At 40.6% G+C, this 70878-nt stretch overlaps 4 protein-coding genes across 6 annotated transcripts in view; all 4 read left to right on the top strand.

Moving 5' to 3' along the window:
* The window catches only part of itgb3a (integrin beta 3a), an 11303-nt gene extending 946 nt beyond the window's left edge, over nucleotides 1–10357 (top strand). The window contains exons 2-15 of the mRNA XM_062438100.1: nucleotides 421–506; nucleotides 821–1025; nucleotides 1486–1738; nucleotides 1885–2047; nucleotides 2164–2325; nucleotides 2439–2534; nucleotides 2629–2718; nucleotides 2810–2944; nucleotides 3525–3954; nucleotides 7562–7781; nucleotides 8496–8596; nucleotides 8833–8949; nucleotides 9373–9539; nucleotides 9733–10357. Coding sequence (XP_062294084.1) covers nucleotides 421–506; nucleotides 821–1025; nucleotides 1486–1738; nucleotides 1885–2047; nucleotides 2164–2325; nucleotides 2439–2534; nucleotides 2629–2718; nucleotides 2810–2944; nucleotides 3525–3954; nucleotides 7562–7781; nucleotides 8496–8596; nucleotides 8833–8949; nucleotides 9373–9539; nucleotides 9733–9798 — 2291 coding nt within the window. The 3' untranslated portion in view covers nucleotides 9799–10357. The remainder of the gene's footprint in view (nucleotides 1–420; nucleotides 507–820; nucleotides 1026–1485; nucleotides 1739–1884; nucleotides 2048–2163; nucleotides 2326–2438; nucleotides 2535–2628; nucleotides 2719–2809; nucleotides 2945–3524; nucleotides 3955–7561; nucleotides 7782–8495; nucleotides 8597–8832; nucleotides 8950–9372; nucleotides 9540–9732) is intronic.
* A 3453-nt stretch (nucleotides 10358–13810) lies between these two features.
* Nucleotides 13811–17391, top strand: mettl2a (methyltransferase 2A, methylcytidine). Of its 2 annotated transcripts, XR_009927381.1 has the most exons (10): nucleotides 13811–13972; nucleotides 14626–14714; nucleotides 15062–15330; nucleotides 15756–15805; nucleotides 15914–15974; nucleotides 16054–16193; nucleotides 16295–16401; nucleotides 16680–16745; nucleotides 16837–17335; nucleotides 17367–17391. XR_009927381.1 is itself a non-coding variant. In XM_062438651.1 (9 exons), exons 1-9 carry the CDS (start codon nucleotides 13818–13820, stop codon nucleotides 16998–17000), a joined length of 1101 nt encoding a protein of 366 aa, XP_062294635.1. In that variant the 5' UTR covers nucleotides 13811–13817; the 3' UTR covers nucleotides 17001–17368. The 2 variants fall into 2 exon arrangements, 1 of the variants encoding a protein (XP_062294635.1); XM_062438651.1 differs by having other exon boundaries at nucleotides 16837–17368.
* Nucleotides 17392–17768: 377 nt separating this feature from the next.
* tlk2 (tousled-like kinase 2) lies at nucleotides 17769–32376 on the top strand. Of its 2 annotated transcripts, XM_062438679.1 has the most exons (21): nucleotides 17769–18459; nucleotides 19556–19638; nucleotides 21190–21267; nucleotides 21367–21436; nucleotides 21524–21567; nucleotides 21741–21839; nucleotides 22301–22402; nucleotides 22623–22715; nucleotides 22917–23027; nucleotides 23188–23324; nucleotides 23998–24150; nucleotides 24251–24317; nucleotides 24431–24528; nucleotides 24626–24707; nucleotides 25293–25384; nucleotides 25498–25587; nucleotides 25719–25888; nucleotides 26269–26407; nucleotides 29157–29268; nucleotides 30414–30521; nucleotides 31046–32376. In XM_062438679.1, the coding sequence occupies exons 2-21, from the start codon at nucleotides 19558–19560 to the stop codon at nucleotides 31217–31219; spliced, it is 2100 nt and encodes a 699-aa protein (XP_062294663.1). In that variant the 5' UTR covers nucleotides 17769–18459; nucleotides 19556–19557; the 3' UTR covers nucleotides 31220–32376. The 2 variants fall into 2 exon arrangements, with proteins under 2 accessions (XP_062294663.1, XP_062294664.1); XM_062438680.1 differs by lacking the exon at nucleotides 21741–21839.
* An 8776-nt stretch (nucleotides 32377–41152) lies between these two features.
* Nucleotides 41153–67354, top strand: mrc2 (mannose receptor, C type 2). The gene is made up of 28 exons (XM_062438507.1): nucleotides 41153–41594; nucleotides 43128–43301; nucleotides 43496–43660; nucleotides 45480–45593; nucleotides 45871–46014; nucleotides 46126–46317; nucleotides 47039–47193; nucleotides 47358–47462; nucleotides 50794–50909; nucleotides 51026–51174; nucleotides 56773–56990; nucleotides 57860–58002; nucleotides 58091–58187; nucleotides 58290–58419; nucleotides 58667–58699; nucleotides 58819–58985; nucleotides 59405–59573; nucleotides 59677–59819; nucleotides 60033–60141; nucleotides 60380–60546; nucleotides 60640–60748; nucleotides 60858–61096; nucleotides 61226–61388; nucleotides 61797–61946; nucleotides 62219–62332; nucleotides 63492–63671; nucleotides 64557–64580; nucleotides 64671–67354. Exons 1-28 carry the CDS (start codon nucleotides 41153–41155, stop codon nucleotides 64889–64891), a joined length of 4332 nt encoding a protein of 1443 aa, XP_062294491.1. The 3' UTR covers nucleotides 64892–67354.
* The last annotated feature ends 3524 nt before the right edge of the window (nucleotides 67355–70878 follow it).

Below are 70878 nucleotides of genomic sequence, written 5' to 3'. Positions count from 1 at the left end.
AGTTTATTATTTATTGTTTGGCTTGTATTGGTTGGAAAGTGTGTTGTAGTTTGCTAACATGGTCAAATAAATTAATAATAATTTTTAAAAAAGGTCTCTCAGAAAATGTAATGAGGATTTGAATCATTAAAGTAATGCGTAAACTGCACTTAAATGTTTACGCATTTACGGCACTCTTCAGAAAGACTTAATCAGATGGCTGGTATCTGCGTTTGCAGCTGAATAGAGTGGCATGAAACCACCAGTTCAATTCTGAAGGAAACAAGATTAAATGTGGTGCATGCAACATACCGAAATGACGGCAGGAAATAACAATAATAAGTACAACCTAATTCTAATGAAATGTTTCACATGGGAAGGAAGTTTCATGGTTCTACTGTCTTTTTTTATTTAATCTTTGCATTTGTATGATTCTCACAGGTTCCAACATCTGCACATCTCGAGGAGTCACCACTTGTCAACAGTGTTTGGCAGTTCACCCCAGCTGTGCATGGTGCTCTCAGGAGGTAAAACCCAAAACCGTAAAGACAGATTATATACGTACTGTGTCTATGATCCTCCCATTCAGTGCTCAGTCATGTCAGAACAGAAACCCCATTTCGCAACAGCATTCTTCTACCTGACATCCTCTGCTTGTTCACACTGACTCTTCAACATGCTTACACACTGTAACCTCTGCAGACTACATTAAAAATAAGCCTTGGGGTTCCTGTTCTTAGGAGAGACTTGAGCCTGCTATCAGGTGACTAAATTAGTAGCATCTCATGAATGCAAACTTAAATTGTTTGAGTGCTTAACATAATTTATGGGGTTGTTTCAGGAATTTGGGAAAGGAGGGTCCGGTGCGTCTCGCTGCGACTTGAAAGAGAATCTGCTGAATGGAGGGTGCAGTAATGCAGCTCTTGAATTTCCCTCCAGCAGCATGACTGTTGAGAACGATGCACCCCTCAGTGACAAGGCCTCAGGGACCACTAACAGTGTGACTCAGATAAAGCCTCAGAAGCTTCGTATGGTGCTAAGACCAGGTACACAACCAGACATCACTTATGACAGCAGTTCTCAACCTGGGGTCCAGAAAGAATGTATAATAACGACTAATGTGTTCATAGGTTTCACACTCTTCAGTGTTTATCTGCCAGAACAGTATAGACAGTTATGGAATATCCAAATCTTATCAAATATGGGTCTGTTGTTTGATGTGTATCAGTTTTGGGGTCTATGAACCATTGCCTTATAAGACCAGACACTAAAAACCTTAGAAGTACAGATACATGCACCCTCAAGAGACCAGTTACCACAGACCATTGCTACTGTTTAGCATGGCTCACCTGAGTTGGTTTTGCAACAGACGGATTTCTATATTGTTCAATATTTCTTAATTTCATCTGAGAGAGTTTAAAGGTTGAGGGAAAGCAGTTGGTCTCATTTAATTTGCCACTGCTAACAGTCCTCTTATTTGTCCTCTTCCACTCATTCCCCTCTCAGGCGATTCCAAGCGTTTCACTGTGTCAGTCAAACAGGTGGAGGATTACCCAGTGGACCTATACTATCTGATGGATCTTTCATATTCAATGAAGGATGACTTGGCTCGCCTTCGCACCTTGGGCGATGAGTTGGCCGAGGCCATGGGCCGGACAACAAGCAACTTGCGCATGGGTTTTGGAGCCTTTGTGGACAAGACAACGTCCCCTTACATGTACACCTTTCCTCCAGAGGCAGTCACAAACCCTTGCTATGGGTAGGTGGGGAGGTTGTTGTCGTTGTTAGATCTGAAGAGAAGATTTTCTAATATTCGAAAGTCTGTCCAGTTATGTTTAACAACCGAATTGATTGTTCACATTGACTTATTTTGCCATTCCCCCTTCACCCATTCAATAAACACAGGATTCATCTGCAATGCCAGGCTCAATTTGGATTCAAGCACGTGCTGTCGCTGACTGAGAAGGTGGAACGCTTCACTGAGGAGGTGAAGAAACAGCAGGTGTCTAGAAATAGAGATGCTCCTGAGGGTGGATTTGATGCTGTCATGCAAGCAGTGGTGTGCAAGGTATATATAAAAAAAACACATTCAAAGATACACATGCTCACAATATGCATATGGAAATATGAATTGTATGTGTACGTACATGTTAGTCTTTCATTTACTTGTCCATCAACATATAGGACAGGATCGGCTGGCGTCCAGATGCCTCGCACCTTCTGGTTTTTACCACTGATGCCAAAACTCACATCGCTCTGGATGGACGTATAGCTGGAATTGTCCAGCCCAATGATGGACTGTGTCACCTTGATAATGAGAATGTTTACAACAAATCTACTGTACTGGTAAAGGAAGGAATTCAAATACATCATTATGTCATCTTGGTTTTTAATATTTTTTTGGAGTTGTCAGTCAGACTCTGCTTCTGTTGAACACAATTTGCATCCTGTACTTCCAGGACTATCCCTCCTTGGCGCTTATGACTGAGAAAATGTCTGAAAACAACATCAATTTAGTTTTTGCCGTGACCAGCTACGTAGTGCCGCTCTACAAGGTAAACAAACTGCTAAAGCCACTCACTACATGAGGTTATTGGTATGAAAAAACACCCCAAAAAAATCATCTTCCTGCCATGTCTCGCTTCCCAGGAGTACAGTAAACTCATTCCAGGCACAACTGTGGGAACGCTGTCTGATGATTCTGGGAACGTTATTCAACTCATTGAAGAGGCTTATGCTGTAAGAAATTCCTGAGCTTTGGACAATAAATGGAGCATGCTAATTGATGTTGTTTCAGTAAATGTGTAATTAATAACTTTATTGTGAGCAGAAAATTCGATCTAAAGTGGAGCTGGAGCAGATTGGAGTCCCAGAAGAGTTAAATCTCTCCTACAATGCCAGTTGCCTGAATGGAGAGGTCATCCCTGGACTTAGGTCTTGCTCTGGCCTTAAGATCGGAGACACGGTATGTAGAGATGTGTTATAAAAATTGGATAATGGTGAATTCCAGATGTCTTGAGTTCATGTAATGTGTGAGGGTGCTTCTATTTGTGACATGACTGTTTGATACTTCCTGTTTCAACAAGTTGCTGAGGCTGGCAGAAAGAGATTTCAACTCTATATGTATCGTAGGGTTAGAGACGGGTCAACGAGTGGAACTTCTGCATGTTTACTCAAAAAGGGAACTGAAGAACCGTTATGATGCTATCTATGGAATAAGACTGCTAAGGTGTTGAGTAACTGTTTTGACTATCTATGGAATAGACCTGCCTGCTATGGGAGGGGGCTGAACAACGCAAGTAAAGAACAGTATAAAACCTTTCTGACAACGCTCCTCTGAGAGCCTTTTCGCCTGTAACCGTTGTTGTTGCATTTGTAAAACGCTCCGCTTGTACAAGCTAATAAATTCAACTTATGTTCTACTATTCTGAATCCAGTCTCCTTCCTTGAGAGTGATATAGAAATTCTCATAACAAGATGTTGATATGTTCCACATCTGGTATTTACATACACAGACTATCACAGAAACATTTCTTCTTCTTCAGGTCTCTTTTAGCGTGGATGCAGAGTTGCGTAGCTGCCCCAAGGAGAAGAGCCACACATTTACCATCAAACCTCTAGGCTTTAAGGATTCCCTGGAGGTCACAGTGGATTATGCTTGTAGTTGCAGCTGTGAGGAAACGACCGAAGCCAACAGCCCCCACTGTAGCAACGGCAACGGGACCTACGAGTGTGGCGTGTGTCAGTGTCACCCGGGTCGCCTTGGCCCACACTGCGAGTGCTCAGTGGAGGACTACAGTCCCTCCGATGATGCCAACTGCATCGAAAAGCCGGGGGGCCCTATCTGCAGTGGGAGAGGAGACTGTTTGTGCGGACAGTGCTCCTGCCATGCAAATGAGTTCGGTCAGGTGTGGGGCAAATACTGCCAGTGTGACGATTTCAACTGCCTACGCTTCAAAGGGGCACTGTGCTCTGGTGAGTAGATACACTTATTATCGCCATGTTTCTTTGCAGTCTCAATGTCCGAGTTTCACCAACACTTCGAACAAAAGCAACCCATTTACACTCTAACTTATGTGACCAGAGTTTGAGATTTCCACTGTCATCGTAAAACAGTGCAGGTGAATCGAATTCTTCTTGTCTTGCTTAAATAATTTAAAATTTTGTTCTGTTTTGGTTATGCCCATTAATCGACAGACTACCCAGTGAAGAGTTTCAATTTGATCTACTCTTAAATCTCATATGCAATTACTATGGGCAACATTTACCTCCACTGAATAAAGAAGCATGAGATTGGTCACTGGACAACAGATATCTCAAAACCTGGGCATATAAAACCAAAACTATCTGATTTACAACAAATTGGCAAATTACAAAAAAGAGGGTTTTTTGGACTTGGGTTAACCAAACGTTTACTTTATATCAATGTTAGCAGGAAAGATGAGCTTCCCTTCCCTTCCTTTTCCTTGCTCTGAGGGCACAGCTTATCAAGCTTAACAGCTGCCTGTTTCCACTCAATTGCAGTCTGTAAACTGACCTGTGTTGGTTTACATAGTTTTCTGTTTCACAATATGTCCAAAAACTAGAGTGCCATTCTTTGTAGAAGTCCATGCTTGCTTCTAAAGAACATGTAAACAATGGCATCATTTAGTAGCTACACATAAACAGCAAAGCTTACTAATGGTCAATTCACGGTCAGCCTTGTAAACTTGGTGAGCATTCCCTATTAAAGACTTGTCGGAGAACACACGTTGTTGGGTGTTCTTCCCACTCTAAGCAGTGCGGCCTGGTGTGTTATCACTCCCTAATACAAGTCTGCACAGCTCATTGCACAGTTACTCAATCATGGTGATAAAATTTTAATGGGCTTTGTCATTGGATAATTTAATGTAAAAGCAGTTCAGGCCTGTGATCGTAAGGAGGCTGGGCGAGCAAAAGCAAGAGAGAAAAACTGCTCTTTTATCTTTCACTTGCATTAAGCAGAGCAAACTTTAACATTGCATACTAACTGATTCAATATCGAGTTAAGGGAGTCTCACGTTTAACATTTTATGCTTATAGTGATGTCACCAGGGTTACCTTGTTTTTGACTTGGGCTTTGTACACAAAGGCTGTATTATAAACTGGGCAAATTGAGCTTGAAAGATATGGGTAGCACCCTACCTGTTTGATAATATAATAATAGATCACATGTAAAAAGATATTTTTTCACAGTAATAGAATTTTCCACCAGATGAACTGAACTAAAATAGTCTATATTTGGACACTAAAGTCTTATTCATCACAGCATCATGCTAGAAGTTTCAGTTTAAACGAGTATCTCTGGGTTATTTTCACAATCCAAAGCTAAACTAAACCTGAAGCACACACTGTGGGCCCCTTGTGGGAGTAGCATGACCTAAGGAGAAGATGGAGGGGTCATGTGTGTGTTGGCAAGCTGAAATTATCCAAGAATATGACATGCTTATGTCAACAAGGAGGAGTCTTTCTCAAAGGAGGTTGGTTGTTTTGCTGAGAGATAGGCATTAAGCCATTTAGTGATGACACTCAGGGCTTCAGCACACACACTCACCTTGGCCACACATGTACACACACGCACACACACACACACACACACACACACACACACACACACACACACACACACACACACACATACACACACACGCACACACACACACACACACAAGGCTAGAACTGGTGTAAAATAGTCCAGAGAGCTCAATTTGGGACCACTAAGTCGCTGTGCCTCAGTACAGTCATGACGTGCTGTCTCTAAAAAACGAGCATCCCTCAGCCCCAGCTCAATTGGAGCTACTGCGACCCGGGGCTCCATAAAGCTCCACCTCTGAGATATTCCCTGTTGCTGTGTATTTCTTCCTCTGCTGAGGGGCTGTGGGACCGGTGCAGGGCCAAGGAGCAGGAGTCAGCAAGCACAGCCCCAGGGCCCATAAATATGAGGGAACAGGAAAGTTTGCACTCCTCTGCTGGCAATTTGCCCGACCTCCTCTCTCTACAGCATGTCTCCTCTCCCATTTGCTTGATCCTCTTCCTTCTCCTTGTTTAACTGTGTCTGTTTTACTGTTCTGTGTTTATCCCCGTTTTGTGCTTTTATCAAGCCCCCACCCACCGCCCCTCGTGTAAACCATCCCTAAAGCCCCTGCATGTGATTAATGGGCAGGGTTACGGTGCAGCCTCACAGAGAGACTGGGATGATGTAAACCCTAAAACTCCCTTTTATGTGTGTGAATCAACTCAACAACTAATAAGGAAAGAACAAGGCAACTCATTCCTGTCAAGTTTATGTGCTTTACACTGCAAAAAATATCAGTTGAAATCAACAACCCCAGATTGTTCTTGTTTTAAATGTTCCTCACGTCTTAGCTGTTATGTTGTCTGAGTAAGAATGATTACTCAGCGCTAGTATGAGCGACACAGTTAACAATTAACTAATGACAGCAGTGGCATGTCTGATCCCATTCCTGGTATAAGCACAATCGGAAAGAACAGGGTGACGACTGGGATATTTCCTGGAGTTTACAACACCAGATGATTTGTTTTTGGCTCTGGAATTGGAGACCATTGGGCCTCGTGTGATACTTCACCAGTAACCCTCCCTGTCTGACCCAGCTGAGCTGTGACTCACTCACTTTGGTCTTAGTCATCTATTGCCAAATCCTGTTTGGTTTCCTGCTAAGATCTCTGTTGTCCCTCGGTCTCTGGCTTTGTTTAAGGTGGCCCAGTGTGCTGATATGAGGTGTCTCTGTAATCCAGGGAGAGAAGCTTGCCACCACATTCTGTCAGCACGTGGTTGCATCATTTTAACACTGTTGATCGACGGACCTGGCGACTGCGCTCTTTTCACTTGGGTAGAGTCTCAGGAAGTCTTTGTTACTGTGTGTGTATGAGCCTGCCCGTGAGGAGAGAGGGAATCATTACTAGTGCTTTCACAATAGCACATTTCCTGCCTTTGTCAAGACTGAGATTATTATGTTAGATAATGCCCGTTGCCAAGGGGGAAATTGCTCTGAAAAACAATACATTATTTAATTTGATCCCTTTGCATTACTACCTGAAAGTCAAATAATGTAAGGCCACTGCTTTCAGATAGAAAAAAAAAAGCAAAGCAGTGTCTTTGGTTTTGAATGAGCCCGTTAATCAGTTAAGTTGACCAAAAAATGACAAATGAGCAACATTGTCATTACAGATAAGTACACAAAAAAACACCTTAGTGACACATTATACATAACACTAATTACATAGTTGTGCATGCCACAAACCCATCCACAGGTACTATTGCCTAAGCATTCATACTTTATCTTTAAAACACACAGGTTATTAGGAAAAACACGACGACCCACAGACACAAACACACACTAATTTTTCATGATTCATTTTGGTAAATGTGTCATTTGTATTTTGTAATCTGGTTTCCTGTCCCCACCCAGATTTTTTTTTAGACACTAAATAACATATTTGAATCAAAATGTTTTAAGATGAAATGTATTTAGAATTGACAAGGGTATTTTTTTAATGACTTTGACAAGATTAACCTCCTCATACTTTTTTATGATTCTTTCAGATCATGGGAAGTGTGACTGTGGGCGCTGCCAGTGTGATTCTGGCTGGGAAGGGGAAAACTGTAACTGCACCACACGCAAAGACACCTGCCAGTCAGCCTTCGGCATATGCAGCGGCCGGGGTAACTGCGAGTGTGGGGAGTGTCAGTGTACTCAGCCCGGTGCCTACGGAGCCACCTGTGAAAAATGCCCCACCTGTCCCGATTCCTGCGTTATAAAAGAGTAATTCCATCACACAAGTGTTTGAACTGAGAGGAGAAATAAATGGGGGTGGACAAAATAACAGAAAAACTACATGAAAATGTAACTGATTTAACACAGATGATTACACAGAAAGTAAATTAAGTACACAAGTAAATCTATGCCAATTAGCAAGTGTTATCCATTATCACTTTTACCACAGGTTTCACAGTAATTCAAATTGGCTGGATTGTTGTCAATTTTTTTTAGAGGCATTGGTCACAAAAACTTGGACGTCTTACTTGTGTGGCTAGATGCTGAAATGTTCATATTTTAGACATTAAAAACTTGTCATGTCCTGGACTGACTGATTTACAGATTCACAGATCACCTCGCCAACTATCACTAATTAACTCACTTTGCCATCCTCAGGCTCAGCTACTAAATCTACAGCAAAGAATGTGAATCCAACTTACTGGTTGCTCTCTGCAGTGCAAACTTTGCTCCATTGAGATATACTCACATTCCAAGATCACAACAAAGTGCTCCCACACAAATGTTTAAAAAAAATCTCAAGTGCACCCTCATGAACTGCAGAATAAGCACTTTACTGCTTCATCATGATATAGATTAAGGTGTTTCTGTTCTTTTGTCCAGCCCTTGCATATCAAATTGAACCAAACCCTGCCATTGAAGAGTATCAGTGGTGTATACACTGTGTGCTGTGCAAAGGTAATCATAGGACTCTGCTTGCAGGGCGTGTGTCGAGTGTCAACACTTCAAGAGAGGACAGTACATCAAGGAGAACAGCTGCAGTAGAATCTGCAAAAATGAAATTAAAGTGGTGGAAGAACTAGGTGAGAACTTAACCATAGGCTATGATCCTGATCTATTGTGGTCACTTTTAGTCTTGCTGCTGATTATATGAGCTTAGTGCTCTTAATAACAGTTGGAGCTTTGATACATGCATTGCAGCCAAAGAATATTATATGCTGATGAATATTATATGCTTTGTAAAGATTAATTACACTTTAAAATAATTTAATCACCCTGTTCCTTCTTCTTCTTCTACTTCTTCTTCTTCTTACCACAGGTCTCCTTAAAAATGCAATGAACTGCTCCTACAAAGATGACAACGACTGCCTGGTGCACTTCCAGTATTATGAAGATGAAAACGGCAAATCCATACTCTTTGTGTTAAAAGAACCAGGTACTGTGAGAGTGTATGTGCACATATAAGACATTTAAGGTGTCACATTACTGAGTATTATAATTTAGGTACACTATTAGGACAGAGTGGCGTGTTCTTGATTGCCGTTTCAGTCTGTGTCTGGCACTCTACAGCAGAAGAGGAACACTGTGTCCATGTGCGCGGACACATCATCAGCCAGTTAACCACAGTAACACTCTGCCACATACCACAGAAACCCAGATATGTACTGTAGTAATGATGCACCAAATTATTGTATGCAGTGTCTTCTTCTTGACTGCAGCACAAGTAGTTGTTTAACTTCATGAGTGTGCTCCACTGCTTAACAAACACCATGAAAACTGACTGATGGAAATGAGCTCTTTTTCTCTGTCTCTGTGCCCTGCGCTCCACCCTTTCCTTTCTCTGTCTGTCGTTTCTCAGACTGTCCTGAGGGTCCTGACATCTTGGTGGCGGTCCTGGCGGGGATTGGAGCCATTCTGCTACTGGGCCTGGTTGGACTGCTCATCTGGAAACTGCTGGTCACCATCCACGACCGCAGAGAGTTTGCCAGGTTTGAGGAGGAGAGAGCCAAAGCCAAATGGGATACGGTGAGAAATAATATTAATACAATCACTGAAAGCGTACACTTACAGCTTCTCATTCAGGGATAAATGGAATACTGCAAAATACAGTAATAGGATATGGCTGCCCTCTAAAGGTGAAAGCCTATACTGTACTTTTAAAAAGTTGAATATCAGTCGGAGATTGATTTTAACAACAGTACCTAATTTTCATTCCCAGGCTAACAATCCCCTCTATAAAGGAGCCACCTCTACCTTCACCAACGTAGCGTACCGAGGTAACTAAAGACTGAACACGATGAGAAAAACTCAGGGGTCAAACGACAGAAAAGGAATGTAGCAACATGGAAATGAGTGGGAAGAAGATCCTTTACACTGTCACGTGGCCGGCTACTGTAGCTGAATAGTAGTTATTGCTATCAACAACATGATGTAAGATTTTGTACATATTGTTAACTAAAACTGCTCATGTGAGTCACAGACGGTTGCCCCCTTTCAGGCTTTCAGCTAAATTCTTATTTTACTTTCTGTCACGTCTGCAGCGTCCTCTATTTCAATCAAATAGCAGTTAATAGCAATTAATAAAAAAAACTAAACTGTAATTTACAATAAGGGAAGTTGCTGCTGTTTGAAAGCCTGGGACTTTTGTTCTCTATTTGGGAAGCTGTTTTATCACTTTGATATTTGTTGTTTAGGATTCTTTTTTATGTTAATTTTATATTTTGTGTGCTCACATTTTAAAATAATCAAGACCTCATAGTAATAATTCATTAGTATACATTTTTTTTGAATGAACTGACCTTTTGAAGCATCCTCAATGTCTACCACCATATTATATTTATTATTTAAATCCGTTTTAAGAGTGCTATCTCTTTTAAAGTTCCCTTTTCACTTAATTGAAAAGATGAATCACATCAAAAAATGAGCTGTATACCTAAAATGTGTATAATAGGATTTTAATACATTGAAAGGAGCTTGAAAAGGAGTCATGTACAAGACCAATTCCCTTTTTTGTTGGGCAAAAGAACATTTATAATAATAATTTTGACAAGAAAGTAACAATCTGTTGAGCTGTTAACTGTAAAAAAGGAGTATGACGCCTTAATTGCCGGCATTAGGCTGACTTGGTTTACAATATTTTTGTGTTATGTTGTTTTTGAAATGCATACTAGCAATGACAACTTTTTTTTAAAATAAGCACTATGATGTATGTATCTTCATCCCTGCACGCACCATTACCTGTTTATGTGTTTGTTGAGCTTTTTTATTGTTTTTTTTAACAGTTTGAAAAAAGTAGCAATCTGTCCTGCTGTTGCTGAATTGTAAATTGTTGGATTTATTTCAATGTTCTACTGATCAGCACTGTGTTACACTGAAATCTTGTATTTCTGTATATGAACAGATTTTATTGCACATCAATTTTGGCACATTTTGGCCATATGCCCTCCAATTGTTAATAGGAGACGAGAGTGTGATATGAGGTGTATTTTGGTTGTGGCCTTCCAAAACACTGCTTAGTTGTCTGTATTTGCACAGTTAAAAAAAAGGTGCTTTGGTTTGACCTCTAGTTTGTTTTTGTTACACAGAGGAAATGCATAAAGATGTATCACACCTGACTTCACCAACTTGTGTGTGATGCTTGACATTTAGGTTTATTTTAGCAAATGTCAAAGCTGCTTTTACTCTTTATTTAAATCAGACTTACAAAAGCCCAGACAATCAAGTTATTTTAAATTCATATTTTAGATTCAAAGCAATCATTTGCTTAATATTTCTGAAGTAGAAATAGTTCTTTAACTCTTCCTATATTCACTCTTTGAGACGTTGGTCCTGACAGATCACTTGTGGCATGATCATCAAGTGAACATCACAATGAATACCACTCATGCCCCGTGGGATTTCTGTGAGAAGCTGACCGTTTCACTGTCTCTGGGCTTCAGTTATACAGCGTGCAGGTTATTACACAAAGCACAATGAGAAACAGTCTCAAAATATTTAAATGTAAATATAGACACAAAATAAATAAAGATATATTTTCAAAACCTAGCATCACTGCAAGTATATGATGCGTAACATTGCACAAAGGTTATTCCTGTCCTCAGTTACACAAAATGACAGAAATTCAGTAACATTGGAATAATTGCATCATATATAATGTAATTTTAAAAAGAAAATTGCAGAAGTGAATCATCAAATTTTTTTTTCGTGTCACTACCATGTGGGTGAAAGATAAAAAATAAAATAAATGTCAGTGTGCTGAACTTTAGCCATTCTGTCACCAGTGATAGTATTTATAGTGAGTATCTATATTTCCTGCTGCATACAGATAGATCATAAGTTGTTATTTCGTCTGTTTGTTCTTGTTTACTTCTCTGGTGTCCAAACTGATTCAAAACCTTTGCAATTCCTTTTACATCATGTATTCAGTTCTGTACGGTTAAAAAAAAGGTGCTTTCATCATAGTTCTGTCAAAATCAATTTCCTTTATACAAAAAATATGTGGAAACTGTTAGCTAGAACTGCTTATCTGGTTATCTACACATCTAGTGCACCCGCACTCTGGTGTTTTTTAAACATGTACATCATTTTTAAGCTGTTTGATCACTGGTTTGTGGCTTCTCTGTTGCATTCTGGTGAAAATCCCAGTACATATTTATATTAAAATGTCTTTATCAGCAGAACCAGGAGGAGGCTGTCAACTTCTAAACTGAGCAGTTGTAAATTTAACACCTCAGTCCACATTTTTTTAATTTAGCGTTTATTTAACCAGGTTTGTCCCATTGAGATCATAAATCTCTTTTACAAGGGGGACATGATGACCTCCTCCTTACTTGAATGCCAAACAACAAGAGGAGCATGACACGTGTAGCCTAAGTGATAACATGTCTTCCTTCCTTCCTTCTGCTGAAGATAGATTTTACCACAGTTACATTTAATGCCATGCAACTTGAGAATCACACATAGCCTTTATAATATTCCTCCTCTCTGTCAAAGCATTTATCAGTAAATGTCTAAAGGTGTAAAATTACAAAGCAGTTGCTATATTTAAAGTCTTGCAGAGTGCAAGTAAGGGCTAATATACTACGGTGAAACCTCAGAAAACTGATTAATATAGGTGAAAAACTGTTGTTTGTTGGAAAAAACTTTAGAGCATAAAGACTCAGTGCATGAGTTCACTTGTGCAACTGCAATCCCAGAGTTCAAATCATCTCAGTGTTTTTTTTGTTTGTTCTTTTTAAACAACAAAGTTATTCTTTAGATATGTCTCCCCCTAGTGTACAAACACTGCATCTGTCGACTACTGCAGCACACCTGGAAAGTTGCAGCCTCAAATTATCGTGAAGATATTTTTTTACTGTTAATTTAATGTTTGGTGTAGCTACAGATCTAGATAATAGCAGTGGAACAGTGGATAACAGTGGAATTACTTTATAGGGTATGTTGACCAAAAATCGTGTCTCCTTCACGTGCTCCATAGCCCACCTCATGTGGAGATAAGTATAAGTAAGTCAACTAAGTATACCTAAAGTAGTGTACAACTATTCCTTATTTTGCAGCAACCACTGAGAAAGGAGGAGCAGTTAATGTTACTAGGCATCAAAGCATCTAAAGGAAGGTACACTTGTGTTGTAGAGGAAAAAGATGTGCCTCAAGCTGTAACATTTTGGCAACATGTCAATATATAATATTTAATATATAATATAAAAAAAGGGCTTTGTATCTATACCCCCTGCACATATTTGCCAGAAAAAAACCTAACTTTATACTACTAGTTTTAGTTTAGTTTATTAGTTTACACATGTACAAATGATAGCGAAATGTGTTGGAGATGTCGTGCAAAAAGGGGGCTTATTCAAGGCACTCTCCGGTGTGAGAGTTACATTGATTGTTAAAAGGAAGGTCAAAAGAGAGATTACGTTTTCACAACAGATACAGATACATTTACAAATATGCTGTACAGTTGCACAAAGAAAATTTAAATTAGGATATGTGGATTGTTTACAAAGATAATCCATAAGGATAATATTGCAACGATAAAAACAAACCTTTTACAGCTTTCTTAAAATTTGCAGCTGCTAAATTAAAAAAATTGAGATGGCAATGCACTCCGTATCACTGAACCTCTGTAAATTATACCAAATTGTAACTGAGATGTTTCGACAGATAGGATGTCTGAGTTTAAAGTTATTACGGGTGAAATAATTACTAGTTACAACGAGTCTCATTGTATTACAGTATTTCCTATAGTACTTGAACGCAGCACGGTCGGATGCACGGCCCTTCTTCCGTCGCGTCAGATCCAGCATGGCGGCGCCCCATGCCGTGGTCGGAGTGGAGGGGAACAGCAGTGAATCGGGGCTTATTTTGTCACCGGATTCATCCACCGGGGACGTGAAGAGACCTCAGTTTGGGACACGTTTCCTCACAGACCCGCGGCAGGTCTTCCAGCACAATGCATGGTCGGTAATTTAAAACCCAAATCAGCAGACAGATGCTGGTGTGCATCCCTGTTACAGACTGTATCAGCTGGCTGGGGAAATATCTGTAGCTACTAGGTGTTAACATATTAGGATATTTTGTGGATTAGACAATAAGCTAATTTAATAGTATTTATCTGGCACTAAAGTCATTGATTGGTTGTTTTATGCAGAGCCACATTTTGAAATGTTCATGATGTTTCGGCCTTTTTATTATTGTATCAGATCAGGTATCACCATCATGAATTTAACATAAGATAAGATAAGATGTATCTTTATTGATCCCCCTTGGGAGAAATTCAAATTGACTCAGCAGTACAGTGGGACAAACGTAGCAGTGTAAGGGTGACAGTAATAAAATAAAATACTATACAGTAAACAATTTCTTTGTAAATAAATCTGCAATATATACAAATATGCAATATGCAGACGTTCCTGAGATTATATACATGTGTGCAGTGTTCCTGGGATTAACATAGTAAGGACAGCATCAGTTTTTTTTTAGTGGGAGGTACTGGGAGCTGTGGTGTTTTGCAGTGTAATGGCTAATGGTATGAAAGAGCGCCCCCAAGCAGGTGTTTCTGTGCTTTTATTACCCAGACCTGAGTAATAATTGTCATAATTGTCGTCAACAGGGACAATGTGGAGTGGACTGAGGAGCAAGAAGCAGCTGCCAAGAAGAAAGTGCTAGAAAACAGTCAGCCGCTGCCTCAGGAGAAACAAGGTTGTGCTGTTTGACTGCCAAGACTCATGTCTCGTACACATAAACCACACAGTGTGACTGGCAGGATCACAACTACAAACTGCTTATAAGGAGGGTAGTGTTCTCTGGTGTTGTTTAGTTTTAGTTTAATTTTCATGTGATCAACATGAGAAAACATTAAATAAGTGGATCTTCATGTTGTTGTGGCTGCTTCTTGAAAGTGACACTGGCTTACACTTGAAATTAACAGCTGTCAGTTTTATGCTTTGCTTATTATGCGTAGAGTTTGATTATTCTTTTAAAATATGGTAAAGATGTGCTATGTCATCACTTTAACACTGACTCTACCGCCTTACCTTGTCTTGCAGATGACTTTGACTGCCGGGCCAATGAGTTCTGGAATGATTTCTACACAATACATGAAAATCGCTTCTTCAAAGACCGTCACTGGCTCTTCACGGAGTTCCCAGAGTTGGCCCCAAAGTGCGGCCTTAACCAGGAATCCCATCCTGAAGGCTCTGGCAAAGATGGCGGTCTGCTGGGTGGTCTAGATCAGGAACAAAGCAGGGATGCTGCAGCTCTGCTTCACACCGATGGCGACTTCCCTGGCTCCTCTGCCACATATCGCATTCTGGAGGTTAGAGATACATTTAACTATAAGTTAGCAAAACGTTAACACATTTATTGTGATGACTAAAATGTTTATTGTCAGTACATGAGTTTGTTGTTCTGCTGTTTTATTCCTCTGCTAAGGAGGCTGTGTTAAGTAACTTTATCTGTCTGTTCTTATTGATGGACTTCTTCCTTTAAAATTGCATAATTTATGATGAGCTAATTAACTTTTTGTGATTATTTATTGGTAAATATTTATCATTTTCTGTGTCCAACCCAGTTTTTTCTTCATCTGTTTCTAAACTTAAGAAAATATGACTAAAAGTAATTTTAAGGATCGTGCAGGAATGCATTTTGTAGAATGATTCTCTCAGGATTTGTTTTATGGCTGCATATGCATTCGTCACTCACAACAAACTGAATGAATGTTATATAAATTGATGTCCACAGGTTGGCTGTGGTGTGGGAAACACAGTTTTTCCAATCCTGAAGACCAACAAGTAAGTGCAGGCAGCATATTTACATGTCAAGACTTCATGTTTGATAAGTACTGTTCTCTGCTCCTGTTTTATAATGAGCACTTACAGCTGTAACTTTTTTTTCTGCAGTGACGCAGGACTCTTTGTGTACTGCTGTGATTTCTCCAGCACTGCTGTGGAATTAGTCAAGGTGAGATGATGGTAATAATGAAAGGACGTGTCGATAGATTTAATTAAGAGATGAATTAACATTGCCGTCATGTCATCAGAGTAATCCAGAGTACGACCCTGAGCGCTGCTTCGCCTTTGTTCACGACATGAGTGACGAGGAGGCCAGTCACCCCGTCCCCGATGGAACCCTTGATGTTATAGTGTTGATCTTTGTGCTGTCAGCGTTGCATCCCGACAAGTATGAACGTCTTTCTCTGTCTTCCTACCTCTTTGGTTTCCTTTTAGTGTGAGCAATTATATTGTATTGGTTGTCTTTTTAAAGTTTCACCTCTGTCTCAGGATGCAGGCATCCATCAGTAGATTAGCACGGCTGCTGAAGCCCGGGGGAGTGATGCTGCTCAGGGACTATGGACGCTACGATATGGCACAGCTCCGCTTCAAGAAAGGTTAGTCCTGCTCGGCTACAGTCCAAATAGTTTGTACAGCTGTTCAGTATCCTCCAGATTCAGAATGGTACGAGTGTTGAGACTTGAAGATGTGTGTTTTTGCTAGTGATACTGATTCAGAATTGACTGCAGCATTAGGTCATGATGAAGCAGTTGTCTGTGTTTGACAGTCAAAGTATGCTGGTGAAAGAATATTATAGATAACTAAAACTAAATATAGTTTTGTTCATGTCTTGTTGTATAATACTGGGTTTCTTGTATCTCTGTTCTTATTTTAGGAAGGTGTCTGTCGGATAACTTCTACGTCCGTGGTGATGGAACGAGAGTGTATTTCTTCACTCAAGGTAAAAATAAAGACTTTTTATCATTATTTTGAAGTCTGATAGTTTGTTAAAATTGTATAAATGATCATATTTCTGTGCTTGTTCATTTCAGATGAGCTCCATGAGATGTTCGCTGAGGCAGGGCTCGAGAAAGTGCAGAACCTCGTGGACAGGAGGCTACAGGTGAACAGAGGGAAACAGCTCACCATGTACAGGGTGTGGATCCAGTGCAAGTACCGCAAGCCTCTCGTTCAGCCCCCTGAGGCGCAGGGCTGAGCCCACCTGGCTACGACTGAGACCAAGTGCTGATATCAAAGCGGGGCTGCCTCTTTTTACTGAGGATGTATTGGAAATGAGAAGCTCTATTGTGATTGTGATAAAGGGGGTTGCAACTGGATAGCGACATGCTGTAAAGGCCTTACACTATCCCAGCTGCTTTAACGCTGACGGACTCATTGTGTATGGCTAGCGTTATTGATGGTATTGCAATCCTAGAGCCACAAGAGTGATGATGTCTCATTTTCTGACAATAAGTTCAGTAATTTGAGAAAGGGGCTGGTTACTTCTGTATTGTTTCTATTCAACCAGACGCTGTTTTTAAATGATGTGATGTTTTGAAATAAAATGCATGATTTTTAAGAGAACTTCATGACACTTTTTGTACACGCAACATGAATAAAAATCAATTTATGAAGTATTTCACTGATATATCAAAGCTGTGCTCAGAAGGGTTTTGTTTAACCCTAATTTCTTCTTTCTTTTCCATGATAGCCACTTTGAATAGTCATTTAGCACTTTTAAAAAAAAAATCTTTTGATATTATGTAAGTACAGTAGCGTGTGGGTGTGAACATGATGGAAATGGCAAACTTTTTCTTTTTTTTGATAAGTGGTCATTTTGTGGGTGGGTGGGCACTGTTAAATTGTATTGTGCACAGAGGGATTTACTATTGGTCCAGACGAGATTTGGGGGCAGGCGTGGACTGAACGAAGGTGAAAAAATACTTGAACAATCTCACGAGAAAATATGAGATTTTGCTGATTATTGTTTACATTGCAAAAAACATGAGAACCGAACCGAATCGATCCGGATTCAGCTGAAACGCTTTTTTTTGTTGTTGTTGCAAAGATCCACAACTTCCGAAACGGATCTGTTTTCTCCCCCCCCCCTGCAGCGACGAAGAAAGACTGGGAGAAGAACTTTGTTTTGATCGAGCTGACCCAAAAAAATCATCTGGGAGAAAAAGATAGAAGAAGAATAAGAGGAGGAGGAGGTGGTTGTGGTAGTAGTAGTAGAAGATATCATTTATAACTAGGTGGTGTGGGGGGTAAAAAAGGGAGAATCTCGAGGGTCGCCATTGTGTGTGGAAAACGAGATACCCCGACACAGGCAACGGGGAGAGATGGATGTGATGGGGATCCCCGCCTAAGGAGCACAGAAAGGCGGGTGTTCTTTTGGTTTTTTGGGATACTCGGAGTCCCCGAGGCCTCTGAGAGAGGAGGGGGGGAAGAGGGATCCACTGCCGTCCGCCTCGAGCTCACAGCGTGCGCTCCAGTGTCCCCTCATCTCATCGTGGACAATTATCAACGCGAGGCACGAGGCTGTGCACGCGGCCTAGCCTGGGAGGGTCTGCAAAGTGCACCGGGGGGGGGGGGGACAACAGGGGGACGGCTTCAGGGTTAACAACTGGCCCCCTGTGGATTGGAGGAGCGAGAAAATATATATAACTATTACAGTAAGTATCTTGTTAGGTTGTCAAATAACATACATTTGATGTGGTGTCTCGTTGTAGCTCCAACACCTGACCGAGAAGATGCTGCTTTGCTTTTTGACAGACGAGTTAAGTGTTAATGTTAGCCTGCTGTCTTTAGTGTGCTTTATTAAAAAAAACTATTAAAAGGTGAGGACAGTAGTTATGCTGATGTTTTTACACATGAGTCATTATCTGAAACAACATTTGTCTACTTCGTGGGTACGTAAATCATCCAAATCAATCACATTTTTAACATTAGCTACTAGTTAGCTACTAGTTAGCTCCTTGGGTCGCCAATGCTATGTAGCTAAGTGATGGCCAACATCCTAGTTAGCCTTATTTATCCACTGTTAAGTAAGCGGTTTCACATCTTAAACAGCTGCTGCCCTCTGCTCACCATCACGTTAAAACCCCTAATCTTGTATATCCTTAATTAAATGGACACGGGATGCTGCAGGTTAACACTATTCATTTAATGAATGCAATGGCCACAGATAACATTTAACACAGACGTAGCAGTCAGTCAGTCAGTGTTGGGGCGTGTAACTTAAATGTTAACCTTTTGCACTGGCTAGCAAGCTGGGCATTTATTGTCTATTTGGCCTTTTCCATTGCTGTGTGAGTGAGTATACTTGGCAGTGCCTCCATTAGTGACCTTTCATAACTCTAGCGCCATGTAACTTAGGCCTATAATGCCAGGGCGTTATCACATGATGCTATAATTTTCCAGGCAGTGACTCTACACATCTGGCCTACGTCTTTGATGCATATTTAATATCCTGTATTGGCTTTGTATATATGTATATATTTTTTGCCAGACTGTGCATTTTAGTGGTGTGAGTATTTTACTGAGTACTCAAGTTGTATGGCTGGTGCTTGCTGAACACATACACATAGTGGAAAACATTATTGTCAGGCTTATTGATGACTCAGAACAGGAATTTTCCACATCCATATAGCTAAAAACAGCCATGACTCATCACAACCAATGCCTTTTGAAACACTGATATGTCACTCCCACTTGAATATACCAGCCCTCACAATGCCTTCCTTAATCTATGCTCTTGTGTCTCCGCAGCCATGATGGAAGAATTGCATAGCCTGGACCCAAGGCGGCAGGAACTGTTGGAGGCTCGCTTCACTGGGGTCGGCGTGGCTAAGGTTTGTGTTTCAGGAGCGGCCGAAGCGCAGCAAAGATACTCTTCCCACCTGTCACAGTGCTTAGAATCACAGATATACTTTGATTACACATCTTTGTGAATGTCTTCCTTTTCTTTGTCTCACTCTGCCTCAGTGTCATTCTGCTGTTTGGCCTGGACAAGCCTGGCCCCCCTCTCCTTTTCTTTGTCTCTGGAGAAGGTTGATCTGTGTCTGTGTTTTTTGGCTGGTGTGATATGGCATCTCTCCCTGGCTCATGATGTAGTGGCTGTATATGCAAGTGGCGACGCCTGCCAAAAAGGCCACAGACGGGACAGGGGTGGTAGGGGAGGGAGGAGGAGTAAAGGCAGAGGAGGAATGCAGAAATAGTTCTTGACCAGGTGTGAGTGGAGGCAGCGTTTAGCCTTCCACCCTCCTCCTCCTCCTGCTCGCTACATGGATGGAGCTGTCTTTGCGGAAGGTGATCTTGGAACAGTTGGGGAGTGAGAGTCAGCGCCAGGAGTGGGCCCTGTGCCAGCCATAGGCAGAGCTGAGCCCAGAGCATGGCATGGCTGCTGCCGCAGAGAAAATGGCGGCTCCCGCTAAGGCGTCATGCCACAACCACCCTGTATGACAAGAGATGGTATGCGTGTGGGGGGGAAGTGAGAGAGAGAGAGAAAGAGAGAGAAATGTGTCAACAAATGGCTGTGAAGAAATATGGGTTGGTGGTCTAAAAGCTCTCCAATGTCACAGAGGAGCTTGGAGTTTTTTTTCTTGACCTTGAACAGCCCTGTGGCACTGCTGCTCTTTCTGTCATCACTTAGTTGGCAAAAAGAAAGGAAAATTGCTATCCTTTGAGGAAAAGCACCAGCACACCTTTTTGGTAATAGAACAGAAAGGGGCCTACTCAAATTGTTGGAAAGTGCATGTCCTTTTGAAGAAGTCTGATCAAACAACCCAAGATTTTTTTTTGGGTGAGGCTTGTGGGGGTGGGGGGTGGGGGCAAGCTGTCATTCTTAGATCAAGCAAAGCATCTCGCTGGTTTTCTCCTGTAAGAGAGACAGAGAGGGAGGAGAAAGAACCATTAAGACCACGGTGAACAGGAGAAAAATGGATGACATTATCTAAAGGTGACAGACAGAGGGAGGAATACATCCCCAGCAGCATGCCTAATGTTCAGCCATTTTAGGAGGGTTCAGTGAGAGAGCTCTAGTGTGCTCTGAATGACTAAGTATCTCTCCCTGATTGGACAGCGCCTGCTGAATTTTGATGTGATTCATTTGACGGACAGGCATCACCTAGGGAACCGGCATTAGGACTGATGCAGGTCTAGATTCAGCGGGAAGTTAATGGTTGACGTTATTTAGCCAAATCTCCACATCCCTTCCCCTCAGTTTCTCTCCTATTTTACTCTGTGTTGTCTAACGCTTGTGTGCACTCTCTCATTAGTGCATGCATACACAATGAGTACACTGTATGTGCCCGCATTATTTTCTACATTCATGTTTATCTCTTTCACACATCTTTATATTGAAATGCTCCTTGTTCATATTTATTCTGAATTTGTCTCAACAGGGCTCGGGTCAAAATCAGAATGAATCATCCAATCAGAGTCTATGCAGTGTGGGCTCTCTGAGTGACAAAGAACTGGAGGTTTGTCGCCGTTTGATTTAAAAAAATAAAATTTATGCTAACAATCTCACGGCGTTACCTTATTATGCATGCGGTTGACTCTCGCCACTCTCCCGACAGACACCTGAGAAAAAGGCAAACGAGCAGAGAGTAAGAAAGCGGAAAGCCGACCACTTTGACAGCAGCCAAGGTGAGACTGTCCCTCACGCTAAGATCCTCTCATCATGTACCCCAAATACAAGCTTGCCTCTTTAATTCCCCTGCCTCTTTGTTCCAGGTAAAGCAGGAGCAAGGGGACTTAAAATTAGTGATTATTTCGAGGTGAGTGGCAAAAAATGGATGAATCAATGATATCTTCTTAAAAGATTGCTTCACTATTGAATGCATAACTTTTTCATTCTTTCTTTCTAACCCAACTTTTTTTTTTTTTTAACCATCTTTCAGTCTTTTCAATGAACTGCTTCCTTCATCTTCTCTTTTTATATGTCTGTCAGTTTGCGGGAGGTAGCGGTCCTGGTACCAGCCCTGCAAGGGGGATTCCACCAGTGGTCCGCTCTTCCCCACAACACTCCTTATCCAACCCACCTGTCACGGTGAGCATGTCTGCTCTATTGTTCTGACTCATGCACTTTTAACACCCTTTCCTACAGTTCTTTCTTCCATGCTTGTTATTAACAGCAGTAGATGAAGTCTGTTTAAAGGTGGAGGGGGTGGTCTAATTTTACAGTATAGTAACTAAATATCACTACACACTGACTTTAAAACATTTTAGTCAATTGTGTTTAAATGTATCATGATTGGCCACAGTTCCTCTAATAGCTGAAAACAAGGAAAGCAACAATGAAAAAAATAAATGACCACAGACATTGAATAATAAATAAACCTGTTGCACACGCCTGAGGCCTTCTACCCTTTCAAGTAAAGTAAAGTATGAATTGCTCACTGATAGTTCATTTGGGTTTTTGCAGTTGCTGGTCATCGTTTTCATGCACATTTCGTTTGCCAGTTTGATGTTATGTAAGATTTTTATTGGATGAATGTTTCTGCCTCCCAGGTGCAGCAGGGAAGCCCTTCCTCCGTCAGCTCGGCCAACACAGAGCACTCGTCGTGTTCACTGAAGCCTATTTCTCTTCACATGCTCCACAAAGCCACACAGGTACTTACTAGCATGCTATCAGGGTTGGCTGGCTGTTTATGCATCATAATTAAAAAGGGCAGTTGTTAAATAGCTGATAGAGAAAGCAATACATTACAAGAACCATCAGCATCTGGAAGAGATTGTTAGATGGGACTACTTCTTGCACTACATTTGATGCAAAATGATCCACCATTAACAAAAGCACTGTTTTGTTTTTTTTGCTCACTGTGCCCTGTAGTCTGACCTTACTATAGAGAAACTAACAGCAATGGAGAACAACAAGAACTCCGACCTGGAGAAGAAGGAGGGACGGATAGACGATTTGCTGCGGGTACTAATCTCATTACATTTCATCCCTGCTACTCTGCTTGCCATTTTGAATGGTTTTGAGAATACCATGTTCTCTGTTTTTGGTTTTTCAATCAAGGCATGATAGAGTTGACACATTGCATCTGTTTGCACATTTACACATTTGTTAATCCTTTTTTTTTTTTTTTTTTTTAACTTTGCTTCTTTGTTTTTTGTGCTCAAGGGAAACTGTGATCTGAGGAGACAGATTGATGAACAGCAGAGAATGCTGGAGCGATACAAGGAACGCTTGAATAAGTGTGTGACTATGTCCAAGAAGCTACTGATTGAAAAGGTATGTTCTTGTAATAGTACTATGATTTAATACAAAATACTGCTTCTCAAAGTGTGTGCTTCATTATGGGTTTTGAACATTAGTGAGTTTTTGGAAGCTCCTGGTTTTATCCCCAAGGACGCAACAACTCAATGTCTGTATTTCTCTGCTCTTCCTCCAGTCCAAACAGGAGAAGATGGCGTGCCGGGATAAAAGCATGCAGGACAGGCTTAGACTGGGTCACTTTACTACAGTGAGACATGGTGCATCTTTCACAGAGCAGTGGACGGATGGATACGCCTTCCAAAACCTTATCAAGTAAGGATCTATATGTTGCAAATCCAAGTACCCTTGAAGTGATACCGATACCAACTGACTACTTCATTCGATACCCATTACACATTTTGCTTTTATCTGATGTGACAAGCATGTAGTGTAGCCACACTTTAGAGCATTTAGGTGGCATCTTGGCCGCTGAACTGTTTAGCAAGCAGTGGGCCAATCACATGTCGCTCAAGAGATAAAGTCAGACTTATCAGAAAGAACAGCACATGTATTTTATAGCAATTTGAAACCAATGATGTATGTCTGTTGTTATGGATATATGAAGATGAAGTAAAAACAGTTGGGAATCATTTTTTGAGTATTTTTATTATGTAGTTGAAAATGAGAGATGAGAGGAAATTATGGCAGACAGGGATGAGGAAGGACTTTAATCTTCAGATCTTAACTGCAACTTTATTCAGTTTATACTGTGACATGATGTACTGTATCATTTGCATGGTCTACATAAAGACTGATGTTTTACACACGCAACTAGTAAATACAAAGTGTTAGGCCCTGTGTTTGCAAAGGATTTAATATAAGCATATTTTCCATAGAAGAGCAAGTTCTTCACTAGGGAGTCAGAGTTTATAGTAGATTTATTCAAGACAAAATGATACACTTGGTCTGGATGTGATGTAAATGCAATGTACCGTTCTCTTTCCAGGCAACAAGAAAGGATCAACTCACAACGAGAGGACATCGAACGGCAGAGGAAGCTGCTGGCCAAGCGCAAGCCGCCCTCCATGGCCCAGACTCCGCCTCCAAGTCTGGAGCAAAACAAACGCAAAAGCAAGACCAACGGAGCAGAGAGTGAAGCGTATGATGCTATTTTTTTCTCCTTCTTCTTATGTCATCTTTTTTTTGTCTCTGGTGTGCATATTTGAAGTTGTGCTTAGGTTGGTTCTGTTTCCTTTCAGGTTATCACAGGCAGAGTACCACGAGCAAGAGGAAATCTTTAAATTAAGATTAGGCCATCTTAAGAAGGTAATGCATGATATGTATGTGACAAGTTTAAGGTGACAACATGCTTATTGCTGTCTTTTGTTGTTGTATTAGTAAGTGCACACTTTTTAACGTTTACCTTTTCGCTTTTACAGGAGGAGGCTGAGATCCAGGCGGAGCTGGAAAGGTTGGAGCGAGTGCGGAACCTGCACATCCGCGAGCTGAAAAGGATCCACAATGAGGATAATTCCCAGTATGATTTCTTCTCATATGATCTTTTTCTAGTTTGTCTTTACTAGAATGTCTGTTTGTCCAAATACACAACTTAAATGGTTTCTCACTCTGTGCAGATTCAAAGATCACCCTACGCTAAATGACCGATACCTGCTACTTCATTTACTTGGACGGGGAGGTTTCAGTGAAGTTTACAAGGTGAGATCGAGATCCTCCCCTTCCCCAGAGTGTTGATGGAAGAGTACAATCAGTTTGCATTTAACCTTCCATTCTTATTACGTGTTTGATAGTTTAGAGTCTATAAAGTCTTTCCAGTGTTTCTGCCACTTAATGAATGTAATGAATGTAGATCATGGCCATTCTGTGGATCAGGCAGTGTAAGAGCTCGGTTACAAACTAATAAATGAGATACAATGTCATAAACACATGCACAGTCTGGTGCAGCCTTGGGATAGATTAAAAGTGTCAGATATGTTCATTCAAATCTGGTGAGATTGTTGAAAACGAACTCATTGATATTCTGAAAGCGACTGCAGTGAGTGAGCAGTGCATACTTTAGAAAATATTTGAGGATGTGCGTTTCATTACATTACACTACGTTGACATCATCAACATTTCACAGTCAATAATTGTGCCAGGATTTCAGAAGTTGTTCCAAGAATTTGCTGTCATCACTGATGATGAATGAACGCAGCCATTTAATGCAAAGCAAGTTTCACCACAGCTAACACTGAGCCATTGCCAAATGCATTTCTTAACTAATAGAAGATCTTTGTTGTTCAGGCCTTTGATTTAACAGAGCAGAGGTATGCTGCAGTCAAAATCCACCAGTTAAACAAGAACTGGAGGGATGAGAAGAAGGAGAATTATCACAAGTGAGTGTTCTGGAATTTTTTTTAACCAATACTATAACTATGATCATGAACTATAATGTAATATTCACATTTAAAGTCAGTGGTGTAATTGTTGAAAATGGTGTTTGTTTCAGACATGCATGCAGAGAATATAGAATCCATAAAGAGTTGGACCACCCACGAATAGTTAAACTCTACGACTACTTTTCGCTCGACACTGACTCGTAAGTCATTTCCTTTCAAATATATGCACGCCTTTAACAAAAAACAAACAAACCCACAACTATGCCAGAATTTATCAACATGATGATGTGATTTAGTAAAATATCTCTTCCTGTTTTTTTGGGGGAGGCAGGTTCTGCACAGTCCTGGAGTACTGCGAGGGCAACGACTTAGACTTCTACCTGAAGCAACACAAGCTTATGTCAGAGAAGGAGGGTCGCTCCATCATCATGCAGATTGTCAATGCCCTCAAGTACCTCAATGAGATCAGACCACCCATTATCCACTACGACCTTAAACCTGGTGGGTCTTACATTCCTGAAAGCTTGCATGGTGGTTTTTGTGGTGGTCTCCTTGGCACAGCTCTACTTCAAACAAATTGCATCGACGCCGTCAGTTAAATTAACCATTTGAAACGCTGCTCCAGCTACTTTCTTTCTGTTTCTCACATGCCGAAAAACAGAGCTGCACATTGTGACAAACTCTGTTTCTGTCCATCCATCCAATATTTTGATATTAGGGACTGTAGTTATTATTTAGTGATTACGACTGATCAGACCAAGTTAAACTGTGTCTCGCCCAACTTTTAACAATTCTCAAACAATTTAACAATCGGTACGTTTTGACTCAATAAAATATGAATATACTATGCTGACTCTAAATCCTCCCCTCGCCCTGTTAAGGTAACATCCTTCTGGTGAACGGCACTGCCTGTGGGGAGATCAAGATCACAGATTTCGGCCTGTCGAAGATCATGGATGATGACAGCTACAACTCAGTGGACGGGATGGAGCTCACGTCACAGGGAGCGGGGACATACTGGTAAGATTTACACTGGAAGATGACACCATGCCACAGGGGTGTCATCATCTGTGATATAATAAATAGTTCTGTCTATTTTTACCACCGAGCCTTGGCCCTAAAGGGGTACATTTATATCAGCTAATCAGAGGTTGAGATATTTTTTTATGCCTGAGAGCTTTCTTAAAACCACAGTGCATTAGAAAATAAAGTGATCATTTTGCTGCGTGTAGGCATTTTACTGTAAAGAAGGAAACACATGATGACAGAGTATAAAGTGTGCAGAGTGAGTGGTTTCAGCTGCAGAATATAAATCACCGCAGATGTAATAAAACTTTTTGTAGAAGTTTTACGCAAATTAATGCAGAACAGTTGTGAGTGTGCTTAGAGCAACAAACATTTGTGGAAGATATTAGAACCTGTATTTAGAGAGCAACACAGAAAGAACTTGTAACAAAATAAATGACTATATCTATTGTAATGAAAAGAGGATGACCCCACCATGAAAAACTATCTTTGACTTAGTTAAACAACTGGATAACTGATGAACTGAACAACTAACTCAAAGTAATATACATAAATAAACATATAAATCTGGAAACAAACCTCAAACTTACAATTAAAAAAATCTATTATTAGGGTTGCAAAATTGAGAATGAGAATTAACAGGAATAAACTGGAAATTTAAAAAATTGCATGTTGGCCTATAACAGGGAACTTAAATGTAGCATCTTGTAGCGTAATCTTGGTTAAAACAACCAGATTTATGCAAATGCAGTTGAATATCTCCCCTATTCCTCAATCACATGCACATAGCACATTACTTACTGCAGGCCCTCACCCCCTACACGCACTGTGCGTTCCTCCATCACATGCTAACATGATTTCTAAAACCCTGGACTATTGAAGCCACACATTTGAACCCAAAGACTATATAAAGTCAAGTAAGTTTTGATGATACTAGTGGGGTAAATATATTTGATCTATGTTTTTAAAGTTTACTTTGCAAATGTTTGACTAATTTATTTGTGATTAGAACTTCAATCAATTCTTTCATTGAACAACAAAAACATGAATGTTGAGTATAATAAAAAAAACAGTTGTATTAGTTTGGATGCATGTCTGCTTATGACAACTTTTTGTATACAGTTGATACAGTTTGTATAAATTACCCCAAATTTTCAGTTAATTCTCTATATTTCCCCTATATTCCTATAATTCCCATGGACATTTTCCAACTTAGAATATGTCCAAAATTCCCCAGCTTAACTTCCCATGGAAAGTTTCCAGAAATTTACCGGAAACTTATCGGAAATGTTCTACCTCTTTGCACCCCTATCTACTATGTGAAATAACTTTAGTAGGTGGGAGCTATTTTAATTTTTTCCTCTCAAAGTCGGTCATTTCAGTTGAAACAGCTCTTCTCCACAAAGGCGGCTCGTCTGTGTACTTCATGTAGTATTAATGTTTGTGGATGTGTTGTTCGGCTTCAGCTACCGGGACATGCTTTTTGAGTAAGCTGAGAGATTTGAAGCAGAAGTGGTACAAGAAGAACAACTTCCTTGGTTGTTGTATGTTGTTGTATGTTGCAGTATTTAGAGCTTTGTGCTAAATTTCTAGCAGCAGAGAAAATATGCAGGCAAACTGTAGGCAACATATACTGCTTCGTTGTTGTCAAGTGCAGAATTTAAAAAAAAAACTGCAGGTGTCATTACAGCCCAGCATCAGTCATATTCATCCAAATGTTTACAACTTTACTTGCACACAAAACAACACGACTTGCTTTCGGCATAGCAGCAGCAGATGTATCTCCTTGCATGATCAGTGGAGGCTGCTTAGCCTACAGCAGCTATTATAGCCCTGTTCAACCGATATCCATGGTTTGTAAAATGTCCTATTGGCCCCTCTGTGACCTGTATGACAAAGCGTTTTCTGGGATTTTTTTTGACATTGAGTTGAATGCCTCCGGCCGGCCGATATACTTTGAAATGTAATGTTTGAAACAGCTCTCCTACAGCATACCTAAGTTAATGAATTCCTCCCTTCTCTTTTTACTTGCAAAGTTTCTTTTGCACTTTAAGGAACGTAATGAGTTTAGTTGTCGTCAACTCTCCAACTCTGTTGTTCTGTCTGTCTCTCTGCCGTGCTGCACACACACAGAAGGCTCAGCCCCTCCGGCACTGAGAGAAAGGAGAGGAGAGAAGCAGCGAGGCAGCGACTATAAATGACAGCAAAACAGTACAGACTGTCTTTATTTATGTTATTTACCAAAATGTATGTGAGCTTGTTTCATTTCAGCTCAGTGTGAGAGTCTCTGCAGCATTTTGATGTCATTTATGGTCACGCTGCTCTCCTCTGCTCTCTTATGATGCACCGGGTTGGAGGGACTGGGGGGCAAATGGACCAACTATTTAAGATATGCACTGAATTAAAATGTGCTGTCAGGATGATGAAATTACATATATCAGGTTTTGAGATTTTGGTCTTACCACCCAGCCCTGAGGTCTAGTGCGTGTCATTTTCCAAGATAGCACAAAGAACATTCAAGTTTCACTAGTTTAATTATTTGACAGCCAACGTGTTAGAAGGTGACACTATTATACTAGAACATGGTTTCTAGTATGAAAATGAGGAAGTGACACATTCAGAAAAAGTTAAGTTTGCATAGTTTGTCATGTCAGGTCTTCATAACACACTTCGAAACAGGAAACAGTATTATTTAGTTAGTTGAACTGATTCATATTTACGTGACTCCTCTTTTGACCTTTAGGTACCTGCCACCTGAGTGCTTTGTGGTTGGGAAGGAGCCGCCCAAAATCTCCAACAAGGTGGATGTGTGGTCTGTGGGAGTCATTTTCTACCAGTGTTTGTATGGCCGCAAGGTAAGGAGAGACACACTGAGAAAAATATGTTGTGTCAGGTCATTTTTAGCTGTTGTTTAGTCATAAAATTGTATTTTATTGCAAAGAAATGTAATTAGGGTAAAATCCCTTGGTTATAATTTTATTTTTATACCATGGACACTGAAGATTTTGATTTCTGATTGGCTGGAAGGCGTGAATCAGACGGTATAACGGGGCACCTCTTACACAGGTGTTTGTTTGCAGTTTAAATTAATGTGCCAATATTAAACTGTAGGTGAAAATGACAATAATGAGGCTTGGCTAAAGAGGTTGGGGCTAGCGTTATTTGTGAAACCAATAAAACTAAAAAAACTAAAAAAAACTGATAAATAGCAACTGAGTGAGAACCATGCAAAATAAATTACAGATGTTTTTATGTTTGCAAGTATCTTGGAAGAGAAATTGTAGATTTAGGTAAAAGTGGAAAAAAGAGAGAGAGAAGGATAAGCATTACGTAATATTACCTACACTGGAAAGGCCGCTGTTATCATATCATGTCGCATAATGCAGCATTGTTCTTTGTTTTTGAGATTAAAAGCAAACGCCTTAGCGAGCCATGTCAAGCCCCTCTTTCTTAGATGTTACTTAGCAATGCAGGCGGCAGGAATTCTGTGGTCTGCAGGAGGCACATTAAATACATTTCATGATGTTTAAAGCAGAAAAATATCAAAGCATCAAATGAACACCTGATTTATTTTTTTTAATTTGATGACATTTTGTTGAAAAAGTGGCCGTGGTATAAACAAAATAAAACCCTCCAACTCTCCACATTTCATGATTATACTGGAATATTCAACATGTTGAGTAGTTGTGGGTAACATACATTTAATCCAGAAATCTGCTTGAGTTCTGCGTCTCTTCTCTTACACAAATGAAGAGGAAATAGTTTCTCCTTGTCCGAATGTATTTAGCACTCCCATTTTGTGGGATCATTTTCAGCGTTTGTTATTAGGAAAATGAGTGTAAGACTGAAAAGAAGACAAAGTGGCTTTTATTTTCATCTGAACAGTGAACTGCACACAAAATCACTTTAATTGCTCTTAGTTACGTTATTTATTTAGTTGTTTTGCCCAGCATGTTTTGGTTACCATAACACTCTTCTCTTCCCTCTCTTTGCTCATTAGCCCTTCGGCCACAACCAGTCCCAGCAGGACATCCTGCAGGAGAACACCATACTGAAAGCAACAGATGTGCAGTTTCCTCCTAAACCAGTAGTCACACCTGAAGCTAAGGTACAGGATTAGGACTCTCTTACCTCATTACTTTTCTTGTGTCTAATATTTCTATAACATCTATTTTTAAGAAGAATAATTTTGGGTGTATAAGATATTCCTTTATTAGTCCCACAGTGGGGAAATTTGCATTATTACTGTAGCTAGTGGACAGTCAAATAGAAGAGCAGCAATAAGAAAAAGAATAAAGAACAATAAATAATAATAAATACAAAAAACAATAATAGTAAAAAATGTATAGTAAAATTAATATTACATTATTTTCAAGGGTAATATTGGTATTGAGTGGTAATATACCAGAGATGATATTGTTATTGCACAGATGAATATGACAGAAAATATATATGTATATTGCACAGTTGAATTGAAATTAGTTGTATACATGAAATACTAATATTGCACAGTATGTAGTCATATTGTCCAGAATTTAGGAAATTCTGATCTTTTCACCCAAATGTAAAAGTTGATATCTGCACTCAGATTTTATTTAGAAGTTATATCACTCTCTGTTTTTCTCCTTCTAGGCCTTTATAAGGCGCTGTCTAGTCTACCGTAAAGAGGACCGCATCGACGTGCACCAATTGGCCAGTGACCCCTTCCTCATGCCCCACATCCGCAAGTCGGTGGCCTCCTCGGGCACCTCGGGCATGGCGGTGGCCTCCACATCCAGCTCCTCTAACAGCAGCGCCTCAAACTGAGCCCACACCCCTTAACAGACTGACTGAACTGTTTTTGTTTTTTGAAAGAGTGGGACGGGGTGGGAGCGACGCCAATATTGTGTGCCCCCCCCCACCACCTCCCAACAGCATCCTACCTTGCCACGAAGAGCCTAAGAGAATCTGGTCAGAAGACGGGCAAGGGGGTGTCGGTGAGAAGTCATGGACGGGGGTTTGGTGAAGGGAGGCTCGCGTCACCCATCATCCCTCTCATGTCCACCCACCCCAGCCTACCTGCGTTGTTCTGGGGGTCAAAGCCCTGGACGACTCACACAGCGAAGGGTGAGGTTTTGGCACTGTGTTGGTGAAAAGTGGGGTCCAGTGTTTCTTTTTTTGGGGGGGGATTTTTTCTTTTCTGTTTTAAAAAAAAAAGAGAAAATTATAAAAGAAGTATAGAACTGCTTCAGCTTGGCCAGATGGAAAGGACTGCGGAAGGCCTCATACCGATACGCACTCACACACACGTACACTCATGCATGAGCCGTTCTGGTCCCCAGGTAGTCTCAACTCCCCAAAATCAAACATTTAGTTTGTTCTCATCTCCCTGAACTCAAACCGAGAGAACCAGTCCGGCCTTGTTTATTGTATTGAACTCTAAATATCTGCGGCACTATGTCATCCATCTTGGTGTTCTGGGATCCCCCTCCCACCCTCCCCTGCCCCGCTTAAAAATTCCAGAGCCAGATAGTTTTGCGACGAGGAGGGAACAGAAGCTACTAACCCCTGTTACCCCCTACTGCCCTCCCATCTCCTCGTCAAACTCCTGTGACCAAAGCTTATAACTTCCAGCTGGTGGCAGTGTTCCACCTCCAGTTTTTATAATGAATGGTTTTAGAGTCGTGTTACTTGATATGGAGTGGAAGCTGTTGAGGAAGGACCCCTTTTACATTTTTTTAAGAAAACTTTTCAATTTTACCAGTTTTATGGAGAAAACTGTTGTGTTTTTTGAAGTTGCCTTTAATTAGAACTGTTATTGTTTTTTGATTGACCCCCCTCCCCTCCACTCCCCCTTCCCCTCTCCTTGACCATAAACACACATATTTATTTAGGTATGTTTGAATTTATTTTTGGCCAATAAAATGCAAGGGACTGGTTGTCCTAATAGTACTGTCGGGGGGAGATTGGGCCTTAGCAGAGAATTGCATAAACCATTAAATACTATTGGTTAAAATGTGTTTGTTTGTTCTGGGCTCATCTGTGACTGTGTGATTTCTGTGAAGGAATAACTTCTACTGACAGTGTATTATTGTAATTTTCTGTGTAAAAATTAATGATTCAGACAAAAAAAATCAAATATATATTCAGGAGAAGACTTCCCACCAAGCTAGTGAACAGTTTAATTCAGTCATATTATCTGATAAGTGAGTAAACTGACTGAAAACTGAGCCTTTAATACCACATTGATTAGAGAGAGCTGACTTTATATTGGTGTAATCAGTAGAGCTTCATGAATGCTGCCTCATTTTCATAAATAAGAAAAGGAGGAAGTGAAAGATATTTTAACACCATTTTAAAAAGCTAATTCAGTGGGTTGTGTGTCTGTTGAATACAATTAGACAAAGTTCTTGCACATAAGCCGACAGTCCACAAACTAAACATGATCAGTCTGCATAATGTGACAGCAGACCTTTAATTATTTTTTATTAGGCTGCATCTAACCCGTACATACTGTTCGGGTCAAATTTGGCTCATTCTGACATTTGAAGGCAATATAAACACCCTAACTTACATTCTTTAAGCCTGAAATGTTATGACTTTTCCTAAAGTGGGCCAGCGAGTACAAAAATGGAAATATTTCAACATTTTCCTGTGATTATTATCATCGTTTTTGTGCAGCTGGTGTACATTTTTGCACACAAAAGGTCTTCAAAGTTATTGTGAAACATTCTATTTAAATGTTGCATCCTTCCGAAATCAGAATACAATGTGAATGTATTTTCACTATAATAATAGTGTCAAAACAAAAATACATCTGTGGTTCAAAAGCTGGCATACGCACTATTTATAAAGGAATACTTGAACCGGGTCAGAATATGAGCAGTATGTAAGACTGAACACATACTGCACATGTTTATAGTACAGTCAAGCTTTTGGCAGTCGCACCTCATATGAAGTAAAGCTAGTTTTTAGTTTATATTTGATTGAAAGGAGCCAGCTGAGGTGGTTTTTGGCACCTGGTTAGGATCTCTCCTGGAGGCCTCCCTCTGGAGGTGTTCTGGGCATGTCCAACTTTTCGGAAACCCCAGGGGCAGACCCGCAACACGCTGAAGGGATTGCATATCTCACCTGCACAAGGAGGAACTGGAGGGTGTCGCCGGGGAGAAGGATGTCTGGTTTCCTTACTCAGTTTAATGCCACCACAACATGCTCCTGGATAAGTGGCAGGAAATGGATCCAAAATGAAGTTTTAGTCTAAACAACCACTTCCAAACTTCAAGTCTCCAAAGGACCTTTAAGAGGGGCCATTAAATGCTACACTAAATGTATTTATTGTACTGTTACAGGGATATTATAAGATCCTTTCAAGTGAGAATAATTATCTTTATCATATCACGGCACTGATGGGTCAGCTACTGAACACCAGGTCTAAAGGACAGAACAGGTATTTTGAAGAACAGGAATGATGCCTTTTAATTGCAAACTAAATCTTCGTAACACAGATACATTTAGGATTTACAGGAAAGGCAGTGGTCAAGTGCCTGACTGACTTCAAGAGCACTGAGAATGAGCTCTAGACAGGAGGCTTTTACTTTTAAATAAAGGTAAGAATTGACTGGAAGTAGACAAGTGCATAAGGAATACCATAAACAACATGAAGGTAGTGATACAAGGAAATCACTGAGCTCCAAAACCAAAATGCACAAGTTGAATAGTACAATCTGGATTAGGTTTTTGTTTCTCTGTAAAGCACTTTGAGGTACATCTCTTGTATGAAATGTGCTCTATAAATAAAGTTTATAAATATTATTATAATTAGTACCATTGAATAAGTAAAGAGAAGTTTTGTGTTTGCCAAAGACTTGAGGGAAAAGTATAATTGATAAAGATCATTTATGAAAGTTTTAACTTATTTTTTTCTGTATATTTTATATTATTTTAATCACTTTTAAAGAATACTGTTGTGTCAATTTTAAACTTCACCCTAGAAGGCTCAATAAAGTTACCCTGCCCTACCTACCCAATTTTAGACATAAATTCCATAAAAACAAACAAACAAACAAAACAAAAAAAAGGAAAAAATGCACAAGTTAAAGAGTAAAATCTGGATTAAATATTGTGCAAAACTCACTCAGAAGTAATATAAGTAATGTATGATGTGAACCACTGAATAGGTTAAAAAATACTGCTAAAGACTGGAAGGAAGAGTATAACTGATGATTAACATTTATTACAGTTTTCAACTTAATCATATGTTTACAACAGTGATTTATTTTATAAAAGTTTAGACTTAGCGTTTTCTTACGGAAGCTTATTGCATTCATTCAATAAAAAAAAATACAGATCCTGTTTTTCTGAGTAATTTTTTCTGTTTTTCTGAGTAATTTTTTTTTAAATCAGTTTTTCTGAGTAATTATTTCTGTTTTTCTGAGTAATTTTTTTGGATCAGTTTTTCTGAGTAATTTTTTCCTGTTTTTCTGAGTAATTTTTTCCTGTTTTTCTGAGTAATTTTTTTTGGATCAGTTTTTCTGAGTAATTATTTCTGTTTTTCTGAGTAATTTTTTTTTTCCTGTTTTTCTGAGTAATTTTTTTCCCCCTTATTTTCTGAGTAATTTTTTCCCCTTGTTTTTCTGAGTAATTTTTTCCCTGTTTTTTTGAGTAATTTTTTCTCTACTTCGAAATCTCGCGATAACACCTATTTCTGTTTTACTCAGAAAAACAGAAATAATTACTCAGAAAAACTGATCCAAAAAAAATTACTCAGAAAAACAGGAAAAAAATTACTCAGAAAAACTGATTTTAAAAAAAATTACTCAGAAAAACAGAAAAAATTACTCAGAAAAACTGATTTTAGAAAAAATTACTCAGAAAAACAGGATCTGTATTTTTTTTTATTGAATGAATGCAATAAGCTTCCGTATTTTCTCGCTGCCAGGATTTAATAATAACTTTCTCAATCGTTATTAATTGTATGAGTCCATCCCACTGTCAAATGTGATGGGTTGTTATGTGGGGTCCACTCCTATAGGCCCCTGGAGGTCCTCGGACCTCATGTTGGGAACCATACAAACACACAGACACACACACACACACACACACAGACAGACAGACAAACACACACACACACACACACACACACACACACACACACACACACACACACACACACACACACACACACACACACACACTGTTGACGCTGCTCCATTCATTTCAGTCTCGTCTGACTGAGACGCAGACGGAGCTCTAGCGGTCAAACTCGCCACCAACTCTGCATCATCCGTCCTCAAAGTGCAACACTCGGGCAGTTGCAGCTCCGGCTTCACTTCTTTTTTTCCCCTCTCCCTCGTTTCTTTTTTTTTTTTTTTCCCAGCGTGTGTCTGTGTGCTTGTGTGTTGTAGTTGTGAGCATGCAAGGCAACGACCGTCACCGAGACAAGGAATCAAGGAGAACATGGACAAATGGGCGAGATATATTCTACAAATGCACTTTATATTTATTCATCTTTAGTCTGGAACTGAAGAGGAGCTCTGCGGGTGAGAGAAAAATGTCCACTTTTTTTTTTTTTTTTTTGTGCTTAATTTCATTCATCTAAAAGTGGAAAAAGCTGTCAGACATCGAACCTATTGCGCATGCTTTTTTGTTTTGGTGACGGCTTCCAGTCAGAAAATACATTAGAAAGCAGGCAGTCAGGGATATTTTTGTGCGTATTGTGGATTTGGTGCTTTGGTATGCCACGAACCAGAAGTCCGAGCAGTGAGTGGAACCAGATGTGGAGAAAAACAGGGGGGAGGAGGTGGTGGTGGTGGAGGGTGGAGGAGGGTGAGCGGCTTAAAGTCTCTATTGTGATTTCTATTCATGCAAAAGTTAATTTAAAGCGGCAAAGCCAAGCACTTTGTTTTCGGTGTTTTTTTGTTCTATTTTTGTAGATGGATGGATGGATGGATGTTTTTAGGTTGCGCTGTAAAACTGAAGGAGTGTGATGACGCTTCATTTGGCACCCTGCAGGCAGATGTGACCTTTTGGCTACATCCTTTTACAAGCTGCAATTAACACATTCAGTCCAGTCCTGAACGGCTACTACACCGTTTCATGTTATGGGGACACTGTGAAAGATGACCTCACCTCAATAATTAAGCAGTAAAATTGAGTTTGTTTCTTGTATTAACATTTAATTTAAAAAAAAAAAAATGTTCCTTATAATTTAATTATTTGTCGTGGAAGTCAAAGTTTAGGAAAGTCAAAGTTTAACTACACTGGTAGTGACTTTTTGACTGCACAGGTCAAAGGATTTGTTCACAATCTTTCAAGTCTGTCTTAAAAACAAACAGTCAGGTGCTCGTATGAACACTGAAACAGGTTTTGCTTTGTAATCATTCCTCCTGTTCATACTGGCCATTAAGAAATCCCTCCATAATTATAACTGATCTCTGCCAATATCCACACAGCCCAAAAATGTGTTTGAAAGTTTATCTGAGGATAATATAAGCCTTCAGCTGTCTGAGTTCATCAAACAAAGTTAGTCTGTTTAGAAAAATATTCCCTCTTCATGTCTCGATGGACAGTGTTTTCCTGTACAGCTGCAGTGTAACAAAAAGAGGGATTCTGGCACTAAAAAGACAGTAATTTCTAAAGATATAGACTTGATTTGATTCATTTAGACAGCTGGTGCCTCATTATAGCTGCAAACTTCTAAAGTAATTTTTGCACACAAAGACGGCTGTGGATTTTGTCCCCCATCACTTACATTGAAAATGCATTATGAAGGAGGTATGATTACAGCAGGAAAAACATGCACATCTTCATTTGGGCACCTTATTTGGGTACCTTATTTTAAGGTAGAGTTGAAAAACTGTGAACCTTTCCTTTAAACTACATGATGTCTTTAATGGCTCAAAAAAGGAGTTAGACAGTGGAAATATGGGCTGTCAGTATCAAGTATCCACATTAATTTAACAAGAATCTGGGCAAGGCTGTCACTTGTGTAACCCACTTATATTCTGATCTACTTTCATTGAATCATTACACTCTCATCCCAAAGAGTGCACTGCAAAAATAATCTGGAGCTCTTTTTTTGGCAAAGGCTTAGTTTCTTAATTTCAAAATGACTTGTGCCCATCTGCCATCAAATTGCCACGCTGCTGAAGTTGAGAATCCCTTTTCAATCACTTTTTAAGCCAAATGGATGAGATGCAAACGGATCTAGGAGGGAAATAATTGATGTTGATTTGTTTTATGAAATGTTGTCTCACTGGATTTGTTATGGGGAATGTTTTGCCGTTCCCGAGCCACCGCAGTTTATCTCACAATATATCTGTGAGCAGGAACAGCTCAGAATGTTTTGATGAAACTTTCATGCTTGGTGTAAGTTGTTGTTCATGATCTCACACAAAACACCCATTTCAAGATTCACCTTAAAATGTAACTACAGAACTCGATATAACTCCTGTCCCACTCTGATTTAAAAGTCATAGCTGCACTGCGATAATTATCATTTCTCACAGTGCATAAGTGTAGGAGTGATGGAAAGTTTTGACGCTCACTCTGGTTTCTAAATTTGATTTGCGCTCTCCCAGAGGTTAGAGTTTGCTCTGATTCTGAGTGTGGCTGCAAAATGCAAATATGCTCTTCTCTCCAATAGCCCCTCTCTCCTTCTCATCGTCCATGCTTCTCGGATGAGGTAAAAACCTATCCAGTTTGGAGTTGCCTCAGAGGCCAGACCACCATAAAACACCAAAGAAACAAACACAGCAGGCTGGAATTTCCTGCCTATTTGTTGGTTGCAGTTTTATCACACTGGCCTGTTTTTTTATCACAGACATCTGTCAAAATAGGGTTAGGTTAAGGGAAAAGCTTAATTCTCATATTTTGGTCTAGATCTTTAGATTAAAAATGAGTAAATCAATTTGGGGGAGGGAGGGGGCAGTTTAGTTAGTTTTAATTCTTCAGCAGCTGCAATGAGTCACACTCATTCACCAAGAGAAGTTTGAAGTCAAAACATCTCAAGCCAAGAGTTGTCGTTGATTAGTCACCCACGATCCGGCGTATTGTCCTCAAACCTGGTCCAATAGATGACCGTATTGAGGAGGTGGAGGTTCTGGGAATATCTGCCCCTCTTGGCGAGCGTTACTGGTTGTTCTTGGCCCTGGGTTTCAGGCTCTCTCTTCAGCAGGAAACTTCAGTGTCAGGGCAAAGAAGAGGATGAGATCACAGCAGGAGAGCTGTTGTGGCTTAGCTTTCACAGGGCTCAATGGCTTAAAGTTAATCTGAAATTCTGCACTCCCTCTGATTGCCCGGGAGTTTTCTCACATCAAACATCCAGTCGTGTCCCCTCCAGACTGGAATTAAAACTTCTATTTGAATTTTCTTCTTGTTGTCTGGAAGTTCAGCTCCAGGTTCTCTTAGCAGTTCAAAAGCTTTTTTTCCCAGGAACTTCTCAAGTTGTCACCATATTAATACCGAGCTTATATTCACATACTGAAGTGAATTCAACACAGTGTTATTCTGACTCTTACTGGGATGGTGCTGGTGTGAAAATCTTCCCTCGGGACTGTTGAAACCGACTCTGTAGTGTTTTTTTTCTTCTAAAAATGGCGTTTATTCCTACTGTGAAAATGATTACATGGCATCAGACTGATTTACTGGCACTTGTACCTTACCTCGTTAACAAATCAGTATTGTATAACACCAGCAATTCAAGCATCCGTTTGATTTTTATTCGCAATGAGAGGTGGCTAAATCCTGCGCTTGTAGCATATCAACCTTTTATTGCTTGTTGCGGCAAAAAATACACTGTAATTGCAGAACAGAGATGGATTACAACATGGAACGGTGGACAGGGATTTATACTGAGGGTTTAATGTAAAATATACTGTAATCAGCTGCTTATAGGGGAACACGCAAATGCTTTGATCTAACACAAGTCAGTGATGTTTTGGTGGCTGCACCAGACTCTGACTTTCCACAGAAACAGGTCTTTTTTGCATTTCATTCATCTCTGGATAAGGTTGCATTAATAGGAGTGTCTGGAAGAACGGCCTCATGGAAAGCTACGTAGTTTGGCCCAGAAAAAAACGGAGTTGATTTATGTTCCGTTGGATGCGGTTTTTAGCTTCCTGATAAGATTTAAAGGTTTGTACATCGCTGTTTGGCAAAACACTTCCTCTGATGTGAATGTTGAAACAATGAACTAGCAGGTCTTACAGTTGGGTGTTACTGTGAAATGGATTGAGTTATAAAAAGGGCAGGGTGATGATTATATGTCATTACACTGTACATACTCATGATGAACCTTTCTGCCGCCTTGTCTCTTACTGTGTTTGCTAACACTGCTGCTGAGAAACCCAACCACAGGAGCCAAGCACAGGACGAGGGGCGTGTCGGTCGTCTCCTCCTGATTACAGGGATTTTTATGGAGCTCTCGATGAGACTCTATTGTCTCTGTGTCCATAAAAGTAGCACAGCAGGTTTGGAGTGTTTCAGCTGAGGGGTTAGGAAACGAGGGATTGCCACAGACTGAGCCGACTGAAGTACCCACACATGAGAGTCGTGTTTTTCAACTAAATGCCCAATGATCTTTCCCACCTACCCCACTTCCTGGCCTCTCACAGGAGCCCGTCGAGTAGGAATGCTGAGGGTCTCACTTTCTCTTCTTTGAATCTCTGGTCTGAGAGTTGTGTTTATTTTGGGGATGTATTTTTAAGAAGAATAATTTTAACAGGAGCTTAATTTAGAGTCCTCCTCCTACACTCCTGACTTGTATTTCTTTGTCTTTCTCTCTCCCACCTTCGCACACACTCATAACCAAACCGGTGGCTGGTTCCTAGTTTACCAATCTCCAAATCCTCCATGAAAAGAAAACAGGAACGAAGCAAAACCACATATGTTTTTTGAGAAAGGGTGTTGGGTTTGCTTCCCGAAAATCCAGTCACTGAGGCTGGCATCTGGCCACTGCCCTGAATGTGTTAAGTTCAACACTTTTTTGTCAGTACTCTTTGTTTTCTGTTAACATTTCATTTATTTTGCATATTTTTGTACGGCGTAAGTGTATATGAGAATACCACCAGGCTTTGTGGGTAACACCATGTAGGCAGCTGTAGCTCCTCAGAGGATAATACTGAAGTAATACCTATAAAGGCATCAGTGTACAGTAGTGAGAGGTCTGCAGACTGAAAACAGCTACCCATTTCATCCCTGAGGATGATTACAGTTTCATCAAATTAATCAGATTTAGACACGTTAAAACATTTGATTGTATGAGTTAAATGTATCAGTCACGCTGTAAAGATAAAGATTCTTATATATTTATCTCCCAAAATCCACCAGCTGCTGCTCTCTCCACAGTCTAAGCCAACAGTAACAGACTCCACAAACTATACTGAACGAGACGAGAGGCAAATCCAGGTCAAATTTAGGAATGTAGTGAATTCCTGAGAACTGGTGCATGGTTTCAAATTATTGGACTACGATCACTAACCCTACATTAAAGGACAAACGTGTATCCACTTAGCAAAGTTTATAGCATGGCCCGTCTGCTCTGCTTAGACCTCTGTCATATTATGTGTGTACATGTTTTAGGGGTCATTAAATGTTTATTATATACAACTGAGGTATACAGCGACACCAGACACCACTGCTCAAGCTAGTTCTAACGCTCCATCGTATCCATTAATGAAGATATTGATCAAAACTCTGGCCTGTTCTAAGGTCACATCAGCTGCTAACATAGTGTCCTGCTTTCATCTGCATTATCGAGTGATGCTACTGCCCCCCCCCCCCCCTTCTCTCTCTCTCTGCACAGCACCGCTGGACTCCAACGAGTTTGCCTTCTTCCATGAGGGCTCCAATGGTTGCCTGGGGGTGCGAGATCACTCCCTCATCCTGTCAACCGCCTGCGAGGAAGCCAACCAGCGCTGGAAGTGGGTAACCCGGGGTCGCCTGTTCAACCTGGGCTCCTCGCTTTGCCTCGGCTTGACCACCGGCAACTACACCTCCAGATGGACCAAGTCTCCTCTGGGCGTGTACACCTGCGACCGCGAGCCTCCCCGAGTACGCTGGACCTGGAACTGTGGCCAAGTGTTGGATAACCTCAACAACTACCTTCCCTCACCCTCATTTTGGAACACCTCCTCCACCTCCTCCCCTTCTAAATGGTCACTGCACGGTGGTGTTCAGGACCTGTGCACTCAAACATATACCGGTGAGCATTCCTTTCATCAAAGAGGTTTAGTTTTGCATGAATTACTGCAGATTGCTGTTCAGTCTTTATCTGTGTTTTCCGCTAGAATGCTTCTAAAAACAAGATCATCTTGATAACTGCACATCGAGATTCCTTTGAAATTCATTTATTTTAAAAATCATTAATCCTGTTGACATATAAGTAACATTACTGATATTGAGTCTGTAAATCATTTTCAGTTAAACAGAATTTCCCCAAATAAAGCAACTCACCGGTCGTCACACACAATTCACCTGTAAGCTTCTCCTTCACTGTGCTATATGTTGTGCTGCCCCGACGCAGCTGACGGACCTACTGTTGTGGATGCCACAGCTGTATCTGATCAAATGGATATAGTGATGTTGCTTTTAGGAAATCTTTGAGGTCAAGAGGCTTCCTGCCAGTCAGAAAGCCAAGGAAAACATTGCTGGTGTTTGTAAACTCCAGTAAACAGATGGAGTTGTCCTTGCCCTCAAGTATATTTGTATTTATATGTAGTTTTCAGTCCAGATTAGATCAAACCACGGTGGTTCGCAGCTAAGCCTCATTTCCGCTGTCAGTGCCATTCACTTCACGGTTGGTCATTGACGAACTATACTGTGAGACCCAGTCAGCCGTATGAGTCTGTAGTTAACAGGCTCAGCTTGACTGCAATTAAAACCAGATCTGCCGTAAAGACTAGAAAATCTCCCCCTTCAATGTTTTCTTTATCTTTCCCCTTCGAAATCTCTTTTACTTTTCTTTCTTTTCTTTTTTTGCGGCAAGGGAATTGGGTTCATTGGCATTTTTAACTTTCAAGTGTGGATCTACACAAGTTTCTTTGTGAAGTCAACTTGCTGCTGGAGAGGAAAGCCTCTCTTTAGCAGGAGCAGCTCCAATGCAGCCAGCCAGTTAACCAGCCAGCAGTGGAGCAGAGAGAGAAATCAGGGAGGGAGCTTCAGAAATCTTTCCTCCCTCGTTTAACATGTCCTACTTTCCATTGGCCTAATGTGTTTTGGTAACACTACAGACCAAAGCTCGCTCTCTCTTTCTCTCTTTCTCTCTTTCTCTCTTTCTCTCTTTCTCTTCCCCTGTTGCCCTTTACCATAATATACCTGTGGAATGTAGACGAGAACTGCGTCCCCAGGGTATTTTGGAGATCAGATATAGATTATTAGTTTAAAAGCCTGGTTCAAAATTTGCATGTGATCTTTAAAAAATTCTGCTTTGGGATATAAATATTTGGGTCTTATCTTTCTTTTTTTTGCAAACATGAAGTTAAACGATAATTTTTTATTAATAATCTGCTTTTTCCATCTTTCCTTCCGCTGGCCACAGTTTGACCACTTTACTGTTTTAACTGTAACATCATCCTCTGTTTTCGTCGTGTGTTTGATTATACAAGTGACTGAGAAAACAGATAAAATATTTCAGTTCAGCGCAGTTCACGGCCCTAACTTCGGAAAAAACACAAGTGAGGCCCGTCTCTGCTGCCACATGTGGTGATTTAAAGTCTTTCCTCTTTTTGCACCCCAGAGATCTATACAATCCAGGGGAACTCTCACGGTCGTCCCTGCTACCTGCCCTTCCTGTACGATGGCCAGTGGTTTCACAACTGCACTAGCATCGGGCGCGAGGACGGTCACCTCTGGTGCGCCACCACCTTCGACTACGGCAAGGATGAGCGCTGGGGCTTCTGTCCAGTCAAGAGTGAGTTATCTTTTTATGCATGCTGACTGTATATAACACCTGTCAGCTCATCCTACCAAGACTGGAGAAACTGACAGAAACTCATTGAGCATTACCACAATTTCCTCTCACCCATACTGTTCACTTGACTTGTGTTTCCTCCTGCTTACTCCCCTGCTTCTAACTGGCTTCTTATCTCCTTCCCTCACTGTCAGGCAGCGGCTGCGAGACCTTCTGGGATACTGCCCCGCTGACAGACAGCTGTTACCAGTTTAACTTCCAGGCTACGCTGTCATGGAGCGAGGCTCGGATCAGTTGCCAGCAGCAGGGGGCAGACCTGCTAAGCATCACCAAGCTGCATGAGCAGACCTACATCCATGGTAAAGTCAGTGCACACACACGTATGTTCATGTGCAGAGGCATCCATTCAGAATCAGATTCGCATCATTTGCCAAATGTACAATGTACACAGTAATTTGACTTGGTAAAAACAGTGAGACAAGAAAATAGCAGAATAAGACATAGAGGAGTGCACTAAGATTAAGTAAAGAGGAGAAACATCAAAGAGTAAATTAAGCAAGATTATATCTATAAGTTAAGAACAAGAATAACTATACTTTATTGAACTTGCATTTATGTTAAAATATGTGGAAAGTTAAAAGGTTACAGACCAGATATCAAATAAGTGAAGTAATATTGTATGCTACACTATGCTACATATTATATAGTCCTGGCAGGACGGTTGGCCCCATAGTAAGTGTTATACCATCCCATGCAGTGTGGCAGTGTGTCTGAAATGACTCCCTTGTTCACTCATTCACTACTCCCTATCTTATATACACTAAATAGTTCACTCAATAATGAGCAAATCGAGATTTAAGACACTAAGTAATTGTTGTCATTTTGTGTCGTCCCCATCAGCTGTAGAGTTGTGCGATGGTAGTTTTCCACTTCTTTAAAATGTGGAGCGTTGCATTGTAGGATTGTTAGCAGAAAGTAGTCTGCATGCCATGGACACTACTTTTTTCGTTGCATTGAGGAATATTTGAGGGGCCCTATATAGTGGAAATATTTACTCACTCAGCACATGGACACTCAAATAAATTGACGGAGGGTAAATAGGGAGTGATTTCAGACACAGCCTGTGTGTATTGTATAAAAGTGCGTGTGTGTGTGTGTGTGTGTGTGTGTGTGTGTGTGTGGAGGAGGGGAGCATTGGCAACAATGTGGTGGGCAGATGGGGGTTGAAGTGGGAGCTAGACTGGGTTGTTAAGGATAAAAAAACTGCTCAGATTTCTGATGATCTTGGTCCTGATGGAGCGGAGCCTGCGGCCGAGTGGAAGTTTTCTGATAAGCAGTGAGCCGGGTTTGATGGGTCCACCATCCTGCTGGACTCTCTACTACATGGCATAACACATCAGTGTGGGATGACACAGAGCTATTACATATTACATATTAAATAGCTGTTTATCTGAGCACAGAGAGGTTCTGAGGCAAGTTTATGGCAAGTACAAGTCAGTCAACATGAAGCAAATGGTGACTGTGTAAATAAAAATATTAACAAAAAAATGAAAGGAAAGAAAATCCAAAATGATTTGGAATTTTTTGATTTTTTATGTTTCTTGTAAGGTTTGCCAAAGTGATAATAACCTTGATTTCTTAATAAAAACACAATTTTCACATGATGACAATATGACTTGTTCTAAGGAGCCTACATTATTGTGTCTGTCCATCAAGCAAACAGGACAAAACATCATGTGACAAACATCAAAAATCTCAAATATAACTTGACACTGGCCATTTATTGCCATGAAATTGGTTGTGCATTGCATTTAATAATCTAATGATCTCTCCTGCAGCTCCACCAGCAGTTCAGACTTTAAGTTTTCTCCACATCAGCTCTCTCTCTCCCATCAGCAAGAATTGATTTTTGGGATGCTGTGACCCTGTTGCCAATATTAATCCTCACTTTGCTACTCTTATATAACCATTCTTTCATGTGCACAGTACAGTGTTGGCAGTTGAAATAATGGCTAACTGGAGATTATCTCGCTTTAATGGAGGCGCTCTGTTCAGTGCTTTCTTTTATTGTGTCATCGTTCACATAATTACACACAAAAATGTGGGGCTGAGGGGGGAGGGGTTGCATGTCTGATATTTTATATCATCTGAGGCAGGTGTTGTCCTGCTGTGTTTTAGGTTTACTGACTGGCTACAGTGCTGCTTTGTGGATTGGCCTCAATGACCTGGACATCAATGGAGGCTGGCAGTGGGCCGACTCCTCGCCGCTTAGATATCTCAACTGGGAGCCAGGTTAGACTGTAAAAACAACCTTTCCTGTCTCTTTAAAACATGAAGTATCTGTGATCTTTTTTTGAACATTTCCCACTGAACGCAGAATGGGCATGTTTGATAATTTTTAGCTACACTCTGCACTCTGAGTTCAAATACTCCCTTGGCGGACTTCCAGTGCAACCACAGTTTTTTACTGCTGACCAACAGAGTATTTAGGGGTTAAGTGCCTTGAACAAGGGCACTTTGGCATCAGAAATGTTCTGAAAAGTGTTTCTTCCTTACCCTCCAACTGCAGACCAGCCAAACCATGCTGACGAGGAGAACTGTGCCGTGCTTAGAACGGAGTCATCGGGTGGTTGGCAAAACCGGGATTGTTCAGTTGCTCTTCCGTATGTCTGTAAGAAGAGGCCCAATGCCACCCTGGACCCTTTCACTACTGGTCAGTGTACTGGCAGTTGCATTAGTCCATGAAAGTAAAATTCAAGAGTGACAGTCCTGCCACAGTGCTGAGCTTTGCAGTTTGATGGGCTTTATCTCTTTGCTCCAACAGACTCGTGGGCGGATGATGAGAAGTATGAGTGTGATGTGGGCTGGCAGGCCTTTCAGGCAGGCTGCTACAAGCTGACTTCAGAGAAGACTGACTGGGATACAGCTAAGAAAACCTGCCAGAAGATGGAGGCCAACCTGGTCAGCATCCATACCCTCCCTGAACTAGAATTCATCATACGCAACCTGAAGAAAGGTGATTTGCTAATTTTGACCTAACTTTACCTTTCCCTTTTGAATAACACAGCTATCAGCAGTAAAAATGTGCTAGCCCACTGTTTTATGTAGACACTAGTAGTTAAATTTAAGGAGTACAATGAACATTTTGACAGATATATTCTAGACTGGGGATGTCAGGAATTTAAAAAAATACCATGCTCAATCAAGAAGAGACAGCATGTGTGCGTGTAGCTCATGTTGATATCCAGTAGGTTCAAAAGGAGTTCAGACACATCTATCAGAGTGCTCTTTGAATTCTGTTTTTTGAATTTCTGTTTCATCACGGGGGAGCAAAACGCACCAATGTTTCAGCCGTGCTTTCTTCAGTCTGCAATCTAAAAAAAAAGTGGGCACTTTCTGACACATTTTTTAAAAAGTAAATATTTCTGTAAAGTATTAACTTCTTTAAATGATACGTTCCAACTGTTTTCCTACAGTATACGCCTACATCTCCACAGCAAGCTCAAATGTAGTGGAAACTCAACAATCCAACAGTAGGGCTGAGCTGAAAAATGGCACATGAAGTGAGGAATCAAATTTTTTAGGTCATGGAAGTGCACCAACTCAGTTATTGAACCTCATGGAAAAGTTTGACAATTTTATATTAGGGTCAAAGCTGGAACTTCAATCTCATTTTTAACCTTATTTCTGCCTTCCCTTCACTTGTAACCAAAGTGTCAACATGTGTCCCCTGTCAGACGTTGACCAGCTATGGATCGGGCTCCACGACACTGATGTACAAATGGACTTCAAATGGACTGACCACACGCCCGTCATCTTCACCTACTGGCACCCCTTTGAACCCAACAACTTCCGCAACACCCAGGAAGATTGCGTCTCCATCTGGGGAGCTGTGAGTGACCCCCTTCCGCCTTTGCACCCTCTAACTGACCCCTCAAGCCTTTGGCCTTAATCACCCCACAGTAATGGACTATCGCTGTCTGCGAGTTTAGTCCGTTTGTATATATTTAGCAGCTGTGTTCTTTCTCTCTGTTTGTGTCTTGCTTACATGTGCAGGAGGGCCGCTGGGATGACAGCCCTTGTAATATGACTCTGCCCTCCATCTGTAAGAAACCAGGAACAAAGAGCGATGGGAAGCCGCAGCACCAAGACTGCAAACAAGTATGACTCTTGTTCTCTCTCTCTCTCTCTCTCTCTCTCTCTCTCTCTCTCTCTCTCTCTCTGCTTTTAGTGCTGCATTCTTCATTTATTGTTCATGCTTTATTTATATCACTGGAAAAATGTTAGTATTCTGGACAAGAAGTACAGTTTTCTTCCCTGTATCTGTCTGTTATACTCCATATAGACTGTACAGATCTACTGCAGCCTTTCAGTATTCTTATAACAGCTGCTGACAGTCTGTAGTGTGGGTGGGAGCATAATTGTTATTCTAAATATTTTAGTCACTCTTTATCTTTGACCCTTTTTTCCCCCCCAGAGCTCCCCTCCATCTTTCACCCTTCCATTGGTCCACTACTCTGCCCGCAGTTTGCAACTGTAATATAAATCACTCTCTTAAGACTTGGGAGGTTTAACTGGCATCCCATACACACTCAAGCCTCTCAACACATTTCCCTTGGCTTAACACAAAACTTTCCACAGGCCAAAACACAAAACAAAACACAAAATACATCCTTTCGAACCACTGCACTGGGACATGTTGTTTGTGTCTTTATTCAACAAGTGTATACAGCAGATATAACATGAATATGCATTATCATGCTCACTACTTGAACCCACATGGTGAATTAAACCCCATCTGGTGGATCCATCTACATCTGCCTCAGATTTCACGGTTCATATTTCTCTCCATATGAGCCTTTAAGCCCCTCATACCTGACGTGCCCCTACCTGACCATCGCTGAAATGTTCAGTGTGCAAGTGTAACATTTAGAGGGGTTTTTTCAATAATGTCTGACATAGGGGATTATCATAGTGAGTGAATAAATCAAAGTGTGTGTCTGTGTTACTCTGTGCCCCTAAGAAATGTTATATTTTAGCTAAAGTGTTGATTTATGATGTAAATAATCTGTGGTTTAGGGTCATGCTGGTTACACCCAACAAAGATCTGTGTATGGAAGAAACATTTGTTTGGTGTAATGAATCTTTACTCCTCTCCTGGGGAATGGGGGCATCGCGGGTGGTAATGTGACAGGGGTCATTTGGCATGGCGCGCCCTGCAGGACTCTGTGGCGGTGCGGTTTGTCTCCAGCAGATGAGCTCACTTCGCACAACATGTGAAACAACAATGACCGAGTGCCCGCTGACTGCTGCGGCAACGCTACACCACATGATCCCCAAACCATTTACCCCATCCAGCGCTGGGCTCATTTCTGAAAAAAATGTAATGGATTGCTCATTACTGTAATCAATGAAGCAGTAACTCCTTATGGAAGTATTTCTTTTTTTGTTTTCTATTTCCAAAGATAGTGATTTTATTATCAGAAACTCTATATATGAAGCAACCAACTCTGTTACTTCATGTGTGAATAACAGAGATTACAGTTCTCTAATGTCAGAGGCAGCCTCAGGCATAAGCAGCTGTTGAGAACCCCTCAGCCACCCGGGGAGCCCTAAAATAATTGAAGTTTCTGGGTTCCTGGGTTCATTTTTCTTTGGATTATTTAACTGTTTAAAGATACAGTCCCTGATTTTCTTCAGCAGTGCCTAAGATGTCCTCCAAAACTGGAGTTATAACAAATAACACATTCAGGAGGCACAATAACAAAACTACAAAGTAAACCTTATATTTAATATTCTATAGAATATCTATAGTTTCTATACAAAAACATTGTTGCTCAGGTTTGTTGCTTTGGTTCCCAAACAAGAGTTTGGTGAGCCTTCATCTAATGTTTTTGTCAGTGTTTTGGTTTTTTTTAAAGTTTTTTCATAGTTAGTTGTCAATAGCTGTGAGAACTACTTATAATAATAACCACCAACAATAATTCCAGAGACTGTTTCATGATTGAATGATTCTTACAAAATCTAATTGAGGGCATTTGGAGGAATATGATATTTAGTGCAGGGGTGAAAACTAAAAATTGGTTTCTTGACCAGTAATTGACATATTGGACATATTGGTAGAACAAACATTACCAAATAAACCTTATATTATTGCTCCATATTACTGGATTTCTCCTTATTACTGGAAATGTGCTATTGTTCAAGACTTGAGTGCATGACATTGTGATTGTGGGACAGAGAAAAGAAGGACAGGAAATAGCGTAAGAGAGACAATGAGTCTGAACAGATCGAACCCCTCCAGCAGCTGTAATCTTTGAGGTTTCTGTCTAGATGCCAAACGTGGTTGTGCAAAAAGCCAGAAGTTCGGTTTATTCACACAAAGCTGTATACGAACTGTCTCTCACTATCATAGTCATGCACAATCTCTCCCCTCATGACCTTTTATGTGCTGGCTCTACTCTGCGTCTGTACACGTCCACAACTACAAGTACATGAGCTGGCAGGAGGGATTGAGGCCAGGCAAAAGTTATTTCTGCATGCTTAGACTTGTTTTTTGTATTCTGTATTTGAGATACAGTCGACTGGTTTTGATGGGCTCACATCTGATTGTTAAAACGGCACTCGTTATGTGGGAGGCACTGTTTATGCTTTGTAGCTCCACAAAAGAGGTTATGTTTGAGGTCTTGTTTGTTTGTCCATCTGTCTGGAAGTTAGCAGGAAATGTTAACAGATATTAATTACATTTGGTGGAAGCTCTGGCCTAGGGTCAAGACATCAGTGGATGTGATGTCACCACATGGCATTAATAAAGCACTGTGTCATTACTGTGTGAGACAATGGAGCAAAAATTCCTTCTTTCTGATTTTTTTCCCCCCTGAATTCCTGAACATTCCCATCTAATTGGAAATGTCTATCACTTTATCCCTATACTACTTGATACTACGGCTGTGTGATGTGACGATATATATCATATATCAATATATATCATGCGACAACAGACCAACTATTTATTCATTGAGTTAATATGTACTATATCGGGAGAGGTTTCATTATTGTGATATGAAATGACCTACATTAGGATATCAGATTTTGATCATATCGCCCAGCCTTATTTGATACTCAATGTGCCTTTAACTATTTCAGTTAGTTGTTATTTTGGCCCATAAATTGCCTAAAACTTCAAACACTTTCACCTATGTAGGTGCTGCTGAATAACATGATGAATTTAAATGTCCATAACCCAGTAGTCTGACCTACTTTAATTTTTTCATCAACCCTTCATGTGCACCGATTATGTTGGGATTTATCCAAAAATCAACATGATTGTCTATCTCCATGTGTTTATCAGTGTGCATCCAGAACCAGATTTTAAATGACTGAATTTCAAGAAGTTGCACTGTTAATGTTTTTTTTTTCTCTCTCTTTTTTTCAAGAATTGATCTGTTTTTTTATTTACATATCACGCTAACATCCTCTCCTCTCCTTTTAGGGCTGGAAATGGCACAGTCCAGCTTGTTACTGGGTTGGAGAAGATCTTTTCACCTTCGACGAGGCCAAGAAGGCCTGTGAACATCAGGGAGCTGCCCTTGTTACAATTACCAATAGGTGCATACAGTAACACACACACTGACAAACAGATAGACTCCTTTGCAATGACTAAAAGACATAACAGTGTGTTTTCTTAGTGCTGCCTCCCTAAAAGCCTCTTTAAATCTTAATAGGTTTGAACAGGCCTTCGCCAACAGCCTGGTGTACGGTCGTTCAGGAGATTCCTTCTGGATCGGCCTCTCTGACCAGAGCAGCCACAACACCTTCCACTGGCTCAGCGGTGATGAAGTATCCTACACCAACTGGAATAGAGACCAACCAGGTAAGTTAAACTTCTCATGTCTGTGACAGTGTGTGAATAATGTACAGAGTAAATTACAAATATGATCTAATGACCCAATTGATGAAGTGCTGTATAAACATTAAGATGTTTTAAAGATCTGAAAATGAGTCTCAATAAAAAACATCATAGAGATAAAATTAGACATCTGAACTTACCCATTTTTGTGTGACTCTGAAAATAGCCAAATAATTCATATAAATCAAATATGTGGCAGTAAATGATCAAAATAACCATATGGAAAAATGTATGTTTATTTAGCGTACTTTTGAATCTTGAGTGATTTGTCCAAACTGTGATGAGCTCTACTTTAACTTCACTTCTTTCCTACCTTCACTTTTGAAAGGTCTGTTCAGGGTTGTCAGTTACATGTAATCCAGTGACTCTTGTGGAGGACTAGGCATATTCAAATACATGGCTTATTACTGTGACTGCTGCCCTATCTTGCTGAGTAGTCAGTCTCAGTATGCGACAGGTACGGGTCAGTTAGCATGTACAGTCCTTTCAACTCTTCAAAGCACTCTGTAGCTCTCAAACCACTGGTTTCCTGCTAAGCTCTTCAGTGCTCAACAGTCCTTTTCTTCTTTTGTGTAGTGTGAGGGTCATACTCAGTCCTGAGTATAGCTTTCGTTCCACACAATGTCTTCTTTCTGAGAAATTAAAGGGAATTTTGGGGACAGTGGAGTCTCACCCAGGCTTGGGCTTGGCCAGGTGAAACTACTCAGCTATGGCCTGCTTTAGTGTATAGAAATCCATCTTCTGGTTTCAGCATCCACTCGCAGTGGTTTGCATGGCATGGACTCACATGGCTCTAGCCGCTCTTTACTGCTGCTATTGTCTCGAGCACCCGGAGTGCTCCTTTCCACCAAGGACACTGAGACTTTGAGAGAGATTTGATCAATGCAAAATCCTACAACATTTTAATACCAAATGAGGAACATGCACCACATCTTATCCCAACCTAGTACAATGGGAGAAGATGTCTGAATCATGGTGGCAACCGAAGCCACTTATCTAAAACAACCTGATATGCCAAAGCAAGAGCCAAGATGAGTAATATGCAACAGGCCGGCCATGAGACCCATGTTTTTCCCCCGGGATGCCTGTACCGCAGCCATGCATGTATGTGCAGGTAAATCTGGTGAAGATAATCTGGCACGTCCCAGGCTAGGTCAGTTCATGGAAAGCTTTGCACATTTCTTCAGTCCTTATCACAGTTTGGTCTGTGGCTGCCTGTAAGACTAAGTCCATAGCAGCATAAATCCAGTGCCTGCAGTAGTTTGCCATCCCCAAAAACAAGAGCATCTCTTTCTTTGTGTCTCTCTCATGAGAGGACACTAACAAACACTGTCCATTCTTGAGAACATGTCCCAAGTCCCAAGTTTGTCACTTCAGGTAGAAAAAACAGCAGCTTCACCAATGAGGCCCTGCAACCTTACACAGAGAGTCTTTGCAGGAGCAAAATGGAGTCAAAACCACAAGCTTCCTTCAGTGGAGAAGCTATCAGCAGGTTGTCAACAATTTACTGTGTGTCAGGGGATTAGTGGCAGACCCCTGGGATTGCAAAATGTGCTAACTCTTTAACCACTTGTGTATTTACAAATGAATCAGCCATTTGTCAGTACCCTGCTGCAGGGTTAAATGTTGCTGTACGATGATGATCTTATTATCATAAACTCAGCTGGAAACCACACCTCAATCATGTAAAGTAAAAAAAACAAGCCTAAACACACTGCATTATTTATATAAATTAGATGTGATATTTGTTTCTTTGTATCCCCCTGCTCATAAATAGCATTTCTATAATTCAACATTATATTTAAGTCCTTTAAAATTTGCTGTTTTTTATTTTTTATTCTCTTCAACTCTCCTGAACTATTTTTTATTGCACCCGACTGTCCTTCCACAATGTGGCTCCCCTGCACGCCAACCAAATGATTTCAATGTTCCATGCAAAGCTTTTATTAAAAGCTGATTTCTGACTTGCTTTTCTATCACAAACATACACCCTGATGACAAATTTGCCGTCCTTGTTGTTTTATTTTCCCTGTTCGCGTTCATTTCTCTCTCTTCCATTTAGGCTGCATCGATTGAGCCTTTCATTTCTTTCTTTACTACAATTTATCTTGTAGTCTCTGTATCTGTTTCACATTCAACACAGATTTTATCATTGTAATAACATTCAAATCGCTAGTCATTAGTGTTTGGAAGGCTCCTTTTAAAATGTAACAGGATATAGTTTACTTGTTACCCTGTTGCAAAACTTAATAGGCATGCCTGTATTAATCACTTCGTCAAAGCAGTGTAACTTATTACATTTGATTCCACTTTGATTACTTTTCTAACAAATGTTTTAAACTGGGCAATAAAGGTAAAAAGTCCTAAAAGCATCAGTTTACACCAGGCAGTGTAAACCTGCAAACAACAGTCCTCAACACTGATTATTGACAGACTTTCATTAAAAGTCTTTCAATATAACCAGAATTAAAACTGGAATGTTTTGATTTTACATTTATGATTATAATTATAAATATAATTATATATATTATTTGATTACTAGGCGTCATGAAGCTGCTGCTTTCCTGAAATTCCTTTTTTCTTTTTTCTTTTCTCTCAACCTCTTTTCTCTTGCTCCTACACTGTGTGCGTGTCATTCTTCCCACAGCTCCACCCCCCCACCCCAGGGTGTCTGATTTCACATCAGCAATCCTAACCCTTACTATTTTACCCATTATACTGCTGTCACAATTATATAACTCACATAATGTATATTTATTACATTATATTCATGTGATTTCAACCAGTTCACCTCCTTTAAAAGTTTTATTAGGAGTTTTATGAGAGAGGAGAAAGTCTTCTTTGTGCTCTTCTTATCGCTTTTTTCTTTCTCCCAGATTACTGCTGCACCAGAGTCAAACTTCACTCTAACTTTTACTCTGACTTCATTCTCGATGGAGTTTAATTGTCCTTTGGTGAATTATTCACTAATTCAGGGATACTCTGCTGTGGGCTGAATTTAGTTGTATTTACCCATTTTTGCATTCACATTAAAGCATTAGAGCACAGATATGTAGACAAACCATGGCTGCAATGACGCATACATACGCAAACAATATCAATAATTCCTGTTGCAGCATCCACCCAAGATCCCCACTCTCTTCTTATTCCTTTTTTACTTCAGTAGTTTGAGATCTAATAAGTGAAAACTCAGAAAGTATTTCGCCTTGTGTACACAACTTATAAATTGGCGCCTAGGTCTCTGAAGCCATAAGCATAACAGAACCTTGTTTTCCCCAACGGACACAGCCTCACCACCGCCTCTGATGAACCGAAATAAGCTTCTTTCATCTTACCCCACAGGTTTAACTTCACTGTGGAGCTCACCTGTGTCAGGGGAAACTGACTCTGCCCCAGAAAAAACACCCTGTGTGGCACTGTGGGGTTTTAAAAACACACGCTAAAGTCTTTTTCCTCATATCTACCAACCACTGACCTCAGCACTTAACCTTATCCACTTAAGCAAAATCTCTATTAGATTAAAACACATTGAGTTAAACCGAATTTATCCCTCTAGATTCCTCTCTTTTCTGGTCAGTTTTTAATGCTTCTCACTTTGAAAATCCACTAAGAGGTTTCTATGTTACATTTGTCCCAAACAACTCTCTCAGAGAGTTCAACCAGGACACTGTCCTCACACACTGAACCCTGACCTCATCCAGGCCGTAGACGCTCACAGCCAAATTGCAGAAGAGTACACACAGTTTCTTTTATCTCAGACGGACCCAGACATGGCGAATCAAAAAATAGCTTCCACTTACCAGTCTTTTGTTCCACTGAGATGCTGTTTGTGACGCCAATTCTTGAGCTCTGCAGTTCAGAAGCTCCAGGAGATATTTGTCTTATGTAAAAAGATTAATTGACAAACACAAACTTGATCAGCCAAAGTAACTACTAATGTAGCCATTAAAAAAAAAATCTGAAGGAAAAGAGTTGAACCACTCTCAATTATTCAGGCAGCATGCCGGCGACCTTGTCTCTAATAACAACATCGCTATAAGATTGTTTACTTTAATGTTGTTTCTGGCAACAGTCATAATGTCAGATCAGCTCGACCTGGAAGACGACAGCTGTCTGTTGTTCGCTGTCTGCTTGTCTATGGAGTATTTCATGTATGGCACATATATGAAAATTCTCTCACAATCGGCAATTAATTTTCTGTTAATCGACTAACTGATACAGCCCTAGTCTTTCATATGTGCTGTAGTATTTGCATTGTGTACTATTGTTTTTCTTTTTTTGGTCGTTACAGTATCTTCTCTACACACTGCTTATTCACATTTGTATCCCTTTTGCTGGGATGATTTCACTTCCCTTAGGGGATCATTATAGCTTCAGCTAATCATTAGCTGGTGAAGTCCTTCATGAAACACTGTCAGGCTTGCATTTAATCCACAAAGAAGAAGCAGGATTGGTCCCAGGTGTTTTTTCTTTGGCCAGAATACAGATGAACTGAACTACATTTTGATGTCCTGATTTGGTTTGAAAACAGCTTTGATTAGCTGATTACCTCAGAAAGTCAGCAGCAGCAGACAAAACAAGCCAGCGGGTACTTATCTGTGCTGATGTTAATTTAATGTATCAAATTGGTCCTGTTTGTTGAGGAAATTGTAAACCACGTCATAGTTTTTTTCTTTTTCTAACAAACTGTCATTGCACTAGCAAACATGGGAGAGTGCTACTTGTAAAATCCAGGGTAATGTGGAGTTTTTTGGATTCATAATATCCTTAATTTCTAAACCAGACCTGCAGACTCAGTCAAGAAGCAGTTGTGGGCGAGTCTTCTGGCTTTAGACTCACTGATTGATCCAAAGATATGAGCTGTGACTTCTGCACAGACTATAGCTGCTGATAGGCTTGGCTGACTAAAGGACCACTGTGAGCATTTTAGACTTTATCTGTACGTTTTTATCACATGACGACATTCCTAGTATTGATACATGTCAGTACACTCATCTATTCTTATATTAATCATCACCTTGCAAAATCCAACATCTGAGGCTGAGCCTTAGACCTTTATCTGTTCTTTTTAAGCTGTGAACTCACTAAAACAGTTTTCCTTTTTGCTGCTATTCAGTCTTTGACAGTATCGTGAAGTTTTAGAAGACCGTAGAGTTTTTCTATGTTATACAGTGAGTAATAATATAAACTATATAATTGTATGTGAAAATTCATATTGGAAGGAAAACAAAAGCTCACTGAAGACTCACCTAAAAAAGGGTCTGAATATATTTTTGGGACATGTATAATGAGATAAAATAATTTCCTTGTACACCATCTACCGGTGTATAATCCAATCTTCAAATCTGATTCACTGGGTCAGATTTAGTGACCATTTGGATAATTTTAGGGCTTTAGAGCCCAGGATTACAGGAAATATTATATAGTGGCATACAGCACTCATAACTGTCTCCTTCCATACATTTCTTTGCTCTACATCATTCCTCTATTTCCACACGTTTCATCAGTGCAGCATCTTCCTCTCTCGCCGCTCACCTACTTTTCACCCTGTATCTATTTCAGTCAATGTCGGCGGCGGCTGTGTCTCTATGGCGACCGGCTTCGCAACAGGTCTGTGGGAAGTGAGGGAGTGTGCGTCAGCGAAAGCGAAATTCATCTGCCGTCAGAACCATGACACGTCTCTGAGCCCCGAGCCCCCCATCCCTCATCCCACCCCAAGCCTCAGCGGCTCCTGTCCCGCCGGCTGGAAGACCGACAACAACGTGCGCTACTGTTACAAGGTTCGACCAGCGATGTTTCACACCATCAATACACTGTTTGTTGGAAATGTGTTTTAATTTTAGTCAGACTTTGGTTATTGCTATGCTGCTGCCCTGTATAACTCATCATGACCTAAGATTCATGTTTTCAGCTCTCTTACAAGACATTTTTTAGACAGTAGGAGATCTTTTTCAACCCGTAGAGGCACACTTAATCCTTCAGTTTGTTCTTAAAAATTAGAATCGCTCACTGATTGACTAAAATGACCCTGGCTAATGTTTGAATAGTACTTTTCACTGTGATGAAGGCACATCTACAGATGAAGATATAATCCTTTTTAGCAAAGTGGGATGAATAATGTTTTCGAGGAGATTTAGGACCACAACTTGAATTTCTTTCAACTGTTGGTAATAATATTATGTTTACATTTCATCTAGATCAGAGACATTAATATAATTCAGTCAAATAGAGTTTAGGATTTTAGGAAATCTAATTTGTATAATTGTATGTACTGTGGACTATATAGAGCATTCACTGAACACATAGTGCTACAGCTTTTATGTAAAATTGTATTCCCAATATAATAATTGAGTTTCAGTGCAATAACAAAATGTCCTTTTTCATACCTTTTGTAGTATTACTTTTTCTTTATCCAACTAAACAAGCCAAATCTTTTCATGCATCAGTGTTTGATGTTTTAACCTGAACAACTGAGCACAAAATACTGTAAAGTTGTATCAAATAAATTAATAAACAACACAAATACGCTGGCATTTAGTCCCAACTTCAAGTTCTTTAGTTCTTAATATTACCAGTAAGAGTAGAAGTAATAGCACTGCAGCTTGTTTTATAACTAGACTGTTATTACATCTTTATCACCTGTGTGCAGGTGTTTCATTCCTCGCAGAGTGAGCAGAAGCTGAGCTGGCTGCAGGCTCACCTGTTCTGCAACAAACACGGAGCCAACCTGCTGAGCATCAGCGGTCCTGAGGAGGAGACAGTTGTTGTGGACTTCCTCCATGAGGCCTTTGGGTGAGTGTACACCTTTCACCAGCTATGATGATGATGATGATAACAGTGACAATGATGATGTTGATGATGATATTGATGTGGCCCACAGGGAGTCAGAGGATCATGAGCAGCACTGGTTTTGGATTGGACTGAACCGCAGGAACCCCATGGACAATGGCAGCTGGAAGTGGAGTGATGGAATGGCTGTGAGTGACAGTGATACTTGCTCTCAAAAGTGACATTTATATCACTATACTCACTGATGAAAAAATGCATAAAAATCTCTTTACTCTTTGCTTGTGTCTCAGTTCACATACCAAAACTTTGGCCGCTACTACTACAACATCCGGCAGTGTGCTGCAGCAGACTTGGGCACTATGACCTGGTTGGCCATGCACTGCGACAATGAGTTAGACTGGATCTGCAAGATGCCCCGAGGTACTATAGCAATAGTCCTTTCTGGGCTCTTTTAGAAAGTTTATATTGGATCTGTACATTAGCATTGGCTATCTATAACTCCTAATGCTTTTTGTTTTCAGTTTAAGGCGACACAATTTTTTCAAATGTCCTTTTCTTCCTTAGCATCACTTTCTGATTTGAGATTTCCCTTTTTCTGTTATCTTTCATTTTTGGTGTTTCACATGCTCTATGTCATGGACACATTTTTCCCGTATATGTTTTTTAGGCAGCGTTGACAAGGAACCAGAAAGTGCAGAAGGTCAGTCTTATTTTCTCAGCTTTTCAACTTTATCACTACTATTACTAGTGTGTATTTCAAAACATTCATATTATGTCTCACCGCTGTCTTTATGTCTTGTCTTAACTCTCATCTGTCAGGCTCCAATACACCTGAGTGGATTGGTTTCAAGGAGGCCGAGTACAAGTTTTTTGACCACCGCACCACTTGGGACCAGGCCCAGAGGATTTGCTCCTGGTTTTCATCCTCGCTGGCCTCTGTCCACTCTGCTGAGGAAGAGGCTTTCCTGGCAAACACCTTACGCAAGGCACTGCACATATTATCAAAGAGTTCATCATAATTTGAAGAAGTTGATACAAAAATGGGTTTACAAGTGTTTTGTCAAGTAGAACAGCTTTAGTACAGCAAACCCCTGAGAATACAGGTACAAACCTGTCGCTACTAATTATAGTGTTAAGTTCAGGATTGTATTACCAAGCAAGGAAATAACCTTTTAGCGCCAATTAGAGAATCAGATATTTCTTGGAAATTTTCTGTACAGCTATTTTGTATCATGCTTAACATAATCTACTTGTATAAACTAATGTAAACTCCAATGTAATTTTAATTAAGGTGTATTTGTATCTTCCAACACTACTACACCACTCTGTCCCTATCTGCATTCTTCCTACAAGTCTTTGACTGTTGCCACAACACACTTTTTCACAGTTTCTGCTTCACCCTCAGATGACGAAGGTGGAGGGTGACAACTGGTGGCTGGGGCTTCACACCTACGATAACGACGGCCGTTTCCGCTGGTCCGACTATTCTGTGCTCAATTACGTGTCCTGGGCTCTCGGGAAGCCGCACCCGCTCAGCCGTGATCGCAGATGTGTCCACTTGTCAGCCAGCAAAGGTAAAACAACCACAATAAGAGACAATTAACAGACTAGTTCAAATGCAGCACACAGACGCTTTGAGATTGTGGGTTTTTTTTTTTTCTTTCACTCTCAAAATAGCGGAGTGGGCTGATCAGAAGTGCCACTCTGACCTGCCATACATCTGTAAGAGAGTGAATGTCACAGGCACCATTCCTCCAACTCCATCGTCACCCCACCCGCCGTCAGGCTGTAATGATGGATGGTCCTCTTATCAGCGCAAGGTACAGCACTGCATGCTAAAAACACACCAGGAGTTCAACATCTACAGCTCCATAGTCATAATGGTTATGTTTTAGGATAGCTAATATGTTAAGATCAAATTATTATGTCAAGTAATAAAGGGAGCAGGGTGTTTAAAATGCATCAAATAAGAAAAGAGGCAGTGAGGCACAACAAGTTTTTCATGTGTGCAATGCCATCTGCCATTTCTGTAGTGTTTCAGAGTGTTTGACCAGTCGAACCGTGTGAAATGGTCCGCTGCCAAGGCGAAATGTGAGGAACAGGGAGGTGTACTGGCAGTGGTGTCCAGTCATTTGGAGCAAGGTAATTACAGCAGAATACAGCCCACATACTGTAAAGTCACAAACAGGGAGGTGGTGTAGGACACTGCCAATTAAAGTTTTTGAAGTTACTTTTCTTGGGGTATGATATAATAAGAATCCAGTGAGTTTATTTTCCTAGGTATTTATTGGTAGGGGTTAAGATATCCATGTTTGTATCTCTATATTTATAACTGTTCATAAGAGTCACACTTCTATGCAATCGATTCTCCTCCTCACAGCCTTCGTTACCACGCTGCTGCATAACACCAGTGTTGAACTTTGGGTGGGTCTGACCTCAGACTCTAAAGGACATTTCCAGTGGGCCCAGCCGGGCCTGCTCAGCTACACCAACTGGGCCCCCGGAGAGCCACTCGACAACAGCGGGCCGCACCACAATAAGACCCCGGTACTTACAACACTCACCACGCCAGCAGCACTCATTTCACAGTGTTGTCCTTGATCTGTTTCCTTTTCTGATGATTTCATTGTCACCTCCCAGGGGAACTGTGTGGTGATGATTCACGGCAACCCTAAGAAGAACACTGGCATGTGGGCTTCCCGAGCCTGTGAGATGGAAAGTAATGGCTTCATCTGTCAAAGGGAGCAAGGTGTGCTGCTATTTGATAATAACCACAGCCATGTCTGCCTTAAACACGCAGGATATTTGTGCCACAAACAAAAGTGTGTTGACTTGAATCACCTTTGCTGTTTCTTCAGACCCAACTCTTCCTCCGGCACCAGCCCTGATTCCTACTTCCCTGTCAAAGCCTGTGGTGCTGGGTGGAGTAACGTACCGAGTGGTGGAGAAGCGCCTGGACTGGACTGGCGCTCTGCACCTCTGCGAATCTTTGAATGGGACCCTGGCCACAGTGAAGGATCCCTACCAGCAGGCTCACCTGACACTGCTGATCAACAGCCTGCATCATCCTGCCTGGATCGCTCTCTACAATTATGGAGTGAGCCTTTAAACCTGTTTACACTCTTATTAAAATGTTCCAATAGAGTCACACTAAAGTCACTGACAGGGTTGTCCAGGCTGAAGAAACCTGGACCTGAATTGCAACTTATTTTTTAAATGTTTTCAGGGACGGAGTTTCACCTGGCTGGGTCAAGATGACGTGACATATTCAAACTGGAAAGATGGAGAGCCCAATCAGTTGGCTGGATGCGGTCACATGACCACTACTGGGCTGTGGACTATGACTCCCTGTGATGATAAACTGGATGCTGCTATCTGCCAAATAAGTGGTATGTGTGTGTAATATAACAATAATATATTTAGCAATTAACATATATCACACCAGCACATCTTGTAAAAACTATTAATTATATGCCATCTATTTATTGCCATTTAGTGCCTAAAGCTAGGCTTAAGCTCAGAGGGGCTTTTGCCACCATGTAGGTTGTTGATTGTATGTGTATACATACATATTTTTATCTTGTGCGGCCAGTGTATTTTATTTTATTGCTTCTATTGTGTATTTTATCTTTTTATTGTGCTTCTATTGTGTTATCTATTTATTGTGTTGTGCAGCACTTTGGAAAACCTTGTGTTTGTTAAAATCGTGCTATATAAATAAAGTGGATTGGATTGGATTGGATATTCATTATATTAGATTCAGATATATTTATCCCTGCTGTTTTTCTCTCTGCCAGATGAGGCTTCGACTCACCAGTGGGTCTACCCTGGCCAGTGCCCACACTCTCTGGGAGAGTGGTCGTGGGTACCTTTCAGAAACCACTGTTACACCTTTAACCTGCAAAATCTTAAACTGCAGCAGGATGCACGCACATCCTGTTCGAAAGGTAGGGAAGAGTTTCAGAGTCCAGTCTGACTTTACTCACATTCTGACTATAGTGCCTTTACAGCTCATGGCATTGAACTAAAAGCCAATTAAGTGCAACACATCTGACCTTCTCCACTGCAAATGCAATTGACAAAATAGATCAATACGTCTAAATTTAGAAGTGTTTCATTGAGCCTGTCGCATCATTGTTAAATTTACCCTCATGATCAATTAACATTCCTGTGTTGTGTTTTCTGTGTCTGTCTACTTCTTTCCTTGTCTCTCTTCCAGTGGGAGCTGAACTTCTCTCTATCTTGGATGAGACGGAGAACGGATTTGTATGGGAACACATCCAGAGCTTTGCAGAGCAGGCTCACGGAGCTTGGCTGGGCATCAGCGTGAAAGGTCCGGCAGCGTTGACTCACACAGTCCCTACCAGCTCTCTCTGCAACAGCAGACTTATTAACCTTCAGCTTTTCAAAAGTTTTTATTTTATTTTATATTTTTCCTTCAAGCTTATTCATTTTTGGCTTTTTTATTTCATTTTAAAATTATCTCCTTCTGGTTGCAGATAAGAAAAGTTTTACCTGTTTGATTATGATTTTAAAAAAATATAATAATTAATGAAACGGTTAATTGAGGGGAGGAAAACTCCCCTTAATTAAGACTGCTTCTCTGGTGTCAAATAAATGTGATAACACAATGCAAGGTGCATTGTCTTTAAAAAGTTAATTAATATAAACTAGTGTTATCAGTAATTGGACTGAGATGTCCTGAAATGTGCTAATTAAAGGTATACTATGCAGGATTTGTCAGGTGATGTTTGTTAACAGCATTCAAACAGTGTTCAAAGTTGGCCCCTCCTCCCGAGTGAGTGAGTGAGAGAGTCAGTCAGATAAATAAATTGCTATTTCCTGATTGTTTCACAGCGGTTACGTTCTAAAGCACAAATTAACACACTTTTGCCGATTGTTGTGTGAATACAGAGCTTCATTCTGCCGGCTGTGGCCTCTCTGCTCTGTGTGTGTGTAGCTCAGTACTGCCCTCAATCAAGCAGACACATAGACCTTTGACTCTTTAAACATCCATGACACAGAGACAGAGAGCAGAGGGGAGTAGAGGAGAGAGGTGAAGACAGCGATGTAACTTAGTAACTATGTTTAGTGCCTCACCCTCATTCCCTAAAGACTGAGACCTAGAAACATCCCAAACACAACAAAATAATAATACAGACAGAGGGCAGATAAATACATTGCCACACAGTTCTAGTGGGTCATTAAAGTGATTGAGTGAAGTGACTGAGAGCGATTACATGTATTCGTCTATACATGACTTTTTAGGAAAATTCTGCATAGTATACCTTTAAGCTAATGGAAAGAAGTAAATCCAGCATTAGAAAATGCATTAAGCACTTAAATCAAAGCTCTTTAAATGAACAGAGAAATGTCAGGCGGAACGTGAAGTGGTGCGCTAACTCTGCTCAAGATAAGACTAATGAAACACTTCTGCTTGAGTGTGTTTGAAGCTCCACTGAGTGTAGGCTATGCTTGTGTGCCCACCACAGGGAGAGGTCTAGTGTGGAGCGAGGAAACAGATATGTCGTACACCAACTGGGAGACGCATGACGTCGCCTTCTCTGTTCTGTCTCCAAACTCCTGCTTCTGGATCCAGAGCAACACTGGCCTCTGGAAGCCGGGTTCCTGCAGGAATCGCACGCATGGAGTCATCTGCAAACGGCCTCGCAGTAAGCACACATAAAAATATCATAACTTAAATCATTCTCAGGACCAGGTCCAGTCAGCAACAAGACCACAGCAAATGAAACTGTTTTCCAGGTTGAAATGCTTAAAAATGTCCCTGATGATGGTAATATCCTTTAACAAGTTCTCCAACTATAAACTACACTACAGAGCTATGTCATTGGGTTCAGTTATGAGCCACTTTTTCTGCTGCTTATTGTAGGTGGAGTTTATTCAAGAATAACATTAAGAAAACTATTTTAAGGTTGTATCTGAGGGCAGATTTGAGGGCAAACACAGTGGCAGCAGCTTATGTTAATACTCATTTGGCACAAAAAATCTCATACATAAACATATCTCCCGTGTTAGCCTACACTACAAGACTAGAAATGATCCACACACAATGTACAGTGGCCTGCTTCATTCATGCTTGAAGCGATGTATTGTTACTGACACAAGTCTGTTCTGGTCTGATAAGCCGAATTACGTTATGTAACTGTGTCATAAATCTCGCAGGTTTAAGATGTTACATGGTCACATCTGCTGGAAATTACATGAGCCTTTTGTTTACATTCTTATCCAATGAATATTCATAAGGATTCATCTAAATGATTTGATGCATTATTTTGTCAGCTTTTGTTCAGGGTTGCAAATATTTTTGTTAGAGGTCCAGATTCGGCCGAAATGTCGCCTTTTTTCTACCACTGCTATACTACTGTTTATATAGTAAAAGCCTAAATTGATTGTAAAAATATATTTTTATGTAGACAGGGTTGAGCAACCGAGAAATCATCCTATTGTGGCTTGGATCATGTGCAATTAAGATTAAAAATGATTGCTAAATACTGAAGCAGTACATTTTTAATAGATATTCTTTCTTCCATTTGCAGGTGCCGAATCCTCAGCTGTAACCAGTAAGTATAATAATGGATCTGTGTGTTCTACCTTGTATATTTGAAAGTACAGGATCCTAATTCTGACAACCGTCTCCTATCTTTACCTAGTGGATGGCGACCACCTCCCCACTCTGATTGTCGTCATGGTGACAGGCCTTGTGCTGGTGGTGCTGATCGTCGGTGTGATCTACTTATACCGCCGGCGAACTATTGGGTCTCGGGGATCCTACGAAGGGGCCCGCTATAGCCGCACCAACTCCAGCCTTGCTGAACAGACAGAGAAGAACATCCTGGTGTCTGACATGGAGCTGAACGAGCAGCCAGAGTAGCAGAGCCGCCCTGGAACGACCAACCAACCCAGGACTGGAGTGGACTCGACCCAGGAGAGACTGATTTCAATGTGCTGACTCAGATTCTGATACACATTGTGACATTTATGTTTTTTTGTTGTCTCTTATGAAACCAAAAAGAAAAAAAGTTTTTTTGAAGTGCTGAAGAGCTGTGTAGAGCACAGCGGATGTCAATTTAATTTTTAAAATGAAGCCCCGGATTTTCAATCGTCTCTCACAAGACTTCACAGTTCTAGGACACTCTCTCTAGACAAATCAGATACTTCCATACAGAAAGCTTTTATCCAAAAACATTAATGAAGGCCATAAATGGATCCACTGGAGTTTAGTTTTATTGCATCTGGAAAAGTTTGACACAAACTCAGTTTTATGAAATGACTCCTCACTGTCTTCTCTGTTGCCAAAGTAAATTTTTGCACAGTGTATATTTCCTTTCTTGTTTCCATTTTGATTGAAAGACTTATAAAGCAAGAGCAAGGACTATAACAGCAACAGATTGACTCCTCACTATAACCATTCGTCTTTGTCCTCTAAATATCCACACAGTCTTCTTCGGGACCAAATGCATTTTTCAGATTTTGTAACTTTTTTGTTTGTTTTGTTTGCCTCGACAGTATTTACCTGAACTTGAGTCGTGTTTGTTGTTCCACTGCGTTAATGTAATTTCCATTGATTTGCCATTATCTGTGCAGCTGTAGAGAACTGTTACTGATGATGCGTGTGTGCTTTTTGTGAGCCTGCCTCTCTCCTCTTTTCTCATCTGACACGTCAGCACCAGCTGTCAGACGAGCGGAGGAGGAAGAAGTCCAAATGTGAATGTGTGGAAGGTGACAGGGACCATTTTCAGTGGTGACCTCAAACCGTCTGAGGGCAGTAGACTAGAATTGTGCACATATAAGTAGAACTTAGCTTTGAAAGCTGGTCTTTAAATAGACTACAATGTCTTTTTGGTACAGTCGGACTGAAGGTTTTCATCAAATGATCAGACTTTCAGCTTCCATGGCTCTGTGTACATTTTGGCACTTTTACTTTTATCTTGAGCTAATTCAATCTTAGTTATCCACTTGCCTTTAGTCATTATCCGCAAGGCGCAGTTTCTGCTCTGTGATTTCTTACTTTTGTTTGTTTTGGCTCCTCGTGCCACCATCTGGAGCTGATGCAGCATGTTTTAAGGGCAGTAATTCTCTTTGTATGCACCGTGAAAAAAGGGTTAGCAATTTGATATTTGTCTGATTCATCGTTTTTATGGACCACAGTTCACTTCTCTGTGTGTGTTATCACTAGGATACTTTTCTGTCTTTTTGTTAATGATGCAGGCTTCATTATGTGTTTTTGCTTTAAGTATGACTGACTGGTAAAGAAGTTTGGAAACTTCCCCACTTTTATGGGATAATTGCCAACAGTTGAACCTCTCCTTGCCCCACAAAGGAAAACATCCTTCATGTGAATGACACCGTTGTATATACGAGAGCCAAAGAATGTTGTAAAAGTGAATTCGCTCTTTTGTGAGATGAATTCCCCTCCTTTTCATTCTCATCGTCATTTCAAGATTTCACATTTTCATGCAATGTTAATTTTCCCCCTCAAATATTTTTTTCTTTTCCCTTCAACCCTCGCCACTGAGTGCATTTCTCTCTTCCTGCTCAGAGGAATGCTTTGGAGCTGTTTCAGTCTGAGGCTTTTGGTGTTTGACTGAGCTGCAGTGAAAATAAAAAGGGTTTTTTTGGGGTTTTTTTTTTTTTTTGCTCCATGAGTTGGACTAAGATAGAGGGGGAAGGGAAGAGGAGAGGGAGTTAGGGTGTGTGTGTGTGTGTGTGTGTGTGTGTGTGTGTGTGTGTGTGTGTGTGTGTGTGTGTGTGTGTGTGCATATGTGGTGTGTGCGTTGTGTGTGTGTGTGTGTGTGTACATATGTGTTGTGTGTGTGTGTGTGTGTGTGTGTGCGTATGTGGTGTGTGTGTGTGTGTCTCCAGCTGTGGAATGTTGAGTCGGCAAGAAGAGCTCAGTGGCACGTCTGGAACCAATCAGAGAAGGAGGACTCAGGGACGTGAAGGGTCAGAATGAAGATTGAAAAAAGGAAAACTAAACGGAGGAGAAAAGGGAAAAAAAAGGAGGAGTGTGAGGAGGAGTCAGGGAAAGTTGGGGAGCGAGCGAGGCAGGAAAGATGGAGTGGAGAGAGAACCTGAGGTTTGTCCCAGGCTTACCCTGTCCTCTGCTGGTGGTTTACTGTACAGGTCTGCCTCCATATGTAGTAGATGTGAAGTGAGGTTATGATATAAAAGGTGCGACGACCCTTAATGTGTTCCCTCATGAGATCATGTATGTGATGCAGGCCAGCTGTTGTCCCTGTGAAGATTACCTGAAGCACCTGTTCAACTTTTCTTTTTTTTTTTTTAAGTTTTTGTGTAATTTTTATATGAAATGAATAAAGTCTATGTTCTCAAAGTTTCAGCTTTCACAGTTATTATACTTTAATGATATTCTTCTTCTGTTGAGTAAACTCTTGTGAGGATGTTGCCTTTTAACTGTCACATTACAGTTTGTTGGAAACTTAAACAAGTCAGTGAAATTAATGAAATAATTATATGTGTAAAATGTTGACTGTGATGTTGATGTTTTTCCACAAGGGGGAACACCTCACCTGCTGTATGTGACGTCTCCCCCACCTGCTCATGTTGTCATCTGATTCTGATTCTCTCCATCATGTGTTTCTCGCTGCCATTGTGTGTTTTCTATCATATCAAATCTCAACAGAAGTACACAACCAATCAGCACCCATTTTATGCCGTGATCCTCTGTTGCTGAAAAACCCCCTCTGCCACATGTTGATTGAAAATACGCTTTTAGTTACACATTGTGATTGTAATTGTATCTGCAATTCATCTGTTTTATTCATATCATGTGTGATTGTAGATGATAAGATGTGGTTGCGTGAGCATAGTGTTTGACAGTATGTGCATTTATGGCCAAATTACCCTTTGCGGATCATGTTTCATTTATAAACATGTTTGTCACTAAAATCTAAACTAAATCATTTACAGTCAGAGCTAACATAAAACAACACAGCTAGCCATAAAAACCAACTGATACACAATACGTTGTTACTGCTCTAAAGCAGAAATGGTGCAAGCACTAACATACTTTGAACTGCAGTGCTTTAATGCAACACAGTGCAAGTCAGTACTAAAAGCTATGCAATCAAAACTCCTTTGTGAAGCTGATGATTTCCACCTAAAAGAAAATCAATGCTAAATTTTGAAGCTATACTTTGTGTTTGTGTTGCTTCATGTTTTTGTATAAATTGTATTAGTTTGGATATATAGTGCCGTAGCGTCTGTTAATTGTTTCCACCCTCTCATTATCCCTCATTTAGCGCCTTATGAAATTATTTCCGGCTGTGCTGTGCTGCTTCTCATCATCCAGTCACTGTAAGAAACACTTCACCTGTGCTTGGAGCCCAAAGTTAAATGCTTTGTCGGTCCAGGCACAAAATTTACCAGCAATGCTCCACCCACTGTATACCCCAGCTGAACTGTGTTTGACTTACATGGAGACACATGGACGTTTTGAACCCAGCACCTGGTGTAATGGGAGTTTGTGGCCTCTTCCTGCCAGAGACGTGCACCTCTGCAGCATCACATCTGAGCCACTAAATTGCTTGTTATTTAAATCCAACAGGCTCTCTGTAATCCATCTCACTTAGGATGGGTGTCACAAGCCATCCAACTGCATGCCGTAGGCACTCAGTCTAAAGCTTCCAGGGGTTACGCACTCCAGCAGTTGTTTATAAGTTTCACCCCTTCGCCTGTCATTTTTAATGTTTCTCTTGTGTGTGGAAAGTATCATTTAGGAACATTTGCCTGCCCCTAAACATTACGTTTTTATGTCTGTTGAACTTAAGGGCTGATGTGTAAAACACCTCTGCCAGCAGCCTTATTTGCATGCCATAGCTGCAACTTGTAGTGTAAATACTTTATTATGTTGCATTTATCTCTGGCTGCATTGCACTTCAGTGTTTTAAAACTTTGTTATCGTCAGTGTCTATTGTGAAGTTTCCTAAGTTTTTAAATATTTGAGGTGTAATCAAAAGTATTGCAGCAGCTGAGCAATAGAAGGAAAATACATTTAATAGAACTGTTTCCTTGGCTCACTCTTATAGTCTTCTTATAGTTTGATACTATGTGTGTGCGCGTGCTTCCTTTACGCCCATCTTCATCATCTCTCCTCAAGAGAAGACCTGACCTATCCACCCGAGATGTTTTCTTACAGCAGATTCATCGTCTACTTCTCCTTTGAATGACTCTAGTTTATTGGTATTCTTTACTAGCAGCATCTACTTCTGCTTTATTCCTTTTTTCTCCCTTTTTAATGATGCGGGAATAGCTTTCAGTGAGAGTCAGTCTGGGATGAAAAGGGTCAAATTATGAGGAAGATTTCATGGTGGCCTGTGGGCTTCTCTTTACACATGTACTGCAGCCATTGCCAAGGTAGCAGCCATCTTGCCTGAGGCATCTTCGCTGCACCTGTCTGGGGTTTTGGAGTTTAAAGACAGGCGGTGTCGGTGGAGGTCTCAGCTCTGGGAGTAACAGAACAATATCACTGCTTTATTCTTCTTTGCCTCCTCTGAGATAAAAAAGCCCTTCATGATCAATTAACCAACAAAGAGAGAGAAAGAAACTGTTCAAATGGTCCAACTCTTTGCCAAATCAATGTCCTCTTAATTTGAAGGTTTGATGTTCAGATCCTGCTCTTGTTTTGTTCACAAACTGCTGTTTATCTCCTCCTCCTCCCACTCCAAGGCTTCTTCCTGTCTGGCAGAGTTGGCACTACAGGTCAAGGGAGGGAAACCAGAGAGAAAGCAGCGTTAACAAGTGAAATTAAAAACCCATTCAGTCTCCTCAGTCATCCATTTGGAAGTTGGCCAAAAGAGAGGCAGCTGTTGAGCTGGCAATGGAGGAGAGCAATGGAGAGTGGGAGGAAAGGAGGTGAGGAAAAAAGTTAATTCAGAAAAGGAGACAGAGTTTTGAAAGGAACAGGATCATGCTCTCTTTCCTCTGAATACCAGCAGTGGACTGGCTTCTTTTGAAAAGCAACTGAGTAAAGGTGACCAGGCTTTTTTTGCAGTCAGGGCCCCTCGGCTCTTTAACTCCCTGCCCGAAAATCTGAGGCTTGCAGGATCAGTGACATCTTTTAAATCACTTCTCAATACCTAGCAAAGCCTTTTATTGATTCTAGCCCAACATTTCATTTCCAATTTGTCTTAACCATTTTATTACTACTGATGTTGTCTTTTTTTCATTAGTGTTGGGGGATTTTCTTCCATTTCATTTTTTTTTATTGTTTAATGGCCTAATTTTACTTGCCTCGGTCCTGAAAGGTTTTCATCCTCGTTAAACCATGTAAAACACTTTATAACCTTGTTTTGAAAAGTGCTGTATAAATAAAGTTTATTATTATTATTATTATTATTACAAAAACTGTCTCTGTACTCAGACTTGTGGCTTATATAATGAATTGCTTTTAATGCGTCTTGTCCAAAAAGGCATCTATGAGACTGAGTCTGCAGCTTATCAGCAGACAGCACATGATGATGACCTCAAGTCTTTTATTGAATATCATATTACAAGAATCAACATCTGCTGAATGAGGTCCTGGATGCAACAAAATGCTGTTTATTGTCACAGTAATGGACAATATAGATGTTTCAGCCATCTTAACCACCAGCAGTTGGTTTTCAGGCACTTGTCTCTCCATGTGATTTGTCTTACCTGTGTGTCAAGTGCTCGAATTACAATCACTCATCATATTTGTGATGATGAATTATGAAGAAAGTGGTGGTGGTATCTAGCCTTGCAGAGGTTAGTAGATAATTGTCCCACTGTGTCTTTGTTTCTCAATATCACTATGTAATATATCATATAGATAGTAGTGGTACATCTAAGTGACCATTTTTTAATTCAAGCAAATGG

Source organism: Scomber scombrus, chromosome 18 (genome assembly GCF_963691925.1).
Source record: "Scomber scombrus chromosome 18, fScoSco1.1, whole genome shotgun sequence".
In the NCBI taxonomy this organism is placed as follows: domain Eukaryota; kingdom Metazoa; phylum Chordata; class Actinopteri; order Scombriformes; family Scombridae; genus Scomber; species Scomber scombrus.
Note: the sequence above shows the minus strand (reverse complement) of the source record. Positions and strands in the feature narration are given on the sequence as shown.

Coding starts and splice junctions, on each gene's coding strand:
- mettl2a (XM_062438651.1), top strand. CDS start 13,818: ATGGCGGCGCCCCATGCCGTGGTCGGAGTGGAGGGGAACAGCAGTGAA. Junction 15,331..15,755: donor CCACATATCGCATTCTGGAG/GTTAGAGATACA, acceptor TGATGTCCACAG/GTTGGCTGTGGTGTGGGAAA. Junction 16,746..16,836: donor AGTGTATTTCTTCACTCAAG/GTAAAAATAAAG, acceptor TGTTCATTTCAG/ATGAGCTCCATGAGATGTTC.
- tlk2 (XM_062438679.1), top strand. CDS start 19,558: ATGATGGAAGAATTGCATAGCCTGGACCCAAGGCGGCAGGAACTGTTG. Junction 21,437..21,523: donor CCACTTTGACAGCAGCCAAG/GTGAGACTGTCC, acceptor TCTTTGTTCCAG/GTAAAGCAGGAGCAAGGGGA. Junction 29,269..30,413: donor AGTGTTTGTATGGCCGCAAG/GTAAGGAGAGAC, acceptor TTTGCTCATTAG/CCCTTCGGCCACAACCAGTC.
- mrc2 (XM_062438507.1), top strand. CDS start 41,153: ATGCTACTGCCCCCCCCCCCCCCTTCTCTCTCTCTCTGCACAGCACCG. Junction 46,015..46,125: donor CCTGGACCCTTTCACTACTG/GTCAGTGTACTG, acceptor TTGCTCCAACAG/ACTCGTGGGCGGATGATGAG. Junction 58,986..59,404: donor TGGCAAACACCTTACGCAAG/GCACTGCACATA, acceptor CTTCACCCTCAG/ATGACGAAGGTGGAGGGTGA.